The 65,862-nt window shown below is 37.7% G+C and overlaps 4 protein-coding genes and 1 long non-coding RNA gene across 6 annotated transcripts; 4 read left to right on the top strand and 1 right to left on the bottom strand.

Moving 5' to 3' along the window:
- The first annotated feature begins 7,142 nt into the window (after nt 1-7,142).
- On the top strand, nt 7,143-8,188 carry LOC130711846 (uncharacterized). Its single transcript, XM_057561609.1, has one exon. The coding sequence runs from the start codon at nt 7,334-7,336 to the stop codon at nt 8,069-8,071; it is 738 nt and encodes a 245-aa protein (XP_057417592.1). The 5' UTR covers nt 7,143-7,333; the 3' UTR covers nt 8,072-8,188.
- Nucleotides 8,189-18,702: 10,514 nt separating this feature from the next.
- LOC130713538 (S-adenosyl-L-methionine:benzoic acid/salicylic acid carboxyl methyltransferase 1) lies at nt 18,703-21,089 on the top strand. Of its 2 annotated transcripts, none has more exons than XM_057563309.1 (3): nt 18,703-19,046; nt 19,368-19,831; nt 20,230-21,089. In XM_057563309.1, the coding sequence occupies exons 2-3, from the start codon at nt 19,409-19,411 to the stop codon at nt 20,860-20,862; spliced, it is 1,056 nt and encodes a 351-aa protein (XP_057419292.1). In that variant the 5' UTR covers nt 18,703-19,046; nt 19,368-19,408; the 3' UTR covers nt 20,863-21,089. The 2 variants fall into 2 exon arrangements, with proteins under 2 accessions (XP_057419292.1, XP_057419291.1); XM_057563308.1 differs by having other exon boundaries at nt 18,704-19,046; nt 19,427-19,831.
- Nucleotides 21,090-24,308: 3,219 nt separating this feature from the next.
- Nucleotides 24,309-28,635, top strand: LOC130713539 (toMV susceptible protein tm-1(GCR26)). The gene is made up of 8 exons (XM_057563310.1): nt 24,309-25,249; nt 25,390-25,596; nt 25,859-26,074; nt 26,191-26,407; nt 26,791-27,038; nt 27,361-27,539; nt 27,629-27,882; nt 28,335-28,635. The coding sequence occupies exons 1-8, from the start codon at nt 24,461-24,463 to the stop codon at nt 28,484-28,486; spliced, it is 2,262 nt and encodes a 753-aa protein (XP_057419293.1). The 5' UTR covers nt 24,309-24,460; the 3' UTR covers nt 28,487-28,635.
- Nucleotides 28,636-28,716: 81 nt separating this feature from the next.
- On the bottom strand, nt 28,717-39,826 carry LOC130713540 (abscisic acid 8'-hydroxylase 1-like). Its single transcript, XM_057563311.1, has 9 exons — nt 39,487-39,826; nt 33,680-34,004; nt 31,387-31,536; nt 30,844-31,095; nt 30,045-30,131; nt 29,839-29,917; nt 29,626-29,732; nt 29,287-29,405; nt 28,717-29,200 (listed from the first exon to the last, which is right to left on the bottom strand). Exons 1-9 carry the CDS (start codon nt 39,732-39,734, stop codon nt 29,098-29,100), a joined length of 1,470 nt encoding a protein of 489 aa, XP_057419294.1. The 5' UTR covers nt 39,735-39,826; the 3' UTR covers nt 28,717-29,097.
- LOC130713541 (uncharacterized) lies at nt 36,444-37,792 on the top strand. The gene is made up of 2 exons (XR_009010926.1): nt 36,444-36,544; nt 37,251-37,792. It is a non-coding gene; the product is annotated as an uncharacterized LOC130713541 (long non-coding RNA).
- Nucleotides 39,827-65,862: the final 26,036 nt, after the last annotated feature.

The raw sequence follows: 65,862 nt of genomic DNA on the forward strand, positions 1-65,862 counted from the left end.
AATCTAACAATTTTAATTCAAACTTGACCCCACAAAATCTCATTAATTTTAATTCTCTCCCCAAATGAAACTCAAACATAAACCCCTAAATCAAAATCAAACTTTCAAATCCCTAATTCTTAATATCATATCCCTAGCAAACAACCAAACCCTTATTCCCTATTTCGTTATCGACTTCTTCTCCTCCCCAGCAAATAACGAAACCCTAATTCAATTTCGTGCAATCGACTTCTTCTTCTCCCACTGAAAGGGACAATAAAGGGACATATTATACCAAAGAAGAAGAGATAATGATTTTTTTTTGGGTGAGCAAATATGTAACTTTTCCATTAAACTAAACATTGACAGGTACAGTAGCAATTAAAGTCTTTAAGTTGTATAAATTCATCACATATAGAAATTACAAAACTTAATCAGGACATGTAATCTCATGATTCTAAATTGGCCATTTTCAATGATAGCATCACAGAGATAATGATTTCTATACCATATAAAATTTAAACCGGCTTTGTATAAACAATAACCATCTACATAATGAAACATTCCATACACATAAGGACAATAAAGTGACCCACCATCCCGATAACCTACCCAAAATAAGCAACACCACCCACATCTCGATAACCCACCCAACCCTACAACATCGAAGACCCAAACCCCAACACACCCATCAATAAGCGCTGCGAAAATCATCCCCAAAACCAAACCCAAAAAACAGAAAACAAGTCCATCCAAAGGAATCAAGAAGAACGAAGAAAATTAAACAACGAATAGAAGATATCACTGACCTCAATCACGAAGACCTTCCTTCTTCATTGTTCCTCTCTTCCTTCCTTCCTCTTTCAAAATCGCGATCGTCATTAGTTGTTCCTCCCTTCCTTCCTTCCTTCGTCAACTTGAGTTTCTAATTTGGGGGAATTTTAGGGTTGATTTCTTAGATGGGTTAAGATTAGGGATTTCAGGGTTTCCTAAGGATTTTGGGTTTTGATTTTGAGTTGGGTGTGAATTATGATTAAGGAAAAATGTTGGCGTAAGTTTGAATTAAATTGTTTTTTTTTTTTAGAACAAAGATGCTAGTATTATATTATTATTGAAACTAAAAAGAGATCTATGATAACAACCCTCTCATAGTAGGTGAAAAAGTCTTGGTTGAAGAGGAACTAAAAAGGGGTAATCAACAAAACTCATGGACAAGCCTCGTTAAAACCTCTCTTGAAAAGCCCAGTGGGAAAAACCCAAGGAGAGGAAAACCCCAGTTTGAATTAAATTGTTAGGTTTTTCGAATTAAAAATAATAATAAATGTCACGTATTGACTCATTAATCCAGTCATAGGTCCACGTTAGCACCGAGAAGCCACTCATCAACCTCGCCGGAGCTCCGCCCTCCGGCGAGGACTAGACACAAACATGGTGCATATGGTGCAATCGTATGAATCATATGCACAATCTTTTCCCCGGGAGGGACCAATCTCAAACACCCTTACAAAAATAGGGACCAATTTAATGATTAACCATTCATTTTTTCAAATTTTTTTTCTAGATGTTTGAGGGGGCCATAACCCCCTACGTCCTCAAGTAGTATCACCTCTAGACCAGCTTAAGGTCTATGGGAACACAACTTTCACATGAGAAGCCATTTTACAAAGTAGGTCCAAATTGTAATTGTAAAGGTCAATTTTCGAATCCCGAGTCATATAAAGTACATAAACTTGGTTGGCTTGACTTAAAGTATAAAGGGTATTTGTCTTTTTATAATCATCGGGATATGAATGTAGATAATATCAAAGATTTTTCATGTCATATCCGAGTCATTGATTTTGTTTCTAACATTCTGAAAAAACGAAGGCTTAAACTCCGCCTCGTAGTCTGAACGCAGTGTTCAAGTTTTAAAATATTTTGTGTTGTTTAAAATATAAAATTAAAAGCTCAAACTTTAATGAAGAGATCTAAATAAAGAGGATATAAATTGGAGTATAATTTATATAACAATTATTAATACAAAAATTTACCAATATGTATTTTATTTTTTCAAAGTTTTTTCTAGATGTTTAAGGGGCCATGACCCCCTCCCCCTATGTTCTCAAGTAGTTTTACCTCTATTCCAGCGTAAGGCCGGGGCACACAACTTCCATATTAAAAGTCATTTTATATAGTAGGACCAAATTGTAATTGTAGAGGACATTTTTCAAATCTCGAGTCATATAAAGTACACAAATTTGACTGTCTTGACTTAAAGTGTAAAAGATATTTGTCTGTTTATAATCCTCGAGATATGAATGTGGATAATATCAAACCTTCTTCATGTCAGAGATGAGTCATTAATTTTATTTCCAACGTTCCAAAAAAACCACAACGTAAATTGCGCCTCGTAGTTTGAACGCAGCATTCAAATTTCAAAATATTTTGGATTGGTTAATATATAAAATTAAAAGCTCAAACTTTGATGAAGAAGAGATAAATTGGAATAATATATATATTCGTATTTCAATAACTTGTCATATTAGTCCAACTATTGTGAAAGGAAACCACTTCTTAATCAATCTTGTACCGCTTAAATCGTTAATTGTTCCTCAACTCTTACGATTTATTGTTCGACTAATTGTGTGTAAGGTTCAATGGATAGGCATTCGATCTAAATATTGGGAAGGTACATAGCTTCCCAAACTTAGAACCTATGGGAAACCTGGCTTAAGTGTGAAGGATAATTATCCAGTCTAAGGTGGGGCACACAACTTCCATATTGGAAGCCATTTTACAAAGTAGGTTGAAATTGTAGAGCACAATTATCGAATTCAGTGTCTTATAAAGTACCTAATCTTGGTTGGCATCATTTAAAGTGTAAATAATATTTGTCTGTTTATAATCCTCGAGATATGAATGTAGATAATATCAAACATTCTTCATCTCAGATTCGAGTCATGGATTTTGTTTCTAACGTTCCGAACAAACTACAACTTAAATTTTACCTCATAGTATGAACTCATCGTTCAAATTTCAAAATATTTTGGATTGTTTAATATATACGAAAACCTCAAACTTTGATGAAGAAATCTTTGGATTCTTGATATTTTTTTCTTTTAAAAAAGTATTTTATTTGCTTTTCACTTTTTTAGTAATGATATGAATTATGACAGTTTGACAAACAAAATGTAAGAATCTTATATGTGTCAATTGTGGTGATAAAGTCAGATAATGCTAACCATAAATAATGAAATTAACATAAAAATTCGATAGCCACAATTTCTTCATTGCATTTTGTCTGTTAAACTAACTTTTGTGATAATAATCTTAAGGCTTAATTGCACTTTGAGTCCATGATGTTTCACAAATGTGCGATCTGCATCCCCTATATCTAAAATGCGCGGTCAAGCTCCCTCATGTTTCTAAAACGGTCGATTGAAGCCCTTCCGTCCATCTCCGTTAGTTGACTAACGGAAATACCGACTTATCACTTTTTTAATCAATAAAATATTTATTTTTTAGAACACAATAAATAAATAAAGACTAAAACTTAGTGAAGGATGGTTGTTGTAAGCGAGGTGAAGCTCTTTGAGGGTGGAGATGTTTCCGAGGGAGGTAGGGATGGTTCCGGTGATGCGGTTGGAGACGAGGGAGAGGGGCTGGAGTTGCCGGAATTGGCCGAAGGTGGATGGAATTTCCGCACCAGTACCACAAGTCCTCTGTCCCGTGCACCTCTGCCTCGCGACTCAGTCGCCGTGCTTCTCCACTCTCTGCACCGCGCGCCCTCTCTGTTCAGCGTTGCAGATCCGAGCACCACAACCCGACCTGCGCCCAGATCCGCGATTTCTTCCCTAAACCGCGTACAAATCCGCGCGTCACCACCCACCAGCATCGTGCCCAAACCGCGTCTGACGTTTGTGCGAACCTAGCCCGTCGTCGTTTCTCCAGATCCGTGACTGCCCCTGGTTCCATATTTGTGACGTTTTGCATCAGATTCCCACGTTCTACATCAGATTCTCGCGACGTTCTGCATCCGCTTCCCGTCGGAGAAGTTGTTGAATGAGAGGTCGAGGCGGCGGAGGTGGGGGAGGTCGGTGAGCGTTTGAGGGAGAGGTTGAGGTGGCGGAGGGAGGTGAAGGCGGCGAGGCCAGTGGAGGGGATGGAGGAGTTGAGGTTGATTTTTCACCTCTGGGTACTTTTCTCACCTTCCTTTGGGTATTTCTCACCTCTGAGTTGAAATAAGAATTGATACATTAAAAAATTTGGGGATTGGGGTTATTGAGAGTAAATTTACAGATTTTAATTTAGTTTGATATTTGAGTTTTGGGTTACATTATGTTAATGATTTGAGGTTGAAGAGGAGGATAAATTTATGGCGGCGTGGGGTGTTCAGAGGCAGCCAAGAGAAGGATAAATTTTTGGGTTCTGTACTTGGTAAAATTCAAAGCGTGGAAATGGCTCAAAAACAAGAAGAATGAATTTATGCTCCTATTATGAGTGGGAAACGAATCCAGCTTTTGCTTGCAGGCAGGATCAATGAGACAGTGGCAATTTTATTGGTATCATATGTCTGTTGGAGTCTTTGGATTCTGCTCTGTTTTTTGTTATAGCAATCTATACATAAGAGAGGTTATGGACTTAGCTGTGTTGTTAGTTTGCAAATTACTAACAATTTTCTTTGTGGTTGGTGTTGCATGTCTGCAATTTTGCACAGTCGTTTCTTTTGTTCTTGTATCAAGGATTAGCACCCTTTTTGCTATATACTTGTTTGGCCTTAAAAAAAAAGTTCAGAAATTGAAGATGGAAGAAGATGATGGAGTTGAAGATGATATATAAGAGATGAATTTTATGTTTTTGTAAATTTTTAAAATTTATTTATATATTTTGTTTTAAAATATAAATATTTTATAGATTAAAAAAGTGATAAGTCAGCATTTCCGTTAGTCAACTAACGGAGATGGACAAAAGTACTTCAATCGACCGTTTTAGAAACATGAGGGAGCTTGACCGCACATTTTAGACATGAGGGATGCACACCGCACATTTGTGAAACATTAGGGACCCAAAGTGGAATTAAGCCTAATCTTAACTCTATTTTTTTGAGTTTTAGATTTGTTCTTGACATATTTTTTACGTTTTTAAATAGCATTTTTATAATTATTTTGATTAATCTTTCTCTTGAAAAAAGACTTTACTCTTTTGCTTTTGCTTATTAGTTTTTTGAGATAAATTTATCGTATTTATATATTATTGTTATATCCTAAACTTGTTATCATTTTCCGATGGTAATTTTTTTTTTGAAAAGCCGATGGTAATATTGTATTTATATATTATTGTTATATCATAAAATTGTTATCATTTTCTTATGTACCAAAAAAAATTCCTATAATTGTTATAAATCACATTTTTCTATGCAAAGAAATGGAGGGGAAAAATTATGACATTGATGTTCACTTGAGCTTGTGTAAATGAAAAAAATGTAGGAGTTAATTAAAAAATGCAGGAGTTAACTAAAAATGGCATACAGTTAGATTTGAACCATAAACCCCTTACTAACATATTACCAACATTTCCACTGGGATACATACTGATTTGTTTATAATTTTGTCGTTGTATTTATATAACATATATTGACACAAAAATTTACTTATATATATTTTATTTTTCAAAGTTTTTTCTAGATGTTTGACGAGGCCATGGCCCCCTACATCCTCAAGTAGTTCCACCTCTATTCCAGCCTAAGGTCTAGGGGCACACAACTTCAATATTAGAAGCCATTTTACAAAGTAGGTTTAAATTGTAATTGTAGAAGAAAATTTACAAATCCTGAGTCATAAAGTACATAAACTTGATTGTCTTGACTTAAAGTGTAAAGGGTATTTGCCTGTTTATAATCCTCGAGATATGAATGTGGATAATATCAAACTTTCTTCATGTCAGATCCGAGTCATTGATTTTGTTTCTGACGTTCCGAAAAAACTACGGCTTAAACTACGCCTCGTAGTCATAACGCAATGTTCAAATTTCAAAAATATTTCGAATTGTTTAATATATAAAATTAAAAGCTCAAACTTCAATTAAGAGATCTAAATAAAGAGGATATAAATTGGAGCATAATTTTTATAACAGCTATTGACACAAAAATTTACTTATATGTATTTTATTTTTTCAAAAAATTTCCTAGAAGCTTGAGGGAGCCATGACCCCCTATGTCTTGAAATAGTTCCACCTATATTCCAACCTAAGGTCGGGGGCACATGACTTCCATATGAAAAACCATTTTACAAAGTAGGTCCAAATTATAATTGTAGAGGTTAATTTTCGAATCCCGGTCATATAAAGTACACAAACTTGACTGACTTGACTTAAAGTGTAAAAGATATTTGTCTGTTTATAATCCTCAAGATATGAATGTAGATAATATCAAACCTTCTTCATGTCAGATCCGAGTCATTAATTTTAATTCCAACGTTCCAAAAAAAACCACAGCGTAAACTGCGCCTTGTAATCTGAACGCAACGTTCAAATTTCAAAATATTTGATAGGGGGCACACAACTTCCATATTGGAAGTATTTTACGAAGTAGGTCAAAATTGTAGAGCACAATTATCGAATTCAGTGTCATATACCGTACATAAACTTGATTGGCTTGACTTAAAGTGTAAATGATATTTGTCTGTTTATAATCCTCGAGATATGGATGTGGATAATATCAAACCTTCTTCATGTCAGATCCGAGTAACAAATTTTGTTTCCTATGTTTCAGAAAAACCATGACGTAAATTGCGCCTCGTAGTTTGAACGCAACGTTCAAATTTTAAAATATTTTAGATTGTTTAATATATAAAATTAAAAGCTCAAATTTGATGAAGAGGACATAAATTGGAATAATATTCATATTTCAATAGCTTTTCGTAATAGCCCAACTATTTTGAATGGAAAACACTTATTGATCAATCTTGTACCACATAAATCGTTAATTATATGTTAATTAGTCTCACAGCTATCGACAATAAGATATGAGCTTTTGACTTTCACCCTTATAGATTGATATATTGATGATTTTCATTTTTTTAGAAGTATACCACTTTAATGATAAAAGAATAAGAAAAAAAAAAGAAAAGGTAGGGTGAGTAGAGACAAGGGTGGTAGAGAGAGTCTATAAAAGACCAATGTTGGGGTGTTCATAAGTTCACTGATGCAAAGCTGGAGTCTCCCTACAGCTACACATCACATCATCAACTCATGTTCTCTCTCTTACTCCTTCACTTCACTTTCAATTTCTGTTCCTTTCATCATCTTCCTTCCAACTTCTAAAACCAATTAAAACACTCTTGTTTCAAACTCCATTGTTCCTCTTCTCTCTCTCACAATGGAAACAGAGAAAGCCAACTCCATTCAAACCTACAATCTCCTCTCCGCCATCCCCAAAACCTTCCGCATTCTGGAAATCATCGTCGCCGTTATGCTCCTCTCCTGGACCCTCACGCGCCTCCCCTCCGCCCTCACCGTCTCCGCCGGTTTCCTCAGCTGCCTCGCCGCTAGCCCTCTCTTCATCTTCGCCGTCTCCAACGCCATCATCGCCGCTTTAATCGCCCAATCCGGCCGCTTCTCCGCCCAAACCGCCGCAGATGACGCCGCCGCCGGACTCCACCGCGAGTTCCTCAACAGCCGCAACTCCGTCCCTGATCCTCCCTCTCCCGCCGACGCTCCGGAGTGCCAGGACAAGGAGGTCATCATCTCCGAGACGGTACCGGATACAAACGCCGGAGTGGGTTCCGATGTTGTTAGTTACCGGCGGAGCGAATCCAAGGAGGAGGTTATCACCGAGACGGTTCAGGATAGTGCGGTTGCGGACGCCGGAGTTGGTTCTGATGTGGTGAGTTACCGGCGGAGCCAGTCGGAGAAGTGGAAAAGAGCGGCGCGACGGAAAGAGCTCCGGCGATCGGAGACGGAGAAGCAGCGAGAAAACGGCGGCGATGAAATCTTGTACCCGCAGGATGAGCTGAGCAATGAGGAGTTCCAGCGCACCATAGATGCGTTCATCGCCAAGCAAATGAGGTTTCTGAGGGAAGAGTCTTCCGCCATTGTTGTTCAGAAACCATGTTAGATTTAGAAACTAAGAAAAAATATTGACCAAAAATTGCGCTCAAAAATCAAAATCCAAATGAAATTAATGTTCATATTCCCCCCTATGCTATATAAAATTGACAAATATTCTCTATAATTTATCTTTGAGTTCTTGTACTAGGCCCCATTTGGAAGAGCTTATTTGAGCTTATCTGATAGCATAAGCTCTTATGTCAGTGTTTGGGAGAGCTTATGCAAACAGCTGATGGCCTACCATAAGCTGTTTCGAGCTTATTTTCATAAGCTACTCAGGATAGCTTATGAAAAAGAGCTTATGCTTATATATAGCTTATTTTCGATTTATTTCAATAAATATTTTAAAATAGCTTATAAATAAGCGCTTATGGTTATAAGCGCTTAATTAAGCTGTGATTCCAAACGGGGTCTACCTATGTAGTTTTTATTGTATAAACCACATAGACTTAGTCATATTCGGATGTCGATAATTCCAAATTCAAGATTTATTCATAGTTACATAAATGCATTAAATAAAAGAGGCGATTCAAAAATGAAGCGAAAGCGAGAAATTGAGAATGTTGGCTTGAGTAATACAAACATTGGGAAGAATCCAATGCATCGAACCTAAATGTTCCTCTGCAAGGTTTGTCCACGAAGGGTGACTCAGAGCCCAAGATTAGGTCAAAAAGCATAGTCGATGGACAACAGGTGAATATCTACCCCTTGTTGGTCCCGAGGGACGACCGTCAAATAACTTCCAACTTATTTGTAAGGAATATTCTAGCGGTGTTTTTTTATCGCTATCCGGGTGTGTTGTGTAAGCATGAAATCTGAGAGCACTTTGGTACTCAGTCTAATTTGCCTTGTTGATAATTGAGTTATCTCTTTCGCAATATTAAGTTATTAATTATCTATGTAGATTTAGTTTCTTAATTGTGTCTAATGATAAATTAACCATGTGTAATTCTTCATAAGATTTTTTTGACCAAAATAAGGGTCAATGACGTGGAATAATAGAATAGAACAGAACCAACCATGAAGCTTTAGGAATATATTCCAACGTTTTTTAAATGGTTTACTTGATCAAAATAATAATACATTTGAACAAGAATTGGAATAAATGCTGATCTTATTCTACGGCTGTAGTTGGTAATAGAGGAAAATGGAAATAGTTTGCTGGTTTGATATCGGAAAAAGAAAGGGAATGGAATTGTATTCTTAATATAACGTGAATGGCTGATGCTTAATTAGTTCAAGCAGCATCCAGAAAGCATTTCAAGTGAGCTTGTTTAGATCCAGGTTTTCTCTCGGATCAGTGGATCACATGTTCAAGTTTCATAGAAAGAGGATTATAGAATGAAAAGCAATGGAGTTTGGATTCTCAATTCCTCTAGTTGGTAACTTCAAAGACCAGTCACATTTATTCAAGATAAGGTTAATGACATGCCCAATATCATGCTTCACCCAAATGTCTCTTTATCTCTCTTTATCCGAAATTCGAATGATTCAATTTATATCTATTTATCTAAAACATTCACATCAATTTTATATCTACAGAAATAAAATAAAATGAATTGGTCAAATTTACAAATAAAGATAAGTGGGAATTAACTTTATTCCATTAATATTTTCTAGGCTTAAATATGTTGGAGGTCCCAGTAATACTGAGGTTCTTTAATTTAGGCCCCTACAAATGATTTTTTGATCAGATTAGGATAAAAGTCATATAAATAACTTCATCCCATTATTATTTCTAAGCTTAATATTGAAGTTCTTTAATTTAGGTCCCTTCAAATTGTTATTTGAAAAATTCCGTGAAGATAAATTAATATGGTGGTTTTTTCCCCTGCCTATTACAAAAATCACACAAACCTCACCACTAGGCTGCAGGAAAGCTTGGTGTTATTTGTCCATGGTTTTGTATTTATTTAAGATATTAGACAAAACTTATGTCTCCATCTTTCGGATTGATCATCAATTTTTTCAGCATCCTAAAATGTATTTCTTTTTCTAGACTCACCGTTTTTTTAAAGTGTTCATCTTCAAAATAATCTAGAAAAATTACATAAATCTTCATCTTTTAGTGAATTGGAAGATGAAACCCAAAAATTAAACCCAGCAAAGGCAAGGAAAGAAATTCAGAGCTAGTGGAATAATGTTTGGTTCACACCTCAAAGTAGAGGTGGAAAGAGGTGGAGGAGCAGAGAGATAGGAAGAAAAAAGAGAGAAAATAAAAGATGTGATAGATGATTTGATTGATAAAAAGAGAGAAATAAATAAAAAATAAAGGTGGAAAAGATGTGAGGGGTGTGTATGTATCATAACTCGAGCTAGTGAGGAAGACAAAAATCGAAGATAAAGATTAAATTGATGAGTCTGGAAGATGAAGACATAAAAAGAAAAATTTAAATTGATGAATTAGAAAGATGAAACTCAAAAATCGAACCCCAAGCCCACAAATTATCATCTTCTTCTTCTTCCTCCCTGTGCTGAATAGTGAACAACAACCCAACAACCACAAGGAGGAATGAACGAAAACCTTGATGAGTTGATTCCTAACACTAACCCCTCTCTCTCAAATTCAAAACCCTTCGATCTAAGCATTGTTCGCGTATGAAAGTGCATGCACAAAAACATAGCAAATGGAAGAAGACTCATATGTTCAGTGAATTAGAACCTTTGTGAAGAGAGAACAAAAAGTAGTGGGACCCTTATCTTTTTCGGGTATTGATTATTTTGTGAAGAATTGGCCTGACGACTATTGACATTTTTTAATTTTTTTTCATTCTTATCATTTACCACATTACTCTTTCCTTTGGTATTGACCATATAAAGGTAAAGTTGACCTAGGAAAGTTGAGAAAGGAGGAAGAAAGAAGAAGGGGCCTATCGAGAGCTCAAGCGGGACTAAGGGAGCCGAAGATGTGGATGATGTGGCGGAACCAATAGGGAAGGAGCTGATGGTGCTGTCAGTGGAGCTGTCAGAGCCTTATGTCGTCTTGACTAGGGCGCGGAGCGCAATCTTGATAGGTAAACGCCTTGGCATGACATACGATTGCACAGATGGTGTTGCCCAGTTCCAGATTGCAGCCCAGATCAATTCGCGCTAGCCTTCCTAGGTTTGTACAGGTCTAGTTTTAGGTGGTTGGTTTGATTTGGGGGTCTTGTGGGGTTTTTGGTTGTCCCTGATCTTGTGGTTTATAGGATTTTAGGCTGGTGCTTTGGGCGGGTTGAGTTTGCCGATTTTACTATTTTTTAAGCCCTTTTGAGGAGGGTTGTAAATCCATGTCATTTCCTCATCAATGGGTATTCATTTTACTTTGAAAAAAAAGTTGACAATTTCTTTTAAAAGTTAGTTGTCCTATTCTCAATTTCAATTAAACCAAACAAAATAAGAAATTATCAACTATATATCTTCTATTTTTTTCACCACTTTTTATCTATTCATATTTTATCTTCTCATTTCCTTTAGTATATACTTCTCTTTTGAATTCACATTGTGTCTCTACATCAATAGAACAACTCAGAGTCGCCAATGATCCATATTTGAGAAACAGAAAATCTTTAACTATCAATTCAGTATCATTCACCTAGCCATGCATTATGTTACCACATTGTGCTAACTACAAATTTGATTTAGCCTGTTCCTGTGAAATTATTACCACTCACTTTTTCTTATTGCTATACATATTGTCTTGTCAATCAGTCTGTACTTACCATATCGCATTCACCACCCCGTCCCCCACCCTCTTCCAACTTTTTTTTATTTTTATTTTTTAATGTGCTTTTGCCTTCGGCAAAAGGTTTCTCCCGTGTATAATTAATCCCAATCATTGTTAAATTATGTGTTGATTATTATAAAAACAAAGTTTCTGTATTACTAGCTTCCATTTTCCTTGTTACACTTTTACTTTCTGTCCAAGAGATTATATAATCTTTGATAAATCTTGATTATGTTGCCGCCAAGCCTTTCCGTTTTTCCAAAATGTCCTTTTTCCCTTCCATCCTTTTTGCTCCTCTTATTGGGATTGTCATGATTACTTCCACAAACACATGAATATTGGAGTGGTTAGGTTAGTTTTCTCATGGAAATAGATGTATAATTCTCAAATTCTTATTTTAAAAAAATCTCAAATTCTTGAGCAACTTTTACTTTCATTAATTAACTTCATGGAATAATAGGCAAAAAGTGATAAAGGAAAAAGAAGTTCACGAGGAGCTCAAGCACTTTCACGCTCACAAACACCTCATCACCCATTTTGTTGTCTTCAATTCAATTGGTTTCCTTTAGGGGTCTTATATCACTTTGTGGGTGTGTTTGGATGCACGTTGGATCATGTCTGATCCACGTTTAAAGACCTCAAACGTGATTTTCCCATCTCCATTGATGTTTGGATGCTAAATGCTGATCCAATTCTGGCCCCAGAATTGGATCCATCCTAACACAACAATTTGTTGCTTCAGCATCAATGCTGATCCAATTGTCCCCTCACCCTTTTACAGATCCAATTCAAGTCTATCAGATCCAATTCCTGATAAATGTATCCAAACATAAATCACGTCACTCAAACTCACGTTTACCAGATCCAATTCTTCCAGATTCAATTCTGGCCAGATCCAATTCTGCTAACGCTAATCCAAACACACACTGTATAAATTGGCTGGAGTAACATGGTTTATTTGGTAGTACTTGTAATGATTTTTTAGTGGTGGGTACCAACAGATTGCTGCTTTATTGAGGGCAGAGACAAAAGCATTAAGCATTAAACAAATCTAGCAGCTTCTCCTATCCATTGGTCGGAGAAAATTTTGATTGACATTGGGGCTTTTTAAAATCTAACACTCAATTATTCAGAAAAGTTGAAATCTTCTATAGTCATTCGAAAATATGCAAAATCAGAAGGTGTTTAACTCAGAAAAGTTAACTGTTTGGATTAGGGTTTGTTACAATTAGTTTGAAAAAGTGATTTTTGTTGAATAATGCTATGAAAATTCAATTGATGCAAAAGCTATTCTTTCAAATTTATAGAAAAATTGATTTTGTGTCTCAAATCAATTCTCTAAAATTACTCTTATATCTTGAACCAATTATATATTTCAAAAGTTTAAACTTGTTGGTTAAAAAAAAACACATAATAATTTTTATATTATACTTGTAATAGGCGTCATCATTCCCATTGTGTGAAACTCATTTTTTTCTTATGATAATGGAGCAACAATAATTAAATTCTAAACCATTTGATTATAGAGGTTTTGGTATCATGTAAGAAGAAATTATTGATATGCATCTGATTAAGAGGTCACCCTTGAGACATTGTTTGTGGCTTGACGACCATTTGATTGTCGAGACTCTAATATCATGCCACATATCAATTTTATTTTTTGGTGTAAGACATGCATCCTCTTCGAAAGAATTATGTTCGAGTAAAAAACATATATATTTTTTATGAGATTAACTCTTCTAATAGAGTTCTTTCCGTCTATAAGAGTAGAACCGAAACCTGGAGAATCAATTGGTAAAGAAAATTTGAATTAATAATTTTGCATTTTACTTCTAATATTCCAAGCATGACTATTTTCGGATAAAATTGATTTTACTTCATCAGAATTATTTTTAGATTTTTTTAAGGTGAAACTAAACACTCTCTAATTGTGAGGGCCAATTTTGGGTGTTACTAGCTTTTTTTTTTTTTTACACTCTTCTACCAAGCTATTACTCTAGTATGCCTATATAAGGGACCCACTAGCTTGGAAAGCTCTATATTCCCAAACCCACTTCATTTTTTAAACAGCATAAAAACAGGCAGGGTCATGAATTCATGATTATGTTTAAGGTTCAGACAAATGTTTTTTCAAATTTTATATTATCTGCCCACCGGCATAATCTAATCCAATTCATGTATTAAACAGTTTAAAGAATTGAGCATTCCCATCTTTATTGATTTTTAAATGGCAAACAAGGTTCCTTTGAGTCAGCAATAACAAAGACTGCAACATGACCCCATTTTTATCCTAGTGAAATTACCAAACAATATCTCACTACCCAAAACTGCAAGCATATTAACCTTTCTTCAGGTTTGTACCTATTACAACCACAGTCACCAATCATAGGAAGAGAAATCATGTAAGTCAGAGTGGCAGATAGATACCTTGCCTCTCTTCCCTGAGTCATCAGCAAGAGCTAGCAATGAAGGCTATAAGACAAAGCAAATGCTGGCTTATTATCTTCCAGCAGTGATACAGATCATCCATTAATGGAAACTTGGACAGATTTGGGAACATGATAGTCTCTGTATCAAGCACATTTTGAATCCCAATGTGAGGGAAAAGGATAGGGCTACTGCCTCTACAGGTGATATTGAAAAGCAACCCAAATTGAAAAGCATAAATACAGAGTAAAACAAAACAGGAGAAAGGACAATGAATCAATTATAGTAAACAGAAAAGGAAAGACTGGAATTTTTACAGCACCATCACTCCAGCAGGAAACTATGACGGATTAAGTAAGTAAAAGTCCCATGAGCGTTGAACTATTTATCGCAGGAGGGAAAAGAAGTATCAAATCGTTGTTCTTTAAATAAATTGTTATAGCAATTTAGACTCGGATGTTGTAAAGGCCAACAAATCTCTCCAAGAGTATGGCTTGGCTTCTGAAGATTAAATTTTTGACATAAGAATTTAAATAGCTACTTCTTACCACTTTTGAATTCAACTAAAAGAAACAAATTGTTGATACACGTCTAGACAAGGTTTAGAGTTCAGGGGTTAGAGTACATGTTAATTTCTCAGTTGCTTGCTTGGTTGCAAAGATATATATATATATATATATATATATATATATATATATATATATTAGGACTACCATACTGAGTCAAATTTTGAGACATATATTGTATATAAATTAAAAAAAATTAATGGTTAAATTAATCCCTAATTTTATAAACGAGTTTGATTTTAATCATTTGACAGAAAAATAAAGTTTAGTGACGGTAAAAATAACTTGTAATTATGAAAATGATCGCCTCTAAACGTCATTTTTCCACCAAAAGACTAAAATCAAACTCACTTATAAAATCACACACTAATTCAACCATTATTTCTAAAAAAATATACTCCAAGCCCTCTTCTGGATTATATCCAAAGATTAATCTATCATTAGATCAATGAGTTTCAGCAAAAGAAGAAAATAACTAATTAGTGGATAGAAAAGTTTCCAGCAAAATTATTGTTTTGGCATGTCTGTAATTTAGCCTTTTGGCCTAGTTACAGTAAGGATGAGTTAGGTTCCTAGAATATATCCTATTTTATACTATATACTATTTTCAAAATTAAAAAGTGGGAACTCCGTCAAGTGTCACCTCTCATTGTATGTCTTCCTTCATATATTTTTACTCTCATACTATAATTAGTAGTAGATACTGTTATATTTATATTTTTAATTTTTAGTAATTAAAATATTAAATATTTTCATATTTAATGAACTTGGGACAAGACGAGACCGGATTGGGTCTGGACACCCTGATCCTCCTCAATAACACATTCTTTCCAACCCCTAGTGAAATTAGTTTACCAAAAAGTAAGTATTGAATTACATTTATCCTCATCTATGTTGGCTGCATAATGCAGCTGCCAGAAAGGATCTCAATTCGTGTTAGGACATATATTAGCAAAACTAGTTCTGATAAGAATAATTTATCTTGACCTTCCCTCAGTCATTTTCATATTCTTATTTACTTGTGACACGCTTTATATAGTGTATAAATAACATTTTCTATTAGTTGTCTCTCTCCCATTTTAAAAAAATATATCTTTTAAGCACAGTTGAAAATTACATTTGATGTATTGAAATTTAATTAAGTATGGTTAATAAGACCCCATAATGCGTGAAATGTGAAAAGAAGTCAAGATCTTTAGTTATATTCAATTGAGTTCAACTTAAAAACCGTATGCTTAAAAGATGTGAGTTTCTTAAGTGTGTGTTTGAATTAATGTATGCATAATTAATTATGGTAGAATTGGTTCTAATAGAGTTGAGTATTGTATGTGATTTATTTTTTGATCTATTTATAAAAATTAATGTTATAAAATTCAATTATAAAATCATATAACTGATTATGTTTAACGTAAAAACGGCTATTTATTGTGGCAATTTGAATTGATTCTCTAGAATTCCATTTTGCTTTTATGATGCACCCGGTCATCATTTCAACTACTAAAAAATAATTTTAACCTAGTAAAATCATTTTTATATAATTGATTGTGATATCCAAATCAAGCTCTAGAATTCATTATGGAATGATATGACAGAGGAGTGTTCTGTGCTCTTTCAAACGAAGAAAACTAAACAATAATTCATCACCTCCAACTTTGAGACATATGCAGTTAATAAAGAGAGGCTAAACTTAGTAAACTACACTAGCTATTCAATGCCTCTACCTTTCTGTCTTTAATGCAAGGTTCATGCTATAAGGTGGGGCCATCAAGGAACCATAAGACTTTTGTATTCAAGGGCTATATACCTATAATAAAGGGATGTTGGTCCTGCGGTAGCATGCTGGAAATTTTCCTTTTCTTTGCTAGTTTGTGATAATTTGGCAGTGTGATCAATTGCCTACACATTTTACTAGCTGGTGAAATTTGAATTTGAATTTGGCCTGAGCTGCTAGTCACTCTCACATCATCAATATAAGTAGTGTTTTTTTATCTAATTTTCGAACGAACCATTAATTCAGTTGACAATTTGGCTAAGCCTAATAACCTCAAATATTGATAGGTAACTAAGAATGTGACCCTGCAAAATCTGACGGTTCTAGACTAACCTTGCATGGAAGAGTCTTCTTCATTACTTGTCCCCAAAGTCATGCATCAATAATTGTTGAAGATTCGAAGAGTGCCAAGTTCTGATTGAATATGGAAGTTCTAGGGTATAGACACGTAATTCATATTTTCATTTCACTATATTTTGATCTTTAACTGTTCTAAAAGTTAGACTAAGAGCATGTTTGAAAAACTCAAAATCCACGTTTAGCCTGATCCACGTTTTCAGAAGTAATAAATAATTGCTTTTGGACTCCAGGATTCATGTTTGGAATCGAGTGTGGTAAAGATTAAATTGTCTCCCTAAAAGTGCATTTCTTAAGTATTGACATTTCGACATTGGGAGTTCAATTAACCACTTTTAATTACTTTGACCTACACTCATTTGAATTGAAACAATGACACACCATAATTGACAAAACAATTAAATTAATTAATTAATCAATCTATGTTATGTTTAATTACTAATTAGTCAATTAAAAGTTTTAATCAATCAATTCTACCATCTAAATCCTTGTCAGATTTCTTCAATTGTCTGTTGTTTCTAACGGGATGGAGCCCCAAGCTTGCAAACAGTTTTGTATTGGGCCTAAGTGGGCCGTAAGACCCAATTCTAATATCCAAATGGGCCAAAACAAATCCTAAACTAAATTAAAATAAAGGGAGTGAAAGATAAAAATAAAAGTGTTAATAGTTAAAAAGTGTCCGTAATTATAAAAATGACTCACTAAACGTTATTTTTTTATCAAAATTAAACTCACTTATAAATTCAGGACCAATTTGACCATTAACCCAAAATAAAAGGAAACGGAAAAAGGAAGAAAGGAAGGTCACGAGGGGGAGAAGAAAGAAGAAACACTAATTCCTATCTTCTGCCGCCACCTTTCAACTCATCAGGCAAGTAGTGATCAAGTTGTTGCTCGACTAGGTGGTGGTTATGATTTATGACCGCATTAGTAGTATGTGTCGAAGCACAAGTTGTTTTGATATATGCCTATTTTTTGTATTTCTTATTTTCACTAATCAATTATTGGGTTTTCGGTTTTTTCCTTTTATATTTTTTTATTAGTTAATTAAACTTAGCTATAACTAAAAATAAGAATAAAAGTGAAGTTAAACATTAAAAATAAATTACTCCCTCCGTTTCTTATTAACTGTCCACTTTGAAAAAAAAAATTTATTCCTATATATCTGTCCACTTAGAGTTTCAAAAGAGCAATAAATGATGTTTTTCCATGAAATATCCTTGCAGGAACAATAAATGCGGAAAGATAATATACGTTTTAAAAGGTGAAATAAGAAATCAAATAATACTTTTATAGAGTTTCAAAAGAGCAATAAATGATGTTTTTCCATGAAATATCCTTGCAGGAACAATAAATGCGGAAAGATAATATACGTTTTAAAGGGTGAAATAAGAAATCAAATAATACTTTTATGAAAAGTAACAAAATTAATGACACTCCTTAATATGTGTATTTCTTCTCTTACTGGACAGTTAAATAGGAACGAAGGTAGTACTGAAAATAATATAAAATTAGGTGCTGAGATAATTAATGACATCATCAAATATTTAACCAATTATATCTACCATTTTATTATGTAATAGCTGTCTTCATTATTTTTGTTTAATTGAGGTTTGTAGTAGTCTATTTTAGGTGGTCTTTCTATTTGAAGATATAGGAGATGCGACATACAAGGGACATAAGGGCACAAAGGGACAAACCGACTGCCAATATTATGTAAAATATCTTATATTGTGCAAGCTGTCCACGGAGCCCAAAAATTGCCTAATAATGACTTGTTGAGTTTGTGTTCACGTAAGTATTTCTCATCTGGTGACAATCTATGTTCCCCCGTTATTTCTCTTCCACACATTGGCATGCATGAATCAGTGCCAAGAAAAATATGTTTTGCATTTTTAAAGATGATGTTGTTCGTTGAAAATGTGATAGAGTAGAGTTTCTTGGTTTTTGGGCTAGCTTTACATCTAGTTTCAAGTTTCAAAAAAAAAAGTTAGCTTTACATCTATATATACTGTGATATGGGGCTCTGATTAAAGGCAAAGAAGCACCAAAAGATTGAGAGTGCAACAAGAGAAAAAGAATGGAAGTAGCACAAGTACTACACATGAATGGAGGTTCTGGAAAAGCAAGCTATGCAAACAACTCCATACTTCAGGTATCAATACCATAATAACATGTATGTAAATGTAACGGTATAAGTTTATCCGTTTACTTTTCTAAAAAAAATAAAATTATCCGTTTACTTAATTTTCTGGCTACTCGCCCCACCCCAATTTATGGCAGTTTCTAACCAATACAAATTCTACATTCTGTAAGAGTTATAAATTGCCACAATATTGTTGTGTCTTTGTTGTGATATCAAGTTGAGTAAATTCTACATTAGAAGATAAAGACAACTTTAAATGGTTTATAAGTGAGGGAATCAATCCACAATTGTGATTTGCTCTTTAATACCCGGTGTGATAATTTTTTGTAGTTGAAATCATCTCCTTTGACTCAATAGTTGTTTCGCGCTTTATGTCATTGGTGATACAGCAAAATGTAATTTCCTTGACAAAACCCATCATAGAGGAAGGCATAACCAGTCTCTTCTACAACATGCTCCCAACAAGCTTGGCAATTGCAGACTTAGGTTGCTCTTCTGGACCAAATACTTTTTTTGCAGTGTCAGAAATTATCAAGGCTGTGGAGAAGCTCTGTCAAGAGTTGAACCATAAATCTCCTGAATATAATGTCTTTTTCAATGACCTTCCCGGGAACGACTTCAACAACATCTTCAAGTCCCTTGACAACTTCAAAGGGAAATTACATGATGAAATGGAATCTAGGATTGGTCCATGCTATTTCTTTGGAGTTCCAGGTTCTTTCCATGGGAGGATTTTTCCTAGTCGAAGTTTGCATTTTGTTCATTCCTCTTACAGCCTTCAATGGCTATCTAAGGTTTATACTACTCCCTCCGGTCCTATTTATAAGCAACAAAAAAAAATTCACATAGTTTAAGAAAAATAGTTAAACTAGATAAAATGCATTAAATATGTCTTGAATCAAAATAAACTTCTAAAATTACCCTTTGTTATTAGTATTGGAAAGTGAGAAAGAGATATAATAATTAATGAGACACATTTTACAAGTTAGAATTAATAAGAGCATCATTGGAAAAAAATAATTAATATAGCTCAAACTTTCATTTGGTTCTTATAAAAATGACCAAAATTTTTCATCTCTTTCATGCTTATAAATAAGACCGGAGGGAGTAATTGATTAACACTTTTTCTTATTTTGATTAATTAAGGGTGATCACTTTATATTTTAACAGTTGTTCAATGGTTATTAATTAGGTTCCTGAGGGTATAAACAACAATAAGGGCAACATTTACATTGGCAGCACAAGCCCCTCAAACGTTTACAAGGCTTACTACAAGCAATTTCAAAGTGATTTCTCTTATTTTCTCAAGTGTCGAGCAAATGAACTAGTGGAAGGAGGACACATGGTTCTAACATTTGCGGGAAGAAGAAGCAACGATCCACAGAGCAAGGAGTGTTGCTTCATTTGGGAGCTTATGGCTACGGCTCTTAATGATATGGTCTCGCAGGGAATCATAAAGGAAGAGCAAGTGGATACTTTCAACATTCCTCAATATAATCCATCCTTGTCTGAAGTAAAATTAGAAGTTATAAATGAAGGTTCATTTGTCATCAATCGCATGGAGGTGTCTGATGTGAATTGGAGCACTTTAGGGAACCAGAATAATGATTTTTATTTTGAATCTAAAATATCTAAGCAACTCAGTGAGGGTGGATACAATGTTGCACGGTGCATGAGGGCTGTGGCTGAACCATTGTTGGTTAGCCACTTTGGTGATGCTATCATTGAAGAAGTTTTTACTCGTTACAAAGAAATCTTGGCTAATCGGATGTCGAAGGAAAATAGTTTCATCAACGTTACTATTTTATTGACTAGAAAAGCATGAGAAAGAAGCTTGAATCTACTATTTATCTTTGAGTAATCTCAAAAATAATTTCCTTTTGTTTACTTTATTTACCTAGCTGCTAATTAGCTAGGGAGTATCATGTTGTATAATTGTTTGTGATTGAAGTTAAGGAAAGAAACCTAGGAGTATCATGTTGTACCTGGACTAGTAATTGTTTGTGATTTAAGTCATCTATTAATAAAAATATACTAAATATTTCAAAATTATATTCTGTATTTGTGTGTTACAAGTAACGGTAAAGTTCTATGAGAAATTTTGGAGGGCTTGCATAAGGTCTGCAGACACATCCATGACATGAGAGTGCAGACCCATGACTTAATTATTATAAATAGTTGGTGCTTATATTTTAAGCTTAAATATGTCTTTGATCTCTCTAAAATTAGGGTCTTTTGGTTTATGCCCCTTTAAATATTAGCCTTATGTGGTAGAGCATTTTCTTGTAGTAAAACCACTCTCACATTACTTGAAACCCACCACCACAACCAGTACCTTGCAACCTAACCTACACCTTCTTCACATTTTCTTGTAGTAAAACCACTCTCACACTACTTGAAACCCACCACTACGATCATTGCCTTGCAACCGAACCTACACCACCACCACTGATTCTCACTACTACTTCATCGTCTCACCCAACACCCTTCATTACCATTGTCATCATCTATCATCCACCAATGTTGTCGCTCTGACACTCTATATGACCTTACACGACTAACAATGGAGGGTTATTAGGTGGTGGAGGGTAGTGGCGCTAGTGATGGGTGGGGGTGGAGGATACAATGAATTAGTAGCAAGATTAGAGGGTGACAATGGCAGTGGTAGAGGGGGTCAAAAATTGGTGCAGTTTATTGTGCAGTGGTGAATGACAATTAACAATAATAGTGGAAAAATGGAATTTATAAGTTGTCATTCTTTTAAGGCTTAATTGCAGTTTTCGTCCCTGATGTATAGCGCTTGTGCAATTTTGGTCCCTTTTGTTTAAAACGTGCAATTTTGATCCACCTAAGTTCTGGACGTGACAATTAGGTCCTTCTGTCAAATTGGTAACAGAAGTTGCCTATGTGGACTTAACTAATGACCTGGAACTGACAATGTGTGACACTGAAATGCCATGTCGTATTTCCTTTTAAAAAAATAATTAATTTTCTTTTCATTTTAATTTACTTCTAAATTGTATTTTTAATAACCCTCCTTCATCTCTAGAGATACAGCACCACCGCCCCACCGGTCACCACCGCCAGTCGCTTCTTCTCCTTTCTCCATCGCCCCACCACCACTCAAGCATCGCACTGCCACACTCTCTCTTTCTTCTTTCTTTCTTCTTCTTCTTCTTCTTCTTCTTCTTCTTCTCCTCCCACTCACCACTCCCTTCTCAACACCAAAAACACTCACCCCATCGATCCCTCTTTCCTTCACCTTCTTCTTTTAACACACAGGAACCGACGGAGGAGGAGCGAAAATAGGAGCCAAGCTTTCATTGTCACGACCAGAGAATCGAATTCCACTCGATTTCAATTTTCAAACTCTACCCAAATCCAAAAAAGTTCAGAAAAACAACAAATTGGTTGTTGAGGACGGTGTGGGGATCGTCGATGAAGCGAACCATCTCGTAAAGCACCCTCTCGACGGCGGGATGAGGTCGATACTGTTGACCTTGTCAGTGTTGATGAGGTCGCAGAGGTGGAGATTGGTGGCCCAATCGGGTTCGTCGAGGGCTTCGGAGGTAGCGTCCTCGACGAGCTTGTCGACCTGGGTGATTGAGGAGGAGGGTTTCTGGGTGAAGGGGTGAGGGTTTGGGTTGATGAGCGTAGGAGGGAGAAGGTGAAGGGGTTTGGGTTTAGGTATGATGAGCTGAGTGTGGGAGGGAAAAGGGGAGGGGTTTGAGGTTGATGTTGCTGGGTTTTGGGTGGGGGTGTTTTGATTATGGGTTTCTTCAGATTGAAAGATGAAGGTGAGATGATGAAGAATTGAAGATGATGAAAGGGAAGATGAAGAAGGGGCGGTGGTTTTTTCTTTCTTTATGAGTTTTTATAAATTAATTTAATTAATATTATTTTTATTTATTTAATTAGGTGGCATCCCAGTGGCGCACAAAGTCACATCCATGTCATTAATGAGCTCCACATAGGCAAACGGCGTTAACGATTTGACGGAAAACTAACGGAAGGACCTAATTGTCACGTCCAAAACTTAGGTGGATGCAATTAAGCCTTCTTTTAATCAAAATCCCAACACAAACAAAAATTGAAATTTAATTTTTTTTAAGTTTTCAAATCTTAAAACAAAATCATCTCGAACTTGACCTAAGGGGAAAAGTAGAAAGAAAGATGTAAGAGAGAATTAGAGAAGAGGGAGATGAACTATGCTCTTTGGTTTGCACTTGGCATGAAAACGAGTTGGTATCATCTCCACTGCCACCATTCCTGCCATGGCCACCACCGTCACCACTATCACCACATCAGTCGCCGTCGCCTAGAGATGACAGGAAAACCCACACCCACAGGGCCCAACCCGAACCGAACTCGAAATTTCGGGCGAAACCCGATTTCTTAGGGTTTGGGTTTGGGTTTCCCCCGAATTTTAAAACATGTTTGAGTTTGGGTGTGGGATTGATTAAACCCGCACCCAAACCTAAACCCGATGCCTTATGTATGTAATTACCCGCCCTTATACATATATTATTAAAGTTACTAAGTAGAGTTTTCTTCAACGTAAAAAATTGATGAATTATGTTGTTTATCAGCTTATGTTCATGAACTATATTTTTTCCTTGGTATTGGAAATATGATGAGGTTTAATCAGCTTTTGTTCATGTTGTTCTCTTATGTACATGTTGTTTCTGGGTCGGGTTTTTTTAGGGCTCGGTGCTCACATCGGGTTTTGGATTTGGGTTTGGGTAACCCGAAACCCAGGGATTTGGGTTTGGGTTTAACTTTTGCACTCATTATTGGGTTTGAGTTTGAGTGTTAAGTTCGGGTTTGGGTGTTGGAATGGTCAAACCCGCACCCACGGGGCCCGTTGCCAACCCTACCGTCGCCACGACTTCAGTCACCATTGCCACAACCGAGTCATCGCCTCTATCGTCTTTGTCACCACCGTCACTACCAACCAATGAGATGAAAAACGGTGATGGTGAAGAGTTGGTAGTGATAGTGGTGACAACAACTGTGGTGCGGTCGGAGGCGGTGACAGTGGTAGCGATAGCGATGAAGGTGGTGGTAGTGGTTTGCGGTAGCAACGATGATTGCAGCAATGACAATGGTTGTGGTGGTGGTGATAGTTGCAAATGCTTCAATGACAACAAAAATGAACATATTTTCTAAATTTTAAAAATTTAAAAATGAAAACTATTTTTAGAAAAATGAAAATGAAAATTCTCTGGACAAATCTTTTCTCTTTTCACTTTCTCTCTTAAACCAAACACACTCAATTGAAGTCAACTAATGGCACCACGTGCAATGTCATTCTGCGCAGGACGCCCCACATCATCCTTTGGAGCTCCGGTCAATGCAACAATGGCAGGTTCATGACGTGATTTCCCACCCAACACTCTCCACAGTCCACACTGTAACTGAACATGGCTCACGAAAACCACACCTCAACCCTTCGCGTTCTCTGCATCGGAACCCTGGACACCAAGCTCGACGAGCTCCGTTTCCTCTCCGATTCCCTCCGTTCCAATCTCCACCGCTTCACCCACCACTCCTCGCCCAATCTCCAACTCGTCCTCGTCGATGTTTCCACCGGCCCAAACGCGCCACCACAACAACCTTCACCAAACTTCACATTCGTTTCCAGAAACGATGTCCTCTCTTGTCACCTCTCATCCTCGCATCTTCTTCCAGAAGACAGAGGCGAAGCCGTTGCTGTCATGAGCCAAGCGCTGGAGAATTTCCTGAATGAATCATCTCACGACATCGCCGGCGTAATCGGCGTCGGTGGCAGCGGAGGGACATCGCTGTTATCATCTCCGTTCAGGTCTCTCCCTCTCGGGATCCCGAAGCTGATTGTGTCAACCGTTGCCAGTGGCCAAACGGAGCCTTATGTGGGAACCTCAGATCTGGTGCTGTTTCCCTCTATTGTGGATGTTGCTGGTGTTAACAGTGTGAGCAGGGTGGTGCTGTCCAGTGCTGCTTCTGCTTTTGCTGGAATGGTTGTTGGAAGGGTTCAGAGCTTGAAGGATTTGGATTCGAGAGGTGAAGATTGTAAGCCCACTGTTGGTTTAACTATGTTTGGGGTTACCACTAGTTGTGTCAATGCGGTGAGGGATCGGTTGCGTGATGAAGGGTATGAGAGCCTGGTTTTTCATGCAACTGGGGTTGGTGGTAGGGCTATGGAGGATTTGGTTAGACAGGGATTTATCCAGGTATTTGATTTTGGGGAATTGAGGGTTTTCATTCAGTCACTTATTTGGAATCTCATTGCTTAGCACTGTGTTTTTTTGTTTATGATTATCTCAATTATGATTCTGCACATTTGGTTATTCTTTTCTTTTAATTTGCTTAGGGTGTTTTTGACATCACAACAACAGAGGTAGCAGACCACATTGTTGGAGGTGTAATGGCTTGTGACGGTTCTCGCTTTGATGCCATCATAGAGAAGAAAATCCCCCTGGTTCTGAGTGTGGGAGCATTGGACATGGTGAATTTCGGAGCAAAAGATACTGTACCGCAGGAATTTCAGCAGAGAAATATATATGAACATAATAAGCAGGTGATTAGGTGACTACTCTGCATGTCTAGGGTGTTTTCTTTTGTTTTTGCTTGAAAGCTACGCAATGCTCGCATTTGCATGTTTGAGAATGGTTAGATATTTCCTGCTATCCTGTGACTTCGACCAAAGTAACATTTTATCAGTGATTATGTTGGACTGTTCATAATGCTTTTTATCATTGACTGGAGTTTAAGATGTTTGAAAAGGGGTTGCTGATTTAGTGCTTATGCTAACATAAGAAATCAATTGATTCTCTCCCTAGGTTTCGCTCATGCGAACAACAGCTGATGAGAACAGAAGATTTGCTGATTTCATAGCAAAAAAACTGAACAATTCATCATCTAAAATTCGTGTTTGCCTTCCAGAAAAGGGTATATCTGCTTTAGATGCACCGGGTAAGCCCTTTTATGATCCAGAGGCAACGGGTACACTTATTCATGAATTACAAAGGCTTGTTCAGACTGATGATAATCGAAAGGTACTAAAATTGCGCAATGGTGTTATTTACCATATTTGTAAGCTTCAACTTCTCTTGGATTTTATTTTTATTTATTACTGAGCATTTTGTAAGGTTAGAAGTTGTGTATTTTGCAGGTAAAAGTGTATCCACATCATATTAATGACCTTGAATTTGCAAATGCATTGGTTGATGCGTTCTTAGAGATTGATGAGACAACTAGTAAAGATTCTACTCATTCACCTGTAGCCAGTCCTGAATCTGTAGTACACTTTCATGAGGATTATATTTCAAATGCATCAAGCTCTGGGACCATTGTCTATGCACCTAGTGACTTCCCAAATGCAAGACCAGGTTCTTATTTCATTTAAATTTGCATTCTGTCTTTCTTGTTCTGTAGTATTTTGTTAATGACAGTTATAGATGTGAATAATGCTGACCTTCTAGTGGTTTGGCCTTTCAATCAATCAATAAGCATATTCCTTTGCCAGGTTGCCTGCAGTGGCTGCCATTTGAGAATAAAGAATTAATTTTATAAATTTCCTCATTATTTGTTTCTTTTTCCTTGAAGCTTTAATTTGTTGTCTTGAAAAATATTTACTCAATGCTAATAGCTTATTATTTTTGTTATATTTCTGTTGAATTTGGCAGAAATAAGGTGTTCTCTGATAATTGCTTTTGGTAAAAAATATTTTCTGTGTCTGACTGTGCAAGTACTGTTTCCTTTCTTGTGGCAGAAACTTTGGAGAAAACACAGCTAATATTGCAACAATTGAAACATCAAATAGATAAAGGAATTCCTATAATAGGAGCTGGTGCTGGGACAGGTATATCTGCCAAGTTTGAAGAAGTTGGAGGTGTAGATCTAATAGTACTGTACAACTCAGGGCGCTTCCGGATGGCTGGAAGAGGTTCATTAGCAGGGTTATTACCTTTTGCTGATGCTAATGCTGTTGTGCTCGACATGGCCAATGAAGTTTTACCGGTACACCTTTATTTATATACTTTTTATATGAGACTTTAAAAAGTATTGCTCACTGCTAACTTCTATTCAAGTTCTTGTTACGTAAGTGGGTGATTTTTTAGGTGCTTTTCAGTTAAACATACTAGATTTCTAGATTCTTCTTAATATATAGGTGATAAATGGACCAACTAAACAGATGAAATGCCAACAAATTATTAACCTTCAATACTCATTTGGGGTGATAAATTTCTTATGTTATTTGATGATAAAATGGTCTTGTCAAGGTAGCACTGTATCTCTTTCATATCTCTTTCTGTCCAACACACTGATATTTTGTTTTCAGGTGGTAAAGAAGGTACCAGTTCTTGCTGGTGTATGTGCAACTGATCCCTTCCGTCGAATGGAGTACTTCCTTAAACAGGTGGAGTCTACTGGATTCTCTGGGGTACAAAATTTTCCAACTGTTGGGTTATTTGATGGTAATTTTAGACAAAACCTTGAAGAAACAGGAATGGGATATAGGTAGGCGTTAGGAAAAGAATTTCTCAATATACCATTAATTTTACTGTTACAACTTACAGCTTTGATTCATTTTCATATTGAATGAACAGCTTGGAAGTTGAGATGATTCGAAAAGCACATAACATGGGTCTCTTAACAACCCCATATGCATTCAATCAACATGAAGCAATTGAAATGGCTAAAGCTGGCGCTGATATTATAGTGGCCCATATGGGTCTAACAACAACAGGCTCCATAGGCGCAAAAACAGCTGTTTCACTTGAGGAAAGTGTCGTGCGTGTACAAGCTATTGCAGATGCAGCACATAGAATCAACCCCAATGCCATTGTGCTGTGTCATGGAGGTATGCACATCACCCGGAAGCCTTTTTGTCTGAATATATTGATCAGTTAAATAGTACATTTTGTCTCACTAAAGTTGTTTTGATGGTCATGTGACAAAGTTTAGAATGTTTTTTATTAGATAAAAGCATCCTCCTATGTCTTTAAGTTAAAGCTCGAACTGAATCATCTTAGTTTGTATTTGAAAGTTGTAGGTGTGAGAGCTCCGTTGAGATTGGTGATTGTATTTTTCGAAGATAAATTATTTTGCAGTTGTGAATCTGTGTAACTACTTTGTATGATTGTTCTTACTCTGCGCTTAGTTTCTAGTTTATTGAGGAATTGATGTAGTTATTCAACCTTGCTACTTTTACTGCTCACTGTTCAAGTGTTCTTATTCCTTAATGTCTTGAAATAGTGGTTTGTGTTTATCAACTTTTTTCAGAGTATAACTTACAGTTACTGGAATATGCAGGTCCGATATCGGGTCCAGAAGAGGCGGAATTTATATTGAAGAGAACCAAGGGAGTTCATGGATTTTATGGAGCATCAAGCATGGAAAGACTACCAGTGGAACAGGCTATCACAAGTACAGTCAAACAGTACAAGTCAATTTTTATTTGTTGATGTTCAACTTCAACATGTTTGTAATCATGCCAGTTCTGTACGCTACATTGCTAATAATGGCTGCTTATATCACTCTGTTACCTAACATATAATTGTGATAGAAATATTTCAATAATAGCAATAATAAAAATACGATCATATTATTTATATTTACATAAACAATTTGGCCCATTATACCTAAAAAGGCTTTTTAAATGACCAGAAACCTGACTTTATTTAGCTAAATAAGCTTTTAAAAACTCTTCATTTATTTAGTAAATATGTTTGGCCATGTAGGCTTGGCAATAGGTCTAGCTAGAGGTCTGATCAGCTTTCATCTCTACTACTCTCAAAAATTTAACAGGACTCAGACTCATCATACACCACAAGGTTCACTTGTAATTAAATTTGTAACCCAATTCACCCAAAGTAGACAATACATTGGCCAGGATTATTAATACCTAAAAGTAGTGTATTAACTGGATCAAAACATTATTAATCTTGCACCAATTTATTTCCTGTGGTGCCCTTTGCTTCAAATATCATAAATCTGAAGATGTGCACAACTGTCTGCTGCAATGTTCTTTTGGTCTTCTTACGGCTCCATGACCTCCATTTATGCCTCTGGCATGCTAGCTTTTGCTTAAGGACTTCAACGTTATTGGACAGCCACTCCTCAGTCTAGGTATGTGTGCCTTCTTCTCTAAACTAGTATCTAAATCATCAAGGGTCCACCTATGCAGGATAATATATTTCAATTTTTGCCTATTTGTGCAATTCAAAAGAAGGATAAAAATCTTGGAATGGCAGAAAAAACTCACGTGTAACTACTAGTGAGTCTGTGTAAGAAGATCAACATTGTCACTTTCGCCATATTCATCCCAAGGCATGTCCTTGGCCCTGATCCAAAAGGTATGAAACTGTAGGGCTTTTGCATTTCCTGTAGATATATGTATTTAAGTATGTAAAATAATTATTTTACACCATGATATGGCAAAAGACAATCAAGAAAATGAAAGAGATAGCAGTGTCTTGGATTTGAGTATTTGTATATAGAAAAAGAATTTGCTAGGAGAGTTAGCCCACGAGGTCTCAAATATGATTGACTCTCGTGGAGAATACTTGTAGAAAAAAACTAGAGAGGAGTAGGAGTTACTTACATCAAATCTTTGCGGATTGAATTTCAACGGATCCTTGTACAAGTCTGAGTCGTAATGTACACAAGTTGCATCGACGTTAACGTGCCAGCCTTTCTTTATTTCATGGCCTGTTATTTTACCACTAGTATAATTAGTAACGTGGCCAAGATAATTATGGTTAAGGCTGAATTTAATGAGAACAATTTTATACAACATTTTTATTGAGTGAATTACCTTCAATTGTGCAGTCTTGAAGTGCTACACGAGGAAACCATAACAGGACATTGGACATTCTCAGTGTCTCCTTAACTACCTGGGGTGAACAAGGAGAGATTCTTGACATTTAACAAATTCCGTCACATGTACTTTAAAGCTTAAAGTTTAGAGACAAGTAATCATTTCATAGGTAATGCAGAATTTCTTTAGTTCTAAAGTCTAACCTTCAAACCATAACGCATGTTGTTGAGGTCATCTTGCTTAAGTGAAGCTCCTTCTGGCTTCATTTTGGTTAAAGACAATTGTTCTTCCTGTGTAAGTCAAAATGAACGCTTGTAATTTCATCAGGAAAGTACTAAAAGTTACGATACGAAATGCAACAAGGTGTAGTTATCGACTACTACTACATAATTTCTATCAAATAACTCAGTTAGCTTCGCCGCATCAACATTTCTTGCAATTTTCCCTTGTAGCATATATTATTGTTGCTTATCTTAACATACAATTGTGAATGTGGTTTTCTGACCAATGAGAACACTAAGTTAGGGTGAATTTGTAAAAAAAAACACCAAGTTCAATGAAAAAAATACTTTTCAACCTCAATCTAACAATTATTTTTACTTAGCTTATAGCGTTTTGAAATTCATAAAACAGATGAAAAAAGTACTTCCAATATAAATTTAAACACATACAGAGTCAGAATTCAGATCATTTGCTGCCACTGCAACCTCTACAGCAGCAAAATGACAAGTGTTTAATTTTTATTTTTACTAATTCAACTTTTGACTAATTAATATGCATCGTTTGATATAAGAATTCAGAGCCAAGAATTTGCAGCAGAGATGCAAAGGATCCATGTTGACAGAGTCATGCATGCCCTCATGAAAGAAAAAGCAGTTTTGGCTCCACACAATGATACTTCGATATTGAAGATAATTCAGAAAATTCTATACTTAATCCTTCTGTTTAGTATTAATGCTTTGTAGGGTCAATAATTTTACTACAATCTATGCATTATCTCACCCTGAGTATGTCCTGCACTTCTTTGTTGTCATGTAGAAACTTGACACTCCACATCATTGCTGCTGCTGTGGTAGTCTGTCCAGCAACTATCAATGTTAACAGATTATCCATAATCTCAGAGTCATCAAGCTTTTCACTGGCTGGCAATGAGTCTCTCTGCAACATGGACTGCAAGAAGTCCTCTGAAGACTCTTCTCCCCTCCTGCGTCTAGCAATGATTTCTCTGAAGGTTTGCATGAGCCTTCTACGAGCCTGCGTGTTACTAAATGTTTGAAATTTTTTCTACAATCGATTTTAAAGCCAAAACCAATCACGGGAAGAGTTTCTGTAAATAGCTTCTGGCTTTCAGAATTGATTCTGAGGAAAAAGAAGTTGATTCAATACATGCTATCAATGTTGGTATTTTCTTAAATTACTCATAGGAAGCATATAATTGACTTCACTTCAATTTAATCCTAGGAGGCGACTTAAATTTACATACAACTATTTAAAGTTTGTGAAGAACTTGTAGAAAATATATATGTTAATCGAAATATCACTAACCTTGATGCCTTTATAGTATCTGGTGCCAGGAATCATGACAGGAAAAGATAACATAGCATCAGAAGTGGCTGTGCAGTCTTTCTCGATCTTTTGTAGTAATGAATCCTCCGTGATGCTCATCAGCATCTCACACATTCCATCAAATGTCATCTTTATATGTCAAACATTTCATGGGAGTCAGGAGAAAATCAAAGTATACTTACTGATTTTCTTACCCTGTTTAGCATTTTTACTACTTTGCTCCTATCTATATCTTCTATATATATATATATGTAAAGCACACTTGAGTTTTAGCATTAAATACATAAACAAAACTCAAGTGTTGCATTGTATTAAAAACATTCAAGCAAAAAAAAAACTTTGTAATAAATATATTCAACAATAATAAAATTTAAATTTAAAAAATTTATATTGTCAAAAACCATTCAACTACTTACATTAAATAACAACGTTCATAAACTTAAAATTTACTTGAGTTTTGTATTTCACAAATATTAAAATTAAATTCAATAAGAAAATAATAGTTTTTAACAAATAATTTAGATAAAATAGTTTTAAAATTTTAAAATTTCAATTTATATGTAAAAGAGACTTGAGTTTTACATTAAACCATATAACGCTCATACCTTTTTATTAAAATACATTAAGAAATAATAAATTTTCTTTGTAATAATATATTAAAAAATGAAAAAATTTGTATTGTAAAAAAATATTCAACTACTTACATTAAATAACGACATTCATCAACTTAAAATTGACTTTAAAAAAACACTGAAATTATCTTCAGTTTTGCATTTGACAAATATTAAAAAATTAAACTTATTTAATAATAAATAATATGTATAAAATATTTTAAAATTTAAAAATGCCGTAAAAAGGTATTTATTCTTAACTATAACATATATGTGCATTATTGAAAAAAATATTTAAACACATTTTTAATCTATGATATATTAGTAAAAATTACTCGAGGAAGCATAATAGAGAAAAATAATAATGACAAAAGTGGAAGAAATGTTTGTTGTGAGAGTCTCAAGGATTAATCTCATGGCTATCGACTGTGTGAAAACATTTGCAAACCAAATAAGTTGAAAAAAATTATTCACAAGATAACATTTTAGACTATTTTTTGTCAAAAGGGTATTTAAGTTATCACTTATTGTAATTCAAAAAGTTAAAATCAATTTATTCTTCTTGGTCATGACATGTCACAGCAAATGACTTTCCATGTAAAAAATATAAAAAAATGATATTAAAACTTATTTCATGGCATTAAATACTTATTAATTAACATTTTTTACGTAATTTAAATTTTTTAAATTAAGTTAATAATTTTTCATATTATTAAATAAATATATTTTTAATTGTTAAAATTATTTCTACGCTAATAATTAAATTTGAGTAATATTAATTATTTATACAAAAAGAACTATAATAATATTTATTGAAATGTCTTAACACAAATTTTTTATATTTATAATTAAAAAATATTTTAATTTTTATTTAATTAAACTATAATAATTTTTATATATTGGTAAAAAATATTGTAAGTAAACCCGTGCAACGCACGGGTATAATATCTAGTTTATAAGATATTCCAGAATTTGTTTATGTTCATTCATGAAGTATTTATCCTTTTATTTTTTCAAGTTAACCATTGACATGTAATATTTTATTTTTAATTATCTAACATTCATGAATAAATTCTTTCAATTTTCTAATTGGAATAATTGTGTGTTGGCTCAGAAACATAGTAATCTCTCCACAATCCATACCACATTGGTCAAATAGCAAACGGCACAAGTGAATGAACATAGGACTATTGACTGTGATAGCTGAAGATATTAGGTGTATGAGTCATTCTACTTATATACTACTCAACACTTCCATTTTCATTTAACATGAAACTTTAATTCACACATGAGTTCTTAACATTTAGAAAAACTAGCAAGGACGGACCCACGTTAAGAGAAGGTGGGTCAAGTGCCCCTACATCATTTTTATTTTTGCTTCATACAATACTATACTATATAATATAAAATATTATCTTACCCCCGCACTCTTCATAAATGCCCCCATAGCTTGACAATTATACATTTAGTGCCACTAAAAAGTTAACTTCTTTTACTTAAAATTCTTGGATCCATCGCTGAAAACTACCATGATTTTTTTTGTAAATTTGAAACTAATAACTTATTTTAACTAATTTTTTAAAGTTAAAAGTGACTTATAAATAGAATAATGGTGAGGACTTACTTGGCTCAATAGAAAATGTATAAAGCTTCGTTTTTACCTTCATGCAGAAGTCCAGCACCTTGAAACTTTTCCCGCTCTCTTGTAGCTTTTGCAGCCTTCCACACAACATTTTGTCAAATTTTGTGAGTAATGAAGATAGGGAGGTCATGGAGAATGGTTCTGATAGAAGTCGCCTTATTCTTTTGTGGCTCTCAACGGGCACACATAATAAGCTTTTCTCTCCTACAGCATCTGCCATTGATTTCACATAACCCTTGTTGAATACCACAAAATCATTAGCAAAAATTGTCCTAGCACCTTCAGGGTTAGGAACAAATACATGGATCTTGCCGAATACCCTTGTCTTGAACCATCTCCCATGCCTATATTTACATCAAGTTAACATGTTATATTGGCCTAACAGAATCTGATAAAACACCACAATAAACTTGATGGTGGTCTAAAAAATATTTTGGTCTAAGCTTATGATTATTTGGATCTAGTTTAGTTGAATTTTCAACCCAAAGTAATTATTCACCTGTTACTCTGTTAGTTATTATTTTCTAACTGATTCCACTATATGCCTAGAACTTTATTTTAGTCTAAAAGTTCAACCTTCTAGCATAAATTGAATCAATATGGTCCATATAACAAGACTAGTGAAAGTCTTGGATATGAAGTACTGACTTGTCATTCGTTCGCACTCGAAACACACCTAGACTGGGTGAAAATAGAAAGAAAAAAGAGAGATGAATGTATTATTCTTACATGACACCACCCTTCTTATATTAGAGGCCACTTTTATTAGACTTGGAATCACGGACTCTAAATATACCTTTAGGTTGATGAGTCTATGTGCTAGATGTGAAAGTGATGTGTGGTCCAAAAATTTTAAGGCGCTATTTGACCTAGAACACTCAAAGTTATAAATTGTTGTAGTCCCCTTAATCTATTCAATGTGAGACTTGTTTTCTTTCGACACTATTCTCAAGTTTAACTGAATTAGTCAAGTAAGACATGTTTTTGCTTGGACTTATACTCAAGTGGAAACTCAGAGATCGTCTATGCAAGGTAGTGCTCCTTTTTCCTTAAACTTCAGTCTCAAGGGCTCATTACTTGATTTTATAGTTGATAATTGAGTATTAGTTGAAAGTTGTTTCTCTTTCAACTCATTTGATATTTTCATGTAACTCTTTTTTTCTTTGGCTTTTTTTTCAATTATGGGCAGTGAGACAATTTGGGCTATGATGTCATTTGTTGGATTTGAAAGTCTGGACCTAACATGTTCCGTTAGCTTTGAGAGAGTGTGATTGACTAATGACTAGTTTGGACTATGATGTCACTTGTTAAATTCGGAAGTACACGCTTAAAATGTTTCTTTCATTTAGAGTTTTTTTTATAAGCAAATGTTAGTTGTTAGTAATTAGTCCTTCTTAGTTGATAATTGAGCACTACAAAAAAAACATGATTTAGTGGGGGTTATTTAGCGGGGGTTTTAACAACCCCCGCAGATTACATTAATTTTCATTAGTTAGGGGAGGTTTTAATAACCCCCGCAAAAACTTACGTTATTATCTCTCCCAATTTTCACTCTCTGAACTCTCATCTCACTCTCACTCTCACTCTCACTCTGAACTCGTTTCTCATTCTCACTCTCACGATTGCAACCTGATTCGTTAACCATGGAAGCTCCTGAATCCTTTCCACCTATTTGATCTCTCGATTTCCACCGATTGCAACCTGATTTGATCTCTCAATTTCCACCGATTTCAACCTGATTCACTCTCGATTTCTTCTGATTCGACTCTCAATTTCACTCTCCTGATTCCACTCTCGATTAAACCCTAAAATCTACTCTCAGTTCTCTTTATGATTCCTCAATCTCCAGTGTTTCACGAGAAAACGCTCAATCTCTGCTTCACTTGCATTTTCCTGGTAAGAACTCAACTCCACTTCCGTATGAGTTTCAATTTTGCTTCTGATTTTGAGTTTTGTTTCTCTTTGGAATCACAAATTAGGCAGAAATTCTCTGGAGCTGGAACCTAGACATTGTTAGGAGCTTAGGAGCTGGAAGGTAAGTCGATTTCGTTTGCTTAACTTGAATATCTATGGCTGGATTGGTATGATATGATCGAGTAAAACTGTGGAAGTGAATACAGGTTTTCCAGTTTCAATTGGCTTTTGGGAGTGTTGACTTGTTTCATACGATTGATAACTTGGATCAATCCCAATTTTTCAATGAAATACTCAAGTTGAATCTGAATGGGGAACCCCTTTTAGCTACTAAAATTCCTATATTAGAAACAAAGCGAATAGTATAAAATCATTTATTCTGTTTGATATCAGCATCTAGCATTGACATCAGCTGCATATTCTGTTATAGAAGAACGTTGCACACTAGTATTTATATTTACTTTTCCAAGTCTTGTGTTGGTGATGTTTGTAGCCAGTATAAATGGGATTATCCCTTATAGCTGCATATCTCTATTTTATATTTCTATAAACAGTGATGGTATTATGTTTTGCTTGCTCCCCATAAGAGCTTGTTCTTGTTGATGTTTAATGGCTTGTTTTCTCCTTTTAACTGTGTTTTAGGCAGGAATAAGATTCAAGGCAATCTCTATTGCACTACAAGAACACATTTTCCTTATCATTTCAATATTTTATGAAGCATAATTTTTTTTATACTGTTATTGGGAACTGATTGGTACTGTCATTTTGAGCTATTAATCATTTTGTTGCTTGATAGGTTTTTGCTTTGTTTATGCAGTCATGCCAAGGTTCAAGCGTTTCCACAACCCACAAAAATCAGCGTCTGGATCATCAATTGAAGCTTCTTCACAATCAGCTCCTGAAGTCTCTCAAAAAGCCCCACCATCGAAGAACCCCGTGAGTACACCATCTTGGAATGTTGAAGCAATAGGTATGTGTCATATTTTCTTAAGCAATATGGATTGGTTTTGATATTTGAACGAGTGAAAATAGTAACTGACAAAGTTGAAACTGAAATAAAGAAAGAAGGCCTAAGGCCTAGGATGCTGCAGAGAAAACTGTGTGTCCATAATCATAGCATAATTTATAAATAAATAAATAAGATCATGACACTTTAGAAGATGGACTTTTGAAGTGGTTTTAGTGTAATTTCTCTAGAAAAATGAGATAGATGCTTTGAGAAGTTTAGATTTTTGGTGTGTCGTTCATCTTATGTCCATCTTAGGAAACAATCACTTGCCCCTTCTTCTATAGTCTCTGCTAATTTTAGCTCAATTTGTAGGATTTGTTTGTTACTAGAGTGGTTCTCCAACTAAATTTACATTTTAAGCTTACTTTCTTTTCCTTCCTTTTTTACCTGTTATAGAAGATGTGTACCGACCTATGCTGTAAGCAATAACATATACCTTGAGAATGAAAGAAATTAAGACCAGTACTGCATCCAATAAACACATGCTTCTTATCCAGGAGTTAAGGTTCTTTACTTAACTCTGTTTTATCTTTCAGAGACTCAAACAGGGAAATTGATGGATGTAAATTTTCTCTCTTTGTTTCTACTTTCTACTGTTGTTACTTATCTGAAAGGTTTCTAGAAAGTTTCTTGCTATAATCTCAGTTTCTCAAGTTTTCATTTTCAGGTTGTATGCAGTACTCTCCAAAATATATCATTGATTTCTTTCCTAATTGGTATTACTCTATTTGGATGGGCAACCAAGCAAGTTATAAATGTTATTCAGGTTGGTTCATGATACATTTATGCTTGATATTTAGATGATGATTGATGAGGTGTTGTATAATGTATCTATCTAGTTTTTTTTACCAACCCCTAACCCATAATGAAATGAGGAAGAAGAAGAGAAGCAAAGCATGTAAGAGAAGAAAAGAAAATCCAAACTCCAAAGAAAACCGAGCGGAACTTAATAGTCTATATTTTTCAGTTTGGAATATTCATCTTGACAGAGTAATAGGAAATTTGTAACCTTTGAGTTCCTGTAATCTGAACTTTCTTTTAGCATGACTCAGGAACTTCATATTGTGACCTGATAATTGGCTTCAAAGATTGTTTTTTACATTCTAGCTGTAGGCTTTCTTGGATTGAAAGTTGTGTATGGGTTATTTTGGATTGTAAGTTGTCTATGAGTTTGTTTCTTTAATTGAAGTGTTTTGTTATTTTGGATTATGAGGTTAAAAATGTTCCTAGAATATATTATAGGCTGTAAATAATCTCTTGCATTTAAGGGAGGTTTAAAACTCCCGTTAAAAAAGCTTGCGGATAAGGGAGGTTTAAAACCCCCACTAAAAACCGCCGCTAAATTCATATACAGGTACCAGGGTTTGCTGAAAAACGCCGCTAATGATTTGTGGGGAGTGTAACTTCGAGATTTTTCAAAACCCCCGCTAAGTAACTCGCGGGGGTTGAAAACCCCCACTAAATGCAAAAAAAAACCCCACTAAATAACATTTTTTTTTGTAGTGGAGTATTAGTTGAAAGTTGTTTCTCTTTGAACTCATTTGATTTTTTCAGGTAACTCTTTTTTTCTTTGGGCTTTTTTTTTTCAATTATGGGCAGTGAGACAATTTGGGCTATGATGTCATTTGTTGGATTTGAAAGTCCGGACCTAACATGTTCCGTTAACTTGGAGAGAGTGTGATTGACTAGTTTGGACTATGATGTCACTTGTTAAATTCGGAAGTACACGCTTAATTTTTTTTTTCATTTAGAGTTTTTTTTATAGGCAAATGTTAGTTGTTAGTAATTAGTCCTTCTTAGAGTTTGAACCCTGAACCCTGAACCCTTCATCTCACCCAATCCTTATGTCCCAAGCTCTTACCACTTGAGTTATTCTTGAGTGTGACAGGTTAGTGTGGTTGTAGTCCAAATTAAAAACCTTAAGATTATTAGACTTAAAATACTCAGTTATAAATCAATGAAGTCTCCTTAATCTATTTAATGGGAGATTCTTTCAACAACCTTCAACTAAAGGGAACACGCCCACCCCAACCTACAAAAAGGGACCTACACCAATATTTTGGGCCCGCTCCAAGTTCAAGAATATTTATCACCTCTCGCTATTAAAATTTCATATGTTATCACTTCTAAAACCTTGAGGAGAGTAGAACCGCAAGAAAACAAAGTGCAACCTTGGTATAATGAAAACAGTAATCAGTCACTAGACCAGACCTTTGTCTCAATATTTATCAATCTTAACAATTTTCTCTTCAGAAAGAAAAGCAGATAAGAACTGTATGCCCAGTGGCGGATCTAGGACCCGGGGTCAGGGGGTTCAAATTTTTTAAATGAACACATCGGTAAAAATATAATTAAAAAAACTTTAACATGTTTTATACATCAGAAATTATACAAGTCATAGTTGTGCAAATAGGTGAATTTTTTATGCAAATAGGTGCAAAACTTGGTTTACTAGTATAATTTAAAATTTTCAGGAGTTCAAAAAAAATATTATATAGGTTAAATAATTATTATAGGGGGGTTATGTGCAATTTTTTTTTCCAGGGGGTTCAATTGAACCCCCTCACTCTAAGCTACATCCGCCACTGTGTATGCCAGGCCATGAATCAAACACATATTCTATATAAAAAACAAAAACACATTGAATTTATGCATATTTGGGATCACCTTTTGTAATCACGTCTAAAACCAAAATCAATTCTGACATAAATTTTTTAGTGCATAGTTTTATTGCATTTTGAGAGAAAGAAAAGTTAATCCAAATATATCAATTAAAATAACGAAAGTAAGTGCTAGTTTGAAAATCCTTATATGCCATAATCAATTACAATTTACGAGGAGTAGCTTCTAAGTTTAGAAATTGATTAGGAAAAGTTGATGCAAAGATGTTATAAGTCACTTACCACAATCGTCTAAGTCTGACAAAATCATAGCATCCTCTTGTGCTATTAGTGGCTGAAAGCAAAGAAAAAGTTTCCCCGATGAAAGGTAATCCTAGTCGTCCAGGGATATCTTTTCTCTCATTTTTGGCTCCTTTCCAAGCTTTTGAAGCCAAATATGTAAACCACACTGAGATTAATGCGACCAAGATTACCTCATAATAATTTTGCACTACGAATACTAGATCTTCTCTGGAGAGAATATTCAACATCTTTTATGTTTAGTTGTTGTTTTTTCTCAAACCAATAGCTAGATCAAGGAAGCCAAGTACTACTAAAATGTTATATTAAACGGGCTTGACGATAGTGTTAGAGTGTTACATAAAAGACAAGTAATGCTTTGTTTTTGTAAAATATTAGAATTATAAAGATGGGAATCTTTGGATGGACTGCTATTACAATAACCGAAAGATTCGTCTTACTAGAAGACAATCTTAAAAAATTATCAATTATGCGTGTTTGATTAAAAATATTCACTTAATTACCAAAATTAAATTATTGTGGTGGGGGAGGCTGGGAGAGTGAGGGTGCAGTGAGGAAACGTAGCGCCCCAATTTCTCAATCGGGTATCGCATTAGTAATCCAACAAAGTCTAGGGACTAAACTCAGATTTTTCAAAACATTAGGGATTTTCGAAAAATACTCATCATCACCAAGGCAAGTGCATCCGAGAAGTTCTCAGGAAAGCGAGGTGCATCACAATGAACAACTTTAAGTACTAAAGTTTTCCTTAACCAGAACAATCCAATAGTTCCTTACCCTAGATCAAACAAGTTCTATTTGTCGCCTCGCTTGATAAAACAATTTCAATTTTAAATTTCAAATCACGTCTTAAACTTATTAACGAATATATATAACCCCAATAGATTGTTTAATTTGAATCCAAAATAGATATATGTGTTAACAACCAAATATTCAAAAACACTAGATGACGAGAAGATAAAACTAAAGTTCCTTCTAGCCTTCGCGTCAACGAAGAAGTCATAGATCTCTGTCTTCACCGCCTCAAACAACTCGTCGATCCTACGATCAATCACCATGAAACCGTCTCCATATCCTCCGCCACGAAACAAATCATAGATGACATGGTGATTCATCTTCCTCGTCTAATCGTGTTGAGCGCCCTAACAATTACCAAACAACCAAGGAGTTAACTCAAATAATTCAAATCACAAAAGAGATAGACATGCTTATTCGATTCATATTCAAGAAGATGAGGAGATAAGATAAGATCAATGATTTCAAAATAAGATAACAACAAGATAATAATATATCATCAATTTCAAACGAAGACAACAAACAACAATAAGGTTAGTACCCTAAGGTGCAACTACATGCATCTACCAAATGGTTCGGTCAAGAATGTCTCTCAAGACTGGATAATCACGCATGACAACTCCACCTCATTGCCACTTCAATAATTCAAAACACCTCCGCAAGGTGCGACAATCTCATGAGACAAATAATCATCTCATTGCCACTTCAAGTTTCAAGCCCTATATGCTCAAGTTAGTTCACCAAAATTTCGTGACCCATACACAATCAACAAGTTCCAAGTTAAAAATCATGTTATGAGAAACTCAAGATATCTCAATTGTTCATCAAACATATAACTTATTAATCATGCTTAAAACCTGCCCAAAACAACATCAACTTAAAGATTAATCTCATAGGAAAATCAGCCAACAAGTTTTAATTTAAGGTAAAAAAATGTCTTATACACAATTATATGAGCACTCAAACATGTTATAATAGCGCATAAAAAAAACATGTTATAATCATAGAAAAATCAGAAAAAAGGAAATTGATCATAACATGTAAAAACTTCATCCAAATAACATCAAACTATAACACCTTCATATCAAACACATGTAATCGATTATAAGACACACATGACTCGAAAAAGACACTCTAGGATCGAGTTACCCTTACCTCCTCAAGTAGTAATGCATACACTTTACAACCTCGATGCTTGGAAAAGAAGAAATAAAAACTTGAACTCTTTAGCGAGATGGATAGGGGGTTTCGACCAAGAGCAAAAAAAGAGGTGCTTGAGGTTTGATGATTCCTCAAGTGTGTTTTAGGTGAGGGTAGAAGCAGCTCCAGGTGAATGAGTTTTCCCTCAACCAAAGACATTTATTTATAGCAAACCACCTACGTCTTCCCCAAGCTACCACTCGAATAGCCTCCTCTAGATGGGGTAGTTATTTTGTTTTTTCCTAACTCATCTTTGAATAAAACTCTTCATCTTTTCCAAAAGATGACATGAACTTTGAGTTATAAGAAAAAATTCTATCTCTAGCTCCTTACATTTAAAATTATGGATTTAATTCTATATGCATGAAGATATTGGAATGTCAAAAATAAAGATAACTCTCCTATTTATAAGATTGCTTCAACTACAAGTAACTCATCTTAAGACTAAGTCAACGTAAAACAATTTATCTTCCAATTATATATATATAGGAAAATGTTTAGTTGTTAGAAATGTTAGTAAATTAATCCCTCATCCTCATATGATAGCTCAAGTGGTAGGAGCTGGGGGACATGTGGGTTGGGTAGAGAATGTCCAGGGATCGATTCCTAGCGGGTGCAATTTATATTTCAGATGTACCAAAAAAAATAGTAAATTAATCTCTCCTCCGGGTTCGAACTCGGGACCCTTCACCCTTTATCTCACCCAACCCTTCTTATGTCCCTAGCTCTTACCACTTGAGTTATCCTTCAGGGACATATCGAATGACATAAAATAATAAGGGAGAATATAATTGGAATGGGCGGGACATAAAGGATACTTATGCCCGCCCAAATCGAGTAATCAGATGAACGAAAGACACCTTGGCGGGATTCACGGAACAACATCGAATCCCGCCCTTCCTTTAGTCAGGCCCACACGCCAGCTGGAAGATTCCTTTAGATTTGTCTTATATGCATAAAGACTTGGACCCCGGTTGTCAGGCCCAAGTACAGTAAAAGTCCACATCATGATCACTTCCTCTATAAAAGGAGAGGTCAACACCTTGTAAAAAGTACCTTTTGAACATTTAATGAGAATATTCCTTTTATGATATTTTTAGTACTCTACTAGGGTTTACTTTCTGACGAACGCACTGTCGCGGGTGCGTGCCAAAGTATTCTGCTTTGAATGCAGTACAAGGTGTTAACACCAGGATCGATCTCACAAGGACTTGATAAATTATTAATTGATATTAGAGTATAACAAGAAACCTAAAAAGGGGTTGATTGATTGGATTGAAAAGTAACAAAGCAATAACTAAATAGACTAGACAGAAGAGAGAAAACGTTAGTCATCGGATTATAACATTCAAGTGCAACAAACCTTCATTGGTTACATAAGATTAATTCTTCCTTTTCAATTCCCTAATTCGTGAGAACTAATTAATTAAGCGGAAATTAATTCACAGTTTCCTAAACTAAGCGATTAAGAAACAGTTACGAACTAACATGAACTAAGCGAACATGCATAAACTCTTATTCCTAAACCTAAGGAATTAAGCAAACCCTAGATCAGAAATAGAGATGAAAAGAATTAATAAAGAAAAAAATTTGCATTAAGAACAGAACCTCAAGTTTGCAAACACAAGAATATTAAAAATCCTAAGACTAACTATGGAGTTTAGCAACTCATACTAGAAAAGATGGAGAGAGATATTAGGAGAAGGTGGAGGAGGTGATGGTGAGATGTGGTGAGGTGATGGTGAGGTCTAACAAAAGCCTAAACTCACTTATTTATACTAATAAATAAACTTGTTCATCAAGTAACAATCTTTGTTATCTAAATCTTTTCTAAATCTTCACAAAATCGGGCCCACATAAAGGAGTAAACTGCTGAACAATCAGGCATTCACGGGTCCTACAAGAAGTCTGAATCTTCAATTGAGGTAAACAAGAGAGTTGTATCTCTTTAAGTCAGCTTCGCGGGCCTTCATTCGGATCCTAATTCGGAGTTCTGTAGCCCAAGATATGATAATTTTAGTGCAGACTGTTCCAGACTCGCAGGATTAGCGACAGCAACTTTGTAAGGACATTCTGACCAAGTTAGAGGCTTGTTCTTCAATTGTGCTGAACATGAAAGTTGTAGGGCTTCGGGTTAGCTTTCCAACGACATATTATGGGCCTTATTTCGATATTTCTGGCTCCAGATTCAACCTGTTCTAGCAAAACAGTCATAGAAACTAAAAGTGTAGAATTAAGCTCTTTTCCATGAATAATCCAAATAAGCACTAATGGTCAAAACATGGCTAAGTCATAACAATTAAGCACAAAAATGTATATAATGAAGCTTAGAAAGACACACGTAAAGTGTATAAATTATGCGCTTATCACTTTCTGTCGGTCTTCTACGTCAGATCTCCCTAGTACAGAACATTGGCGCTGTCTGTGGGTCTTACCTCGATCTACAACTTGACGTAGACGGTGAGCTCTAAGATCCATGGAAACCCGTTCGTGTGGCGTGGGCCGCCGAGATCATCGCCGGAGGGGGGGTGGTCGTCACGGCGGCCGCGGCGGCGGACGACACAACAACCATGAAGTACCTCAAGAGCCGGAGCAGGAGGCTTCTTCGGAAGGGGTTCACTCGGTGGCACAGTCACCGGTGTCGTTGGTGAATGCTGCTCCGGGAAGACCTTTAGATCTGATCGCTAGATCAGATCCAGGAGTCAGGCGACGATCAGCGCCGCCTGAATACGTGAATCTGGACGACTTCAAAAACAGCGTTCCGAGAAAAGCACCAGAGGTAGTGACGGGAATCACTCCGGCGGCCTTGCAACAAATGTTGGATACTTTGCAAAAAGTACAAAGCCAGAACGAGCAGTTGCAAGCCCAGGTGGAGTATTTAACCCAACGACAAGACTATAAGCAAGAACAACGGCTCGAGGCTGAGGATGTTGTCGAGTTCCAGCCTTTTGTTCCCGCCATCACACGGGTGGGTATACCAAAGCACCTGCAGACCATGGCACTGGACGCCTTCTCTGGCGACACTGATCCTATGGAACACTTGAGATATTTCAACACTAAAATGGTGATCGGCGGGGCAACGGATGCGGTAAAGTGTCGGTTGTTGCCTTCTACGTTTAAAGGCATGGCGATGCAGTGGTTCATTAGACAACCGCCCTTCTCCATCGATAATTTCACCGATCTATCTACTAAGTTTCCGACTCAATTTTCCGCCAATAAAACCACAAAAGCAACAATGTTTGATCTTTTCAGCATACATCAGCAACCAGGGGAAAAGTTAAAAACCTACATGGCATGCTTCAGCAAGATGGCAGTTCAGTTGGAGGAGGACAATCCGGACGTATGTTTGGCGTCTTTCAAAAATGGTCTCCGGGCGGGTGATTTGAATCGGGACTTAACGAGGCGACCAGCAAAAGACATGATGGACCTTCGTGCCCGTGTTCAGGAATTCATATTAATTGAGCAAGATGATCAGAAAAAACAAGAAAGAGAGGAAGGACGCAAGCAAGCCCAATCCGGCGGGGTGTCACAGGATAAACCTAAGGCGGGGAAGGAAACCAGGGTAGCACAAACCCCCCGTGTACCAAGACCGGGACCATATCAAAACTCCAAACCAGGATTTCAAAATACATGGCACAGAAATTCCCAAGGTCCCACTGCAGCCACAACTGGTCAGCATGGTGCTTCGCCAGCTCCGGTTCCACTTACCAAGTTGAATGCACCCTTAAGCACCATTTTAAGGGCAGTTGGGCAAACAAACGTTGTACAGTACCCGCCACCACCACGGCGGCCGCCGGCTAATGTAGATACCAATAGGTGGTGCGAGTACCACAAAGCGTTGGGGCATACGACAGATAATTGTTGGAACTTGAGGCGGGAAATTGATCGTTTGATTAAGGCTGGCCATTTGGCAAATTTCGTTAAAGACACAACAACGCCAGAGGCCGCTAAGATAAATCAAGGGGAAAAAGGCAAAGGGAAGGAGATAGTTGAAGAGTTGGGCGATCCTGTTGGGGAATGCTCATCTATTGCAGGAGGATTCGGCGGGGGTGCAATTTCAAGTAAGGCTAGAAAACGCTATGTGGCGGCGGTACACTCAGTACAGGAGGCGAACGAAGGTGAGTGTTGGGTGAATCATTCCCCTATCATATTCACACCTCAGGATTTTGCGCATGTGATCCCCCATGACAACGATCCAATTGTGGTAACAATCAGTGTTAACAATTATGCGACGAAGAAAGTATTTTTAGACCAGGGATCTTCGGCGGATATCATTTATGGAGATGCATTTGATCGCCTGGGGTTAAAGGAATCCGATTTGAGGCCATATAAAGGAACCTTGGTAGGATTTACAGGGGACCGTGTCAATGTGCGGGGATATGTGGAAATACCAACTGCTTTTGGAGAAGGGGAGTTTGTTAAGAAATTTCAAGTAAAGTACTTAGTCTTGGCGTGCAGAGCCAACTACAATGTACTCTTGGGGCGAGACACCCTCAACAAGATCTGTGCGGTCATTTCAACTGCTCACTTAACTGTCAAGTATCCAGCCTGTAATGGGAAGGTCGGGATACTGCGCGTAGACCAGAATGCAGCAAGAGAGTGCTATTTACGAAGCGTGGCGCTTTATGGACGAAAGGCCGCCAAGGAAAGTCATCGAATTACAGAAATCTTTCCACAAGAAGGATTTAGTTTAGACCCAAGAGATGAGGTTGATGATTTTCGCCCACAACCTCTGGAAGAAACCAAGCAGGTGCAAGTCAAGGACAAGTTCTTAAAGATTGGTAGCAGTTTAACAAAAGAGCAAGAGGAAAGACTAATCACCCTTCTAGGTGATAATTTGGATCTCTTTGCATGGACCATCAATGATGTGCCAGGGATTGACCCCAATGTGATCACTCATAAATTGGCCATACGACCAGGGGCGACCCCAGTCATCCAACCAAGGCGAAGAATGAGTGATGAAAAGAACAAGGCCGTACAATTAGAGACTGAGAAACTAATCAAGGCTCGCTTCATCCGTGAGGTACAGTACCCAAAGTGGCTCGCCAATGTGGTAATGGTAAAAAAAGCCAATGGAAAGTGGCGAATGTGCACGGACTACACAAGCTTGAACAAAGTTGTAAGATCAAGTTTTGATCTAGTAGTACAACTCTATGTTTTGATGATTACAAGTTAACCTTTTGATATGAACAATTGTGGTACTCTAACGTGTTTTTCTGAGTGTGCTATTTACAGGCTCTGACCTCAACTCAATCTCACACAAATCAGAAGCACTGTGTTAAAGAGCGACCCAAGCAACGCTTTCGCATTCACCATGTTCAGTATGAACAGTGGAAAAGCTTCAGAAGTTCTGAAGTTATACAAACTCTGATGTGGACTCAGTCACTAGAAGTTCTGAAGATCCAGAAAGTCTGATAACCAAGAAACACTGAAGGCTCAGATATTCTGATGGTGTAGAAGACTCTGAAGATCCAGAAGCTGATTAGTGAAATTCTGATGTCCAGAAGCAAGATACTCTGAAGACCATGTACTTCCCTCTGAGTTCAGAATCAGAAGAAACAATGGTCAGAGGATCTGGGCTTCCCCTCTGACTCTGATCAACCGGCTTCACAAGTTCCAATATGAAGCATTCCCCTGATCAGAAGTCTCCTAGGTTTAAAGGTCAAGTCGCTATCCAAGTACAAAAGCAACTGTACCTCCCTGACGACCTACCTAACAGTCTCAGACATAGCAGAAGCTGGATTTTCCAGAACTGCCCTCCAACGGTAGCATTTTCCATGCAACGCTCAACCCTAATCCTTGGAGTATATAAAGAGGCTGAAGATTGAAAGAAGCTGCTAGAAGCATTCACATACGCGCAATACAATTTCAAATTCTTCTAAGCTTTCTTTCATCTGAAATTCATTGAGTTTACTATTAGCTTTTTAGAAGCAAATCTCTTGTAAACAATTCTTTGATAAACAGTTTGTTTAGTTCCTTTAGGAGATCAAGGTTGATCGGATCCTAGAGAAGACTAAGAGAGTGAATCTTAGTGTGAGCTAAGTCAGTGTAATTGTTAGTCACTTGTAGGTTTCAAGTGCAGTTGTAACTCTTACCTGATTAGTGGATTGCCTTCATTATAAGAAGGAAGAAATCACCTTAACGGGTGGACTGGAGTAGCTTGAGTGATTTATCAAGTGAACCAGGATAAAATCCTTGAGTGCTTTTCTATCTCTTATCTTTAGCACTTAAGTTCTCGAAAGATTTGTCAAAATCTTTAAGGTGGAAGCTTTATACTGAAAACGTTATTCAAACCCCCCCTTTCTACCGTTTTTCATACCTTCAATTGGTATCAGAGCGCAAGTCCTGATTACCACACCTAACAGTGTTCAGTGATCCGGGCCGGTGTGAAAAACAATGGCTGCCAACACCAGTGAAACTCAAAGAGATGGTTACAATGCAAAGCCTCCTATGTTCGACGGTCAAAGGTTCGAATATTGGAAAGATAGACTGGAAAGTTTCTTTCTGGGTTTCGATGCAGATCTCTGGGATATTATTGTGGATGGATACGAGCGTCCAGTTGATGCAGATGGCAAGAAGATCCCAAGGTCAGAGATGACTGCAGATCAAAAGAAGCTGTACTCACAACATCACAAAGCAAGAGCAATTCTTCTAAGTGCTATTTCCTATGAAGAGTACCAGAAGATTACAGATTGTGAGTTTGCGAAAGGCATTTTCGAATCTCTGAAGATGTCTCATGAAGGAAACAAGAAAGTCAAAGAATCAAAGGCATTGTCTTTGATCCAAAAGTATGAATCCTTCATCATGGAGCCAAATGAGTCCATTGAAGAAATGTTCTCCAGATTTCAGTTGCTTGTAGCTGGCATACGACCTCTCAACAAGAGCTACACAACAAAAGATCATGTCATAAGGGTCATCAGGTGTGTTCCTGAAAGTTGGATGCCTTTAGTGACTTCAATAGAGCTCACGAGAGATGTTGAGAATATGAGTTTAGAAGAACTCATCAGCATTTTGAAATGCCATGAGCTGAAGCGCTCAGAGATGCAAGATCTGAGGAAAAAGTCCATAGCCTTGAAATCTAAATCTGAAAAGGCTAAGGCTGAGAAGTCAAAAGCTCTTCAAGCTGAAGAAGAGGAATCTGAAGAAGCATCAGAAGATTCTGATGAAGATGAGCTGACTCTGATCTCCAAGAGACTCAATCGCATCTGGAAGCACAGGCAGAGCAAATACAAAGGCTCTGGAAAGGCAAAAGGAAAGTCTGAATCCTCAGGTCAGAAGAAGTCCTCACTTAAGGAAGTCACATGCTTTGAGTGCAAAGAATCAGGGCACTACAAAAGTGATTGTCCAAAGTTGAAGAAGGACAAGAAGCCAAAGAAGCACTTCAAGACAAAGAAGAGTCTGATGGTGACATTTGATGAATCAGAGTCAGAGGATGTTGACTCTGATGGTGAAGTCCAAGGACTCATGGCTATTGTCAAAGACAAGGAAGCAGAGTCAAAGGGAGCTGTTGACTCTGACTCAGAATCAGAAGGAGATCCTAACTCAGACAATGAAAATGAGGTATTCGCTTCTTTCTCTACCTCTGAACTGAAACATGCATTGTCTGATATCATGGATAAATATAACTCCTTATTGTCTAAGCATAAGAAGCTGAAAAAGGACTTATCTGCTGTTTCCAAGACTCCTTCTGAACATGAGAAAATTATTTCTGATTTGAAAAATGATAATCATGCTTTGATCAATTCTAACTCTGTGCTTAAGAACCAAATTGCTAAGTTAGAAGAAATTGTTGCCTGTGATGCCTCTGATTGTAGAAATGAGTCTAAGTATGAAAAGTCTTTTCAAAGATTCCTAGCTAAAAGCGTGGATAGAAGCTTAATGGCTTCAATGATCTATGGCGTAAGCAGAAATGGAATGCATGGCATTGGCTATTCTAAACCAATTAGAAATGAGCCCTCTGTGTCTAAAGCTAAATCCTTGTATGAATGCTTTGTTCCCTCTGGTACCATATTGCCTGATCCTTTACCTGCTAAAGTTGCTAAAAACCCTCTTAAAAAGGGATCTTTCTCTATGTCTAAATATCATGCAAATATTCCTTTAAAATATCATGTTGAGACACCCAAGGTGATCAGAACCTCTGGGGTAACTAACAAGAAAGGACCCAGAAAGTGGGTACCTAAGGACAAGATTATCTATGTTGCAGATATCCTTGATAGCTCCATTGAAACACCAATCATGGTATCTGGACAGTGGATGCTCGCGTCACATGACGGGAGAAAGGCGTATGTTCCGAGAGCTGAAACTTAAGCCTGGAGGCGAAGTTGGCTTTGGAGGAAATGAAAAGGGTAAAATTGTTGGTACTGGTACTATTTGTGTAGATAGTAGTCCATGCATTGATAATGTGTTATTGGTAGACCGCTTAACACATAACTTATTGTCTATAAGTCAATTAGCTGACAAGGGTTATGATGTTATATTCAATCAAAAGTCCTGCCGGGCTGTAAGTCAAATCGATGGCTCTGTTCTGTTTAACAGCAAGAGGAAGAACAACATTTATAAGATCAGATTATCTGAGTTGGAGGCTCAGAATGTGAAGTGCCTTCTGTCTGTTAATGAAGAGCAGTGGGTATGGCATAGACGGTTAGGGCATGCCAGTATGAGAAAGATTTCTTAGTTGAGCAAGCTAAACCTTGTCAGGGGCTTACCCAATCTGAAGTTCGCTTCAGACGCTCTCTGTGAAGCATGTCAGAAAGGCAAATTCACAAAAGTCCCTTTCAAGGCAAAGAATGTTGTCTCAACCTCAAGGCCGTTGGAACTTCTGCATATCGACCTTTTTGGACCAGTGAAAACTGAGTCTATAGGTGGCAAGAGATATGGGATGGTTATCGTTGATGACTATAGCCGCTGGACATGGGTAAAGTTTCTAACCCGCAAGGATGAGTCTCATGCTGTGTTCTCTACCTTCATTGCTCAAGTGCAAAACGAGAAGGCTTGTAGGATTGTGCGTGTCAGAAGTGACCATGGTGGAGAGTTTGAGAATGACAAGTTTGAGAGTCTGTTTGATTCCTATGGAATTGCACATGATTTCTCTTGTCTCAGAACTCCTCAACAAAATGGTGTTGTTGAGAGGAAGAACAGAACTCTTCAGGAGATGGCTAGAACCATGCTCCAAGAAACTGGCATGGCTAAGCACTTTTGGGCAGAGGCAGTAAATACAGCATGTTACATTCAGAACAGAATCTCTGTGAGACCAATTCTGAATAAGACTCCTTATGAATTGTGGAAGAACAAAAAACCCAACATTTCTTATTTTCATCCTTTTGGCTGTGTTTGTTATGTTCTCAATACTAATGATAGATTGCATAAATTTGATGCTAAGTCTTCTAAGTGTCTATTACTTGGTTATTCTGAGAGATCTAAAGGTTTTAGATTTTATAATACTGATGCTAAGACTATTGAAGAATCTATTCATGTTAGATTTGACGATAAGCTTGACTCTGACCAGTCAAAGCTAGTTGAGAAGTTTGCAGATTTAAGCATTAATGTTTCTGACAAAGGCAAAGCTCCAGAGGAAGCTGAGCCAGAGGAAGATGAACTAGAGGAAGAAGCTGGTCCCTCTAACTCACAAACTCTGAAGAAGAGCAGAATCACTGCAGCTCACCCTAAGGAATTGATTCTGGGCAACAAAGACGAACCAGTAAGAACCAGATCAGCCTTCAGACCCTCTGAAGAGACCTTGCTCAGTCTGAAAGGATTAGTGTCCTTAATTGAACCCAAGTCCATAGATGAAGCTCTTCAGGACAAGGATTGGATTCTGGCTATGGAAGAAGAATTGAATCAATTCTCCAAGAACGATGTTTGGAGCTTAGTGAAGAAGCCTGAGAGTGTCCATGTAATTGGAACAAAATAGGTATTCAGAAATAAGCTGAATGAGAAAGGAGATGTAGTCAGAAACAAAGCAAGGCTAGTTGCTCAAGGCTACAGCCAGCAGGAAGGAATAGACTACACTGAAACATTTGCTCCAGTAGCAAGACTGGAGGCAATCAGACTGTTGATCTCTTTTTCAGTGAATCACAACATAGTTCTACATCAGATGGACGTGAAGAGTGCCTTCCTAAATGGTTATATTTCAGAGGAAGTCTATGTTCATCAACCCCCAGGTTTTGAAGATGAGAAGAAGCCAGACCATGTGTTCAAATTGAAGAAGTCACTCTATGGTCTGAAGCAAGCTCCCAGAGCATGGTATGAGAGACTCAGCTCATTCCTTCTGGAGAATGAGTTTGTAAGGGGTAAAGTAGATACAACTCTTTTTTGCAAGACTTATAAAGATGATATCTTAATTGTGCAAATTTATGTTGATGATATTATATTTGGTTCTGCTAATCAATCTCTATGCAAAGAATTTTCTGAGATGATGCAGGCTGAATTTGAGATGAGTATGATGGGAGAATTAAAGTACTTTCTGGGAATACAAGTTGATCAAACACTAGAAGGAACATATATCCATCAGAGCAAGTACACTAAAGAACTTCTGAAGAAGTTCAATATGCTGGAATCTACAGTGGCCAAGACTCCAATGCATCATACATGCATTCTGGAGAAAGAAGATAAAAGTGGTAAAGTATGTCAGAAGCTCTATCGTGGCATGATAGGTTCACTTCTATACTTAACTGCATCTAGGCCAGATATACTATTTAGTGTTCATTTATGTGCTCGTTTCCAATCAGATCCAAGGGAAACCCACTTAACTGCTGTTAAGAGGATCCTAAGGTATCTGAAAGGCACCACTAACCTTGGCTTGATGTATAAGAAAACATCAGAGTATAAGCTTTCAGGTTATTGTGATGCTGATTATGCTGGAGATAGAACAGAGAGAAAAAGTACTTCTGGAAATTGTCAATTTCTGGGAAGCAATCTAGTCTCATGGGCAAGCAAGAGGCAATCAACCATTGCACTATCAACTGCAGAGGCAGAATATATCTCAGCAGCAATATGCAGCACTCAGATGCTCTGGATGAAACATCAGCTGGAGGATTATCAGATCCTTGAGAGCAATATCCCAATCTATTGTGATAACACTGCTGCAATCTCATTGAGTAAGAATCCTATCTTGCATTCAAGGGCAAAGCACATTGAGGTAAAGTATCACTTTATTTGAGATTTTGTACAGAAGGGCGTACTTCTTCTGAAGTTTGTTGATACTGACCATCAATGGGCAGATATCTTTACAAAGCCCTTAGCAGAGGATAGATTTAATTTTATTCTGAAAAATCTGAACATGGACTTTTGTCCAGAGTGAAGATGGATCAGAACCTCTAACTATGATACTTCTCGATCAGAAGATGTCTAGTCCAGAAGGTAACTCAATCAGAGTGTGTGTACCCATTGGTACTGACTCTGAAGCTGAGACAGCAACACGTGTGTCAGTATTTCTGATGCATAGTTCCTTGTGCCCGTGTGACAGTCTGTCATGATTGCGTGTAGATGTGCTTCTCTCCTGTGTGTGATATGTGTATTTACTGTTACTATCTATCTTTAATTTTCAACAGTTGATTTTAAATTGCTTTTTGAATCAACAACGGTTATTTGTCAAAACCCACTATACACACACGATCTCCTTCACTTTCGGTTTTTACTCTTTCTCTCTCTTGCTATTTCAAAACCGCTTATCCTCGATTTCTCTCTCGATCTCTCTTCATCTTTCAACCTTCATCTTCTACCTAAACCTTCAACCGCTCCAAAAATGGTGAGTCAAACCAGAAGAGCTACTGCAGATGCAACCCAGTTCCCTCATATGGTAGTTGGTCTAGCAACAGGTCAAAGGGGTCCTGAGAATCCGACTCAAGATCAAGGTCAAGCTCAAGAGCAGATTATTCCGATTGCAGAACGGGGCTGTGCCGTTCACTGCGTATATGCTTCTGAGGAACTTCAAGTACTGGCAGAATGGAGATTCGACCTCGACAACCTTGCTACAAATGGGTATGATCTTCGTCCTGAAGTCCAAGTTCAAGGTTGGGGAAATTACTTCAACAGGCTTCGAGGACCGGTGTATGATAAATTGATCAAGGAATTCTGGAAGCACGCCGACTGCGATGATACTCAGGTGGTATCTCACATTCTTGGAAGAAAGATCATCATTACAAAGAAGTCTTTCGTGAACCTGCTGGGTGCAGAAACTGCTTTTGGGTATCGTTTCCAATTCACTGAATCAAAGCTGAAACCCAAGACGAAGGATGAGACCAACAAGGCCCTGTACACCAATTACAAACCGGGCAAGACTAATTACAAAGTGATGGACCTTCATCCCAAGCTCAGGATCTGGCACAAGATTTTGCTCCACTGCATAAACCAGAGACCAAAGGGCAGTTCCCCAGATTACATCAACTTCAACCAGAAGGCGATGTTGTTCTTCATCCAAGACAAGAAGAAGATCTGCCTTCCCTACTTCCTGTTCTCCTACTTGAAGGAGTGTATCCGGAAGTCTCGTACCACTGCCTCCATCAAGTCAGCAATCAAGTATATTCCCTTTGGGAGACTGTTGTCTGATCTCTTCATTGAGAGTGGCCTCATTCAAGATCTGGTAAATGCTGGATGCACAGAGGATCTGACCATTATTGTCAGTGATGTCTTCACTGCAAATTCTCTAAAGAAAATGGGCCTAGTCAAGAAGAAGATTGCTTCTGCCCATGAAGACACATCTTCTGAAATCAGAAGTAGAAGGGTGCCTCTGAATGACTACCCTTTGTGGACACAGGCAGACAATCCTGAAGCCATTAGGTGCTATGTTGAAGACCTAAGGGCTCAAGGCTTTGAAATTGATCTCGATGAATTCTTCAGCAGACTGCCGCCAGCTCCAGAGTTTCCTTCTCCTATCAAGAAGAAAGTTCAGAGGAAGATGATCCTAGAAGAATCTTCTGAGGAATCAGATGTCCCTCTGACCAAAAAGAAGAAGACTGGTCAATCCAAGAGAAAGCATGATGAAACCAGCAAGCCCGATGATGGTGATGATGGTGATAATGAGGATGGTCCTCCTTCTCCTAAGAAGAAGAAGAAGCAGGTCAGAATTGTGGTGAAGCCTACTCGGGTGGAACCAGCTGCTGAAGTGATCAGAAGAATTGAAACTCCTGCCAGAGTGACAAGATCATCAGCACATTCAAGTAAGTCTGCAGTTGCTTCTGATGATGATTTGAATTTATTTGATGCACTCCCCATATCAGCCATGCTCAAACAATCTTAAAATCCACTCACTCCTATTCCTGAGTCCCAACCAGCTGCACAAACCACCTCTCCACCACATTCCCCAAGGTCTTCATTTTTTCAACCTTCTCCTACTGAAGCACCTCTCTGGAATTTGCTCCAGAACCAACCCTCTAGGCCAGATGAACCAACCTCTCCCATTACCATCCCGTACAACCCATTAACTTCTGAACCCATCATTCATGAGCAACCAGAGCCTAACCCGACAGAACCTGGACCCAGAACCTCTGATCACTCTGTCCCAAGAGCATCAGAACGTCTGGCTCCCAGAACCACGGATACAGACTCTTCCACAGCCCTTACACCCGTATCCTTCCCAACAAATGTTGCTGATTCTTCTCCTTCCAACAACTCTGAATCCCTTCGAAAATTCATGGAAGTTAGAAAAGAAAAGGTGTCTACCTTAGAAGAATATTATCTCACTTGTCCAAGCCCTAGGAGATATCCTGGCCCTAGACCTGAACGTCTAGTTGACCCAGATGAACCTATCTTGGCCAATCCTTTACATGAGGCAGACCCTTTGGCTCAACAAGCTCACCCTGCCCCTGACCAACAAGAGCCTATTCAACCAGAACCTGAACCAGAACAATCTGTGTCTAACCAATCCTCAGTTAGATCACCCCATCCTCTGGTTGAAACTTCAGAACCTCACCTTGGAACCTCTGAACCAAATGCTCAAATGTTTAACATTGGCTCTCCACAAGGTGCCTCTGAAGCTCACAGCAGCAATCACCCAGCCTCTCCTGAAACCAACCTCTCTATAATTCCTTACACTCACCTCCGACCCACATCTCTCTCTGAGTGCATCAATATTTTCTATCATGAAGCCTCTTTGATGCTACGCAATGTGCAAGGTCAGACTGACCTAAGCGAGAATGCTGAACATGTGGCTGAAGAGTGGAACAATCTGAGCACTTGGCTAGTGGCTCAAGTTCCAGTTATGATGCAGCTCCTGCATGCAGAGGGAAGTCAGAGGATCGAGGCTGCAAAGCAAAGGTTTGCTAGAAGGGTGGCTCTTCATGAACAAGAACAGAGACATAAGCTGCTTGAAGCTATTGAAGAAGCCAAAAGAAAGAAAGAACAAGCAGAAGAAGCTGCACGACAAGCAGCAGCTCAAGCTGAACAAGCCAGATTAGAGACAGAACGACTTGAAGCTGAGGCTGAAGCTCTTAGATGCCAAGCACTTGCACCCGTAGTTTTTACTCCTGCTGCTTCTGCTTCCACTCCAGATCCTCACGCTGCTCAGAATGTTCCTTCTAGTTCTGCTCAGCCAAACTCGTCCAGACTCGACATTGTGGAACAACGTCTTGACACTCATGAGTCTCTGCTGATTGAAATGAAGCAAATGATGATGGAACTTCTGCGTCGATCTGATAAACCCTAGCTTTAGGATCTCTTCGCTTTGATTTCTTTTTCTTTATCTATGTTTTATTTCGTTAACCTCTAGCTCTTTCTTATTAATCTTTACTTTGTTCGTTTGTGATTATCTATGCATATATATATATATATATATATATATATATTTCTGACATTATGTTTGCAAATTAATTTTTTATTAGTATTCGTCATAAACGCTTTTACATCATACATTCTCTTTCTTTTTCCTAAAATCCTAGAATGGAGGATCCCTCCTCATTCTTCTGCACTCCTGGCGCTGCTCTGACCTCTCCTTCTCCAGACGCTCCAGTGCATACTGGATGTTGTTGAGCCTGTCTTTTAGCTCATCCCTCTCCAGAATCTCTTCTGCAGTCTTGAGCTTCTCTTCAAAAATCTCTTTTTCTTCCAGCAGCTTGAGTTCAAGCTGGCTGAGTTCTTGCACCTCCTCCACGAAGGCAAGAAATTCCCTCAAGTCTCTCTTCAACTCTGGACGCAGGTCATCCTCCAGCAGTGTCCGTGTTAGCTCTCAGATGGTCTGTGTACCCTCTGGATGCCTAATGTTCAGGAACAAGTCCTCCTCAAAGGCCTTCTTTCTCAGCTCTTCTAGTGCTACGATGTATGACGCAATTTTTTTTTTACTGAAAATTGCTCGAGTTGTGAAGCTTACCTCTCTCTCCAACGCTTTTTATAGGCTTCACTTTCTCTCTGAAAGTTAATGCTCCTACAGTTTCTCGAGGTTAAGTTCTTGGTAACTGACCCTCCTCTTTACTCCCTTGGCCGGTGGTAAACGTTCTTATCTTGCATTAACTCTTCTCTTTATTTCGCCTAACTCTGATTCTTGCATCGTTTTCATTTTCTTTAAACTTAGACCTTCTCTAAGGGGGAGTACCTTGTACTTCAAGCTAAGTTTTTCACACCCCAAGCTTTTTGCTTTTGACAAAAAGGGGGAGTAAACCCAGTTTTTGATGTGTAAGATGTGTTAGTGTGATTTATTTTTCTTTTGGAGAATTTAAGAGTTCCACCTTTATGACCATAGATGTGTCACTGAGCAAATACAAGGAATACATTTCACTTCTTCTGAAGTGATTCTAATTTGACTCTGATACCCAAGACTCTGATACCTTGTCCGTGACTCTGATTACTTATGCGCTCTGATTACTCTATTTTCATCTATGTCATAAGTTTTTCACTCTGAACTCTTATATCATTTAGCTCAGAATCTAGACTTTACTAATGTTTTCATCAAGTATTAGATTCAGGGGGAGCTAAGTTCAGAATCAAGCAGTTACTTGAATTCAGAATGAGCAAGATAAACTATTCACATCAGGATAAGTCTTATTCTATATCTCTAAACTCTGAGTGAATTTAGTTTAATGTTTAAGAATTGTTCATCAAAAATCTTAGTTTTGTCATCATCAAAAAGGGGGAGATTGTAAGATCAAGTTTTGATCTAGTAGTACAACTCTATGTTTTGATGATTACAAGTTAACCTTTTGATATGAACAATTGTGGTACTCTAACGTGTTTTTCTGAGTGTGCTATTTACAGGCTCTGACCTCAACTCAATCTCACACAAATCAGAAGCACTGTGTTAAAGAGCGACCCAAGCAACGCTTTCGCATTCACCATGTTCAGTATGAACAGTGGAAAAGCTTCAGAAGTTCTGAAGTTATACAAACTCTGATGTGGACTCAGTCACTAGAAGTTCTGAAGATCCAGAAAGTCTGATAACCAAGAAACACTGAAGGCTCAGATATTCTGATGGTGTAGAAGACTCTGAAGATCCAGAAGCTGATTAGTGAAATTCTGATGTCCAGAAGCAAGATACTCTGAAGACCATGTACTTCCCTATGAGTTCAGAATCAGAAGAAACAATGGTCAGAGGATCTGGGCTTCCCCTCTGACTCTGATCAACCGGCTTCACAAGTTCCAATATGAAGCATTCCCCTGATCAGAAGTCTCCTAGGTTTAAAGGTCAAGTCGCTATCCAAGTATAAAAGCAACTGTACCTCCCTGACGACCTACCTAACAGTCTCAGACATAGCAGAAGCTGGATTTTCCAGAACTTCCCTCCAACGGTAGCATTTTCCATGCAACGCTCAACCCTAATCCTTGGAGTATATAAAGAGGCTGAAGATTGAAAGAAGCTGCTAGAAGCATTCACATACGCGCAATACAATTTCAAATTCTTCTAAGCTTTCTTTCATCTGAAATTCATTGAGTTTACTATTAGCTTTTTAGAAGCAAATCTCTTGTAAACAATTCTTTGATAAACAGTTTGTTTAGTTCCTTTAGGAGATCAAGGTTGATCGGATCCTAGAGAAGACTAAGAGAGTGAATCTTAGTGTGAGCTAAGTCAGTGTAATTGTTAGTCACTTGTAGGTTTCAAGTGCAGTTGTAACTCTTACCTGATTAGTGGATTGCCTTCATTCTAAGAAGGAAGAAATCACCTTAACGGGTGGACTGGAGTAGCTTGAGTGATTTATCAAGTGAACCAGGATAAAATCCTTGTGTGCTTTTCTATCTCTTATCTTTAGCACTTAAGTTCTCGAAAGATTTGTCAAAATCTTTAAGGTGGAAGCTTTATACTGAAAACGTTATTCAAACCCCCCCCCCTTTCTTCCGTTTTTCATACCTTCAAAAGTGTGCCCCAAAGATTCGTATCCATTTCCCAATGTTGATAAACTTGTGGATGGAGCTTCCGGGAATGAACTTTTAAGTCTCATGGATGCTTACTCGGGCTATAATCAAATTATGATGCATCCCTCGGACGAGGAAAGTACAACATTTATGACCAATCAGGCGAATTATTGTTACAAGACAATGCCTTTTGGTTTGAAGAACGCAGGAGCTACGTACCAACGGCTCATGGATAAAAATTTTTCAAGACAAGTGGGCAGGAATATGGAGGTATATATGGATGACATGATTGTAAAGTCCGCCAAGGCTGGTGATCACGGCGACGATCTTATGGAGGCATTTACTCAATTAAGAAAATATCAAATGAAGCTAAATCATGAGAAATGCTCGTTTGGGATTCAAGGGGGAAAATTTTTGGGCTTTATGATGACATCAAGAGGGATTGAAGTAAACCCAGATAAAGGCAAGGCGATCTTAGAAATGAAAAGTCCAACAAGCGTCAAGGAAGTACAGCGATTAACAGGACGCATGGCGGCTTTAGCACGTTTCTTGCCAATGGCGGGAGACAAAGCGGCTCCTTTCTTCAATTGTTTAAAAAAGAATTCCAAGTTCCAATGGACAGAGGAATGCGAGCAAGCTTTTTCCAAGTTGAAAGAAACATTAGCAACGTTGCCAGTACTATCCAAACCTACGCCAGGCGTTCCTCTGATGCTCTACCTGGCTGTCACGGACAGGGCGGTCAGCACAGTGTTACTTCAGGAAGAAGGAAAACAACAGAAGATTATATATTTTGTAAGTCACACCCTGCAAGGCGCTGAACTGCGATACCAAAAAATTGAAAAGGCGGCTTTGGCGATTCTGAAAACAGCAAGGCGCCTCAGGCCTTATTTCCAAAGTTTCCAAGTCAAAGTTAAAACCGATGTTACCTTAAGGCAAGTACTTCAAAAGCCTGATTTATCCGGGCGATTGGTTAGCTGGTCAGTTGAATTATCGGAATACGATATACAATATGAGCCAAGGGGCCAAGTCACAGTCCAAAGTTTGATCGACTTCGTGGCGGAATTAACGCCCACAGAAGGCGAAAAGACTCAAGGAGAATGGGTCCTATCTGTGGATGGATCCTCCAATAACACTGGAAGCGGGGCTGGGATAACAATTGAAAGTCCAGATAAAATGATCATTGAACAGTCTCTAAAATTCGAGTTCAAGGCGAGCAACAATCAATCTGAATATGAGGCGCTAATCGCCGGCTTAAGGCTAGCCATTGAGTTGGGGGTCCAGAAGTTATTTATCAAAGGAGATTCGCAGTTAGTGGTTAAGCAGGTGAAAGGCGAGTATCAGGTGAAGGATCCGCAACTTTCCAAATACTTGGAAGTGGTGCGCAGATTGATGATGGAGGTCAAAGATGTTAAAATAGAACATGTCCCGAGGGGACAAAATGAGAGGGCTGATGTGTTAGCAAAATTAGCAAGTACAGGGCGATTGGGCAATTACCAAACAGTCATTCAAGAAACCCTGCCTCGCCCAAGTATTGATTTAGTGGAAGTGAAGTTCAAAGCAGTGAAGTCAATAAGTGAAGGCGAGCCTTCATGGATGGAATCAATCAAAATTTTTCTCCAGAACCCTCCATAGGATGACGATTTGAACTCAAGAGCAAAACGTAGAGAGGTCAGTTTCTACACACTGGTGGATGGGGAGTTATATCGGCGATGCATTATGTCTCCTATGCTGAAATGTGTTGACACCAAAGATGCCCCGGGAATAATGGCGGAAGTCCACGAAGGAGTATGCTCCAGTCATATTGGTGGGCGATCCTTGGCAGTAAAAGTTTTGAGAGCAGGATTCTACTGGCCCACATTGAAGAAAGACTGTCTGGAATATGTTAAGAAATGTGGAAAATGTCAAGTCTTTTCTGATTTGCATAAGGCCCCGCCGGAGGAATTAACCACCATGATGGCACCTTGGCCATTTGCTATGTGGGGGACTGACATTTTGGGACCATTCCCGGTAGCGAAGGCACAAATGAAGTATATCATCGTGGTGGTTGATTACTTCACCAAATGGATAGAAGCTGAAGCAGTGGCGACTATCACGGCGGTCAAGGTCAAGAATTTCCTGTGGCGAAGAATTGTGTGCAGATTTGGGGTTCCCATGGCTTTGGTAATGGACAATGGGACCCAATTTACAAGTAATGTCACCCGGGAATTTTGTGCAGAAATGGGAATCGAGATGAGATTTGCCTCGGTAGAACACCCACAAACTAATGGACAGGCCGAGTCAGCTAATAAAGTTATTTTGAAAGGCTTAAAAAAGAAGTTGGATGAAGCAAAAGGGTGTTGGGCGGAGGAATTACCAGGCGTTCTTTGGGCATATAACACTACTGAACAATCAAGCACAAAGGAAACCCCGTATCGTTTAACCTATGGGACTGACGCCATGCTCCCAGTGGAAATAGAAAACCAAAGTTGGCGAGTGTCTCGGTTTAATGAGAATGACAACGGGGAAAATCTGATAGCAATTCTAATTATGTTGCCAGAGGAACAACGGGAGGCACACATAAGAAATGAGGCGGGAAAAGTGAAGATTGCAAGAAAATTCACAACGAAAGTAGTGTCAAGAAAGATGAGGGTAGGAGACTTAGTGCTCCGAAAAAATACAATACCCGACAAACACAACAAACTTTCACCCAATTGGGGCGGGCCTTACAGGATTATAGGCGATGTTGGAGGAGGAGCTTATAAGTTGGAACAACTTAATGGTCAGAGGGTCCCACGGACATGGAACGCCTCACATCTGAAGCAATATTTTAGTTAAAAAGACAAAAAACAACAAAGGTGAATGAAGTCGCACTCTTTTTCCCTTTCTTTGGAAAGGTTTTTGATGAGGCGACATATGTAATGAAGGGACAATTGTTCCCATGTGTGAAAGAAAATTAATGAAAAGATCATTTCAACAGAATCGCCTATATTTTTTAAATTTATATAACGAGTTCATGCAATGCAAATCGTATCAAGGTATGCAATACCGCGAGTAAACCTTTCGGAATAAGAAAGTATCGCCATCAAATGTTAAAAGCCTTGGCAATTCTAGTGGCCACTAGAAACCAAGCCTCGTCGAAAAAATCGACTAAGGTATACAGACCTAAATAACAACAAAATCTGGTAAACAACATCAAGGTAACAACATGGAAACAACAGAAGAACTTAAACAAACTTTGTTAAAAAGTAAGGAAGTGGCGAAGCATTACATGATTCGAAAGGACAAACAAAAGGGCAAGGCCCAAAGATAAAATTGACTTAGCAAAATAAAAACAAATTACAAATTCAAGCTACGTTATCATTGTTGGCGCTGTTTCCCTGGCCTGCAACAACTTGAGGGTCTTCCTTTCCTTGGTCCTCACCCTTGTTCTGGCCATTTCCATTTCCGCCATCTGCTTCTTCTTCAGGCTCACTTTCATCATCAAATTGAGGAAGGAGATCGAGGCTAACGTCATCCTCGCCAACAACTTGGCCGTCCTTAATCTCCTTCAAATAGCCAATGCGGGAAAGATCAAAGCCTGGCTCAACCACACTTATCTGCTCTTTGGCCGCCAGAAAGCCTTGAGCATATTGGAGGGAGGCGCGCCCTAAAATAGATGCATTCAAACGATCATATTTCTTTTCCAGCCTTTGACACTTGGCCTGAATAGCAGTATGTTTGTCATTGATGGCTTCTTTCAAAAACTTGGTCTTTTGAAGAAGCAGGTCCGAAGCCGCCAAGTCATCAGTTAACTTAGCACACTTCTCCTCAGCAGATTTCAGCTTTTTGTGAGCAGTCTCAGCATCAGTCTTAGCCCGCTCACATGCTGTCTTGTAATCGGCCGCCTTCTTCTCAAGACGGTTCTTGGCTGAAATCAACTCCTTTACACACTGAGCCATCCCCGCCACAGTGCTGGCGGCAGAAAGGGCGTGATGGATCGCCACAGAAGCAATATTGGGGGGGCCTTGACCGGAAACATCCTTATGGATCCGGTTGTCAAAAGTACGAGTCATAAAGTCCAACCCGTTGAAGTGAGGATCTGATAAGCTCAACAAAGGGGGAGGAGCCTCGCCACCAGTGGCTGAACTAGGGCCAGCTTGGCCAAACGGAGTTGGCGGGCGGTTGATAATGCTTGAATCTTGTTGGGGTGGCGGGACGTTGTCGTTCCCTTTCTTTTTTTCCGCCGGATTACTTTTAGAAGCTAAACCGGCTGGATCAAGTGTGGATTGATGAAGAGGTCTGCTGCCAGCAGCGCTTGAAGTCTTTTGGCACTTTGGGTCCCTGATGTTGTCAGAGCCCGAAGCGCCGTCATTTTTCTTCTTTTGCTCAGCTTCGGCGACCCTCTTCTTCGCCGCCGCAGTAGACTGGGCGAGGTACTCCTTCATCTTGACGGGGTTCGCGTCAACCTTGCTTTTTCCCATCGTGGCTGCATGGAAAGCATCAATTAGGCGAGGTACATGAACAAAAAGAAAAACAAGTTATGTGCAAAAATTATAAACTTACTAAAAAATTGATTTAAAGTGCCGGATTTCAACGCCTCAATCAAGTCATGACCAGAGATTACTGGTAATGTGCGAAGGTAATCGGCGATGGCCTGCTCAGATTCATCCAAGGCGTCGTATGAAACGGATATTTTTCGGCGAGGGTTTTTTGTCCAGTAAAAGGGGAAGAGAGGGTTATTATCGGAATCTCGAAATAAGTTATTCATTTCAGGTGACTCCATAACTTTGAAGTATTTTTTCTGCCACACTTTGTAATGGCTTTTAAGGGCGGTGAATCGGCTCATGTTCTTGCGGGCCAAAAGGGGAACCCACTTGACAGATGTAGGTTTTGTGTTGACTGTCTTATAGAAAAGGAAAAACAAGGGATAGGTGGGAGTGCAACTCAAATGTTCACAGAGAATTTCAAAGCAGCGAATAAAACCCCAAGCGTTGGGCTGGAGTTGACAAGGCGCCACGTTCAAAAAGGTAAGAACGTGACATATAAAGGGCGAGAAAGGGAGTTTGATATTCAAATCCAAGAAGAAATAACCATAAACAAAAAAGAAGTCGGGCGATTCATCAGAAGGTTCCTTGTGTAAAAGAACACAATCATCCTCGCCACATGGAAGAACATTTAACAGGTGATCTTCGTTATTAGAGGTGGCGGGATTTATCTTTGTAAACCCTTGGGAAGATATTCGAAGCGAGTTGATGCTTCCAATACTACCCCAGATGGAGCGCCAAAGACATTTATCTTCAACCAAATGCGCGTTGGAACGCCATTCGGGTGAAGACAAGTCTCCATTGGAGGAAAGAATAGAGTCTACGGAGCCGGCGGGATCGGAATCTTCGTGGGTGGAAGGCGAGGAATGAATTTCAATAACAGTGGGGGCAGAAACTTCCCCAATGGGGGCAGAAACTTCCCCCTCCGTAGAAGGTGAAGAGAGTTTTAAGGAAGAAAGGCTGAAATTTTGGGTGGACATACTGGGAAATTTCATAAAAAATAAAAAGAAGATGAACAGATGCAGAAAGAAAAAAGAAGAAGACGAACAGTGTCAAGAAAGAAGAAAGAGAAAGGACTCACCGGAGGACGAGGTGGAGGATTGAGTAAAGAGGATGTCGGCTATGGGAGAGCACCGCGCAATGACGACGGCCGGGGTGACGGAGGTTCGCGAAGTTCAAAGAGGAGAAGGTGAAAATCGCAGAGGAAGTCTGAGGAAAAAGGTTTTCAGAAAAGTGAAAAAGAGAAAAGTGAAAAGGTTTTTTATAGAAGAAAAGGGAAGAGAGAGAATGAGTAGGAAAGATCGTGAAGAGTCGTGGGATTTGAAATTTGAAAAGGTGCGAAGCGAAAAGACATAATTCCTCGAGACGCACAATTAGAAACTGCATTCATGGTCAATGATGACGAAATCCCGGAAAACAAGGATACGTGCGTCAGTTGAAAAGACGTGACTGACGGTTATAATGATGGCGATATATCAACGTAATAAGGGGCGCGAAAACAGCGCCATATTGGCGAACAGCAAAGTGGCGATTAATCCATAAGCAAGAAGGCGATAACAGGCCCACGACTGCAAAGAATGGCGATATACTATAAGGCAGCGCATTAAAGACATCTCGACTCAAGGAACCTAAGTCTCATGTCTTGGGGGCATGTGGAATGGGCGGGACATAAAGGATACTTATGCCCGCCCAAATCGAGTAATCAGATGAACGAAAGACACTTTGGCGGGATTCACGGAACAACATCGAATCCCGCCCTTCCTTTAGTCAGGCCCACACGCCAGCTGGAAGATTCCTTTAGATTTGTCTTATATGCATAAAGACTTGGGCCCCGGTTGTCAGGCCCAAGTACAGTAAAAGTCCACATCATGATCACTTCCTCTATAAAAGGAGAGGTCAACACCTTGTAAAAAGTACCTTTTGAACATTTAATGAGAATATTCCTTTTATGATATTTTTAGTAGTCTGCTAGGGTTTACTTTCTGTCGGTCTTCTACGTCAGATCTCCCTAGTACAGAACAATAATTTTCAAAAAAATGATTTTTATCAACTTTTAAAATTATTATCTTTTAATTTTCAGAACTTTTTTTTTAATAAAAGGGAGATATTTCTACTTTTTTCAATTTAAAAATATTTCCTTAAAGATAATCCTGCTAGAAATAATTATTAAAATAAGTGTAATTATCTCTTAGATAATATCTACCTCTATTACCTCTGAATATAATTCAAAATCTATTTCTTCTCTAATTTTTCATCTTTATCTTCTAATTTTTCAAAAAAATAACAACCTTATCTGCTCAGAAACTGGCCTTTATATAGTTAGTGCGTGGACTGCTAGTAATGTTGGGTGGCCCATTGGATTCTAGCCTTGAGTTTGATCTTGTATTCACTTGCGCACTGTTTTGTGCTTCTCTTTTATTCTTGTTTAATTTCTTTTTTTATGCATGAAATTGAAGTACCCCTAGTACTTCTTTTCAATGCATTTGATTCTTTGCTCATAAAAACAACCTGCTCATAAACTAAATTTAAAGCTGACACCTCCTAATAAATTCAAAAAATTACAAAATTAATTCCTAAAATCCACTTT

This window comes from Lotus japonicus, chromosome 4 (genome assembly GCF_012489685.1).
Source record: "Lotus japonicus ecotype B-129 chromosome 4, LjGifu_v1.2".
NCBI lineage: Eukaryota > Viridiplantae > Streptophyta > Magnoliopsida > Fabales > Fabaceae > Lotus > Lotus japonicus.

Excerpts from the sequence above, each read along its gene's own strand:
- LOC130713539 (XM_057563310.1), top strand. The coding sequence starts at position 24,461 with ATGGCTCACGAAAACCACACCTCAACCCTTCGCGTTCTCTGCATCGGA. Across the intron at positions 25,597-25,858 it reads TATATGAACATAATAAGCAG|GTTTCGCTCATGCGAACAAC; the intron begins GTGATTAGGTGA and ends TTCTCTCCCTAG. Across the intron at positions 26,408-26,790 it reads CTTCCCAAATGCAAGACCAG|AAACTTTGGAGAAAACACAG; the intron begins GTTCTTATTTCA and ends TTCTTGTGGCAG.
- LOC130713538 (XM_057563308.1), top strand. The coding sequence starts at position 18,972 with ATGGAAGTAGCACAAGTACTACACATGAATGGAGGTTCTGGAAAAGCA. Across the intron at positions 19,047-19,426 it reads CAAACAACTCCATACTTCAG|CAAAATGTAATTTCCTTGAC; the intron begins GTATCAATACCA and ends TTGGTGATACAG. Across the intron at positions 19,832-20,229 it reads GCCTTCAATGGCTATCTAAG|GTTCCTGAGGGTATAAACAA; the intron begins GTTTATACTACT and ends GTTATTAATTAG.
- LOC130711846 (XM_057561609.1), top strand. The coding sequence starts at position 7,334 with ATGGAAACAGAGAAAGCCAACTCCATTCAAACCTACAATCTCCTCTCC.
- LOC130713540 (XM_057563311.1), bottom strand. The coding sequence starts at position 39,734 with ATGTTGAATATTCTCTCCAGAGAAGATCTAGTATTCGTAGTGCAAAAT. Across the intron at positions 31,537-33,679 it reads TGCTGGACTTCTGCATGAAG|ATGACATTTGATGGAATGTG; the intron begins GTAAAAACGAAG and ends TGACATATAAAG. Across the intron at positions 29,406-29,625 it reads TCAATCCGCAAAGATTTGAT|GAAATGCAAAAGCCCTACAG; the intron begins GTAAGTAACTCC and ends ATATATCTACAG.